We start from the raw sequence: 72,089 nt of genomic DNA, 5'->3' as shown, positions 1-72,089 counted from the left end.
TAGGATCAAGTTGTTGTCTAGTATGAAGTCACTTCAGGGTGTCTTTCACACAGTTGGAAATGGAATTCCCCTCTGAGATATTTTCAAAGGTTTTGGTATTTCATATAACTCTTATTTAAATATTTGATGTTAGTAAATGTGTGTCTTTTAAGTATCCTTTCAAATATTTAGGTAAATTAGGAAAGTCATTTAGTATGCAACAACTGAAACCTTAAATGTTATTCTTTGAAAATATAAAAACAAATTCTTCTATAACAAAAGAAATTTCTTTCCAAGGCTAATACCTTGCCAACTGTTTCACATCTTATTTTAGCTTTTTTGATATTACTGAATGGGAAGCGGAAAATAATATTTATTGAGTTCTTGCAATGGGCCAGCTAGTTTATTAGCTGTTTGTAATTTGCCAACTCGGTAAATTCTCTGACCAATTTTACGACTAAGTGTTATGGTTATTATTTAAGTTGAAGAAAGATATGAATATATTTTCAAAGGCTAATAATAATTCAAAGATTCAAACTGAGATCTGCTTGACCCCAATACAATTCTATAATACCTTATTATTACCTCTATTTTGTAAGTATGGAAATTGAAACCTATAAACAGCAATTTATTCAAATAAAAATAGGGCATGTGTCTCCATGATTACAAAGTCTATACATCTTACCGCATATCTTGATCTGTGAATACCATAAAAAATAGATACTAACTTAGGTGTCTCAGATTCTTCAAACATCAAGTCTCTGAGCACAAGGTTTTATTTTTAATTATATGTGTAAGGTTTCTGCATTCTTACAAATCATCAAATTATAAAAAGAAATACTTTATTTTTGCTCACAATTTTGAAAGCACCAGATCATGATCAATTCACTGAATTGTTTTAGGGTAAGGCAGTATATAACTATTAGAGTGTTTGGTGAAGTAGAAATGTTTATCTCATCATTAAGAATCAAAGAATATTAAACAGGGATTTGGTGGGGTGGTGTTGGTGGGGACTTGATAAATCCCCCTGATTTATTTCCCTAGTGACTTAAAAACCTCCTATTAGACCCCATCTTTTAGTTCCACCACTTCCTAGTTATGCCATATTGTAAATCAAGCCTTTAACACATAGGCTTTAGGAGAGGCTGAAGATCCAAATGATAGTCACAATCCCTTTAAGTCATGTATTAACACAGATATTGACTCTTTAATTTTATACTACTACTACATCATTGACCTTTGTCCTATCCTCAACATAATCAGAATCACTGGAATATTTTTCTCTGTCACTGAAATTATAAATTTCACCCTCTTTATCATTCCAAGAGTTTTCCTGTATTCCTATATATAATTTTCTAATCCTGAAATTCAAGTTTTTTGTTTTCATCTTTTTGCATAAACTTTGCTTCTTTAAACTATCTCCAATCCACGTGTTGTTGTTTTTCCAACACTTTAAATTGTTCAAAGTATTCTATAAATTTTACACTCAGATATTAAACATTTCCATTTTTTACCTTAAGTTTAAATTTGCTACTTGGTTTTTATTTTAATACTGCTATCTCTAAAGACTTCCTGGAAGAGGCATATTAGATGAATTATCTTACCATTGCTTAATAGTCTGCTTGGCTGTATATTTTTAATTTACTTTGCAGCTATTATTAGTAAATTAACATCAAAAGCCCCCATATTTTAGCTTTCTCCTAAGTAAAATAAAAGTTATTAACAGTATCACTACACCATTATAAAGAACAACTCCCAAATATGAGATATATGTCTGTCTATCTCTGCTCTATGGATTGGATTTTGCTACCCTAAAATTCATGTTGAAGTTCTATCCCCCAATGAGACAGTATTTGGAATCTGGGATTTGGGGACATGATTATGTTTAGATGAGGTTATAAGGGTGTGTCCCTCACAATGAATCTGATTCCCTTGTAAGAGATATTGAATGCTCACTCCCTCCCACCATTTCAGGTAATAGCCAGAGTTAGCTCTCTGCAAGCCAGGAAGAAGGCCCTCACCACCCAACAATTTTCAGAGTCAGATCCTTCAGGTCTTCAGGTCCTCGAGGAAATTGATTTCTGTTATTGAGGCATCCAGTCTACAGTGTGTGTGTGTGTGTGTGTGTGTGTGTGTGTGTGTGTGTGTGTGTTTATGTGTGTGTGTGTGTGTGTGTGTGTGTGTGTGTGTTTATGTGTGTGTGTGTGCATGTGTGTTTGAGCTGACTATACAACACACCCCAAATATGATAGTTTTGAGTTGCAATTTTTGACTTTATGAAATATGAAAGTATCTGTATATAACCATTCTCTTTCTCATTTTCAATAGAGTTTTCAATAAAGTACAAAAGTTATTTTTCACTTTATTATAAAATAGTCTTTGCATTTGATGGTTTTGCCAACTGCGGGTTGATATAAGTTTCCTGAGCCCATGTAATGCAAATCATACTAAGTTATGTAGTTTAGGTGTATTGTATGCATTTTCAACATGATATTTGCTAATTATGATATATTTACTGGGACATAATTCTACTGTAAGTCAAATACATCTATGTCTATGTGTATATTAGTCCTTTCTTATCCTCAGTTTTATTTTCTGATTTTAGTTTCTTGCAGTCAACTGTATATGGAGAATATTAAATGTCAAATGCCAGAAATAAACAGAGATTGAACTCATGTAATATTTATTATAGCATATTATTATGATTTTTATCTTTAATTATTAGTCATTGTTAATCTAATAAGTGCATTATTCACAAATTAGATTTGACTATAGATATGTATGTATGGTGACAATATAGCATGAACAGGTTGAATATTCATTATCTGCAATATTTAGAACCAGAAATGCTGCTAACTTTTTATTTATATTTTTTACATTTCACATATATTTTATGCACATATTCTATTTTTTTATTGGTTGTTCAAAACATTAAAAAGCTATTGACATATCATATTTCATACATTAGATTCAAGTTGGTTATGAACTCCCATTTTTACCCCAAATACAGGTTGCAGAATCACATCTGTTACATATCCACATTTTTACATAATGCCCTATTAGTAACTGTTGTATTCTGCTCCCTTTCCTATCCTCTACTATCCCCCCTCCCCTCCCCTCCCATCTTGTCTCTCTACCCCATCTACTGTATTTCACTTCTCTCCTTGTTTATTTACCCATTCCCCTCGCAACCTCTTATGAGTGCTTTAGTATAACAATGAGCGTCTCCCTCCATTACCATGCAATTTCTCTTTTCTCTCCCTTTCCCTCCCACCTATTGTATCTGTTTAAAGTTGATCTTTCCTTCCTGCTCTTCCTCCCTGTTCTGATCCTGGTTATTCTCATTATATCAAAGAAGACATTTGGTATTTGTTTTTTAGGGATTGGCTAGCTTCACTAAGCATAATCTGCTCTAGTGCCATCCATTTCCCTGCAAAATCCATGATTTTGTCATTTTTTAGTGCTGCGTAATATTCCATGGTGTATAAATGCCACATTTTTTTTATCCATTCATCTATTGAAGGGCATCTAGGTTGGTTCCACAGTCTAGCAATTGTGAATTGTGCCGCTATGAACATCGATGTGGCAGTATCCCTGTAATAAGCTCTTTTAAGGTCTTCAGGGAATAGTCCGAGAAGGGCAATAGCTGGGTCAAATGGTGGTTCCATTCCCAGCTTTCCCAGGAATCTCCATACTGCTTTCCAAATTGGCTGCACTAGTTTGCAGTCCCACCAGCAATGTACAAGAGTACCCTTTTCCCCACATCCTCGCCAGCACTTGTTGTTGTTTGAGTTCATAATGGCTGCCAATCTTACTGGAGTGAGATGGTATCTTAGGGTGGTTTTGATTTGCATCTCTCTGACTGCTAGAGAAGGTGAGCATTTTTTCATATATTTGTTGATTGATTGTATGTCCTCCTCTGAGAAGTGTCTGTTTAGGTCTTTGGCCCATTTGTTGATTGGGTTATTTGTTTTCTTATTGTTTAATTTTTTGAGTTCTTTGTATACTCTGGATATTAGGGCTCTATCTGAAGTGTGAGGAGTAAAAATTTGTTCCCATGATTATGCACATATTCTAAATTTAATTTTATGCAATACTTTTACATTAGACATGTAATTTTTTATCTATGCAATCATTCTAGCAACAAAAAAGTTTGGATTTTGAATTTTGAGATCAGAGATGCTCAACCTACATAGGGTAGATATTAACCAGAGTTTCAGGTATCCACTGGAGTTCTTAAAGTCTCTTGCAGAAGTGGAAACTCTTGTGTATGTATGTCTGTGTGTGTGTGCATGTGTGTGTGTTTGTGTGCATGTGTGTGTGTTTATGTGTGTGCGTAAAAAAAGTTAATAATCTACTGAATTGAAAATAATAATGTAAATTTCTAGGATAGTGTGTGATATGGTATTGTACTTAATACAGTACAGATTCATAAATGATTGTTATAATAAAGGAATACATAATGACATATACATACACATTCAATCAACATTTATAATTGAATTATTATGTCTTACAGGACAAGTTGGGACTAATTTGGCCCAATATACTCATTTTAGTTCAATTTTATAATTTAAATACTCTCTTTGGCAAATTAGAATTTCACTTTTCATCCTCCTTTTTTGTGGCATCAACATTCAACCAGATAAACAAAATTAGAAATCTATTAGAATATAAAGGATAAATAAATAGATAATAAATAGGTATACAGATAGCAAAGTGTCTCTTACTGAGATTGGCTTGCACTTTTGTGGAAACTACTTGAATGATCTCTGAATGGTTGAGTTACTTGGATGTAAGTTTTAGTCTCTACAGGTCAGGTAGTTGTCGGACAGCTAAGACTACAGGTGGACTGGACCCCGCAAGCATGAACTGGAACCCCATGATCTATCTATCTTAGTTTTTAGGATATCTTACTAAGTAAGGACCTTTCATTAGACAGAAAGCTAAGAACCTATCTTTGGTCCAGGAGTCAAAGAAGTAGAAAGATGATCCAGGGGACTATGAGAGCCTAGCTGCCACTTCACAGTAATAAAGTAAATCAGAAGATCAGTAACAACATATGTATATTCCAAAGCTCTGCTGCTTCCCTTCTGCCCTCCTGATATATCAAGTGTCTCCCTTGTGGCTTAAACATATTTCTCATTCCAACCTGAGAATTCTAGCCTTAATGTGTTCTTAAATATTGTCATACAAAGGAAAAAGCATCATATTTCCTATAACCCACTAATCTTTTACTTTACATTTCTTTGTGGATGTATTTTTCTTCACTTCACTCAATGTCAGTATACTAGCTTCTTTAGAGTCATAAAGTCTGGTTGTCATTGTGGCTTAGTGATAGCATGCTTGCCTAGCATGTGTGAGGCACTGGGTTCATGCTTGCCTAGCATGTGTGAGGCACTGAGAACCCCATAAAAATAAAATAAAATAAAGATAGATGATAAAGTTATTTTCTTATTATTGCAGCATCTATCCTTGGAATCAACTCAAATCTTAGTTTAGGTTTTTTGTGGGGTTTTTTTCCTTTTTTTTTTTTTTGCTGAGTCACTATTTCAGTATTCTGTGTGCATACATATGATTCATGGGTCAGCAGAACTTAAGTAAAATTCATGCAAAGAGGTTGAGATTTCTCTTATTTGTTTCTCTCTTTTCAATAATGCCCACTTACTATCCTGCAGCTGTAATTTTGCTCAATATTTTTCCTTTGGTCTGTGAATATGACCTGACTTTCACTAAAGTTTCAAATACTCTGCATAGTGTTACAACTGAATCTTATCTTTAGGGTATAACTGTAAAAAATTTCACCACATGATTATCTCTTCTATCAATTTTCAATTTTTCTTTAAAATATATCTATTGTTACTTCATAGTCTAGGACCTTGTAGGAGTGTTTGGAAGATTTATTTTTACATGCTCAGTACTTGGTACAATATTCATAGTTGCTATGTATAAGATGGCAAGCTTCTACTTCATCCTACCATCTGTACTGCAGAGCACTTCCACTTTTGTCTCTTAGACTTAAAACATAATATACCTCTTAATCAGGTTATTCTTTTTTTCTTATATACCATCTTTCAGTAAAACACATGTAGTATTTTAATTCTTCTATGTCATATCTACCTTGGAAAATGTTAAGTAATCATAATTAGTATTATTTATAGTATGATATGATTGCCATGATATGAATATATAACAATGGTTTCTGTTCTACAAATCTTGAAATGATTTGGAATTAGGTCAGAAATGAAGTTAATTAGCTCCTAAGTGTCAAATTTTTACCCCTTTTACATATATGCAATTATGCATATACAATGTTAATAAGCAGTTTTCTAATTATATAAAGTGTTTTTTGTGGTGTTAGTAATCTTAGAACTTAAAGAGTACAAATACAACAATTTACAAATAGATTATTAAATTCAACAGTCTTAGAATTGAAAAAGGAACATATAAAAGCGGAATTGTAAAATTCAGCCTATCACCTAATTGTAGGCTTCAGGTGGTAAATCTAGAGGCTGAAGAAGAAATTAATATTTATTAGAAGATAATTGGTAGAGTACTGTTAGTTCTGTGAGAAATGTCTCACCTACTTGTGGGGGATCATCCAAAGCCTGGTAAGGAAAGTGATTGAACTGCTTTTAGGAAAGGGTGTATTTTCAAGAAACTGAGCTTGCTGTTACTGCTCAGAGATTGGCAAAACCTCATGTAGATTCCTTTTATGTCTTGAAGGTCAAGCATGGTGTTCCTCTGAAAACTCATACTTCTACATTTTATTTGGATAGCCAGAATAACTTCTATTTATATAAACTTCATTCCTAAGAATTACATAGAGATAAAACATGTTAGAAATATACTTTCTACATAAAATTCCTCTTCTTTTAATATTGGAGAGAAGTCAATATTTCTTTATGGAAAATCATGTTAAATAAATATTCATTTTTTGAAGGATTTCTGTTTAAGTTACTGAAAAAAATATGTTAAAATTTTACATTGTAACTTTGTTTTTCATGTTTCTCATATGCATATTACTTAACAATTATAGGTATTCACAGTATGGTATTAGATGTGAACACAATGAGATTTGTGTATTCTTGGTAGATTTTACCTCTTATAAAAATACAGAGTACAAAATACATTAACACCATTTAACCCCCATTTTCACTTTGTGCTATATTTATTATAAATTGATCAACTCCACAAGATGTTATTTTTGTTTTATACAGTCAACTCTTATTTAGAAGTAATCAACTATCTATTCTTCCCTTCTTATATCTTCATCTTTCCATCTGAGACCTTTTCCTCTTGCCTGAAGAATTACATTAAATGTGAGCTCTTTCTTTTTTTTTTAGTGCCTTTTAGTTATATATAATACTGGGGTTCATTTGATATAATTTTATAATCTTAGAATTGTAATGTTTTTTAAATTTATAGTTTTGAGTGTTTTTTAAATCCGTTTTTGAAAATTATACACTTCTGTCTCCTCCAATATAAAATCTGGCTTCATGTTTTTTTGGGGAATTCAAACTGAAGATAAGTTATATGTGGTTATTAAGTCTTTTCCTGGTTGTATGGTTTGGATGTGAGGTGTCCCCAGAAAACTCACATGTGAGACAATGTAAGAAGATTTGGAGGAGAAATGATTATGTTAGAGTTTCAGCCTAACCAGTGAATTAATCCCTGATGGGAATAACTGAATGGTAACTAGAGGCAGGTGGGGTATAGCTGGAGAAAGTGGTTCATTGAAGGCACAGCTATGGAATATATATTCTTTATCTGGAGAGTGAAGACACTCTCACTCTCTGCTTTCTGATCACCATATGAGCTGCTTCTCTCTACCACATGCTTCTGCCATGTTCTTCTCCCTCACCTTGAGCCTGGAAAAAGGGACCCAGCCTGCTATGAAGTAAGAGATCTGAAACCGTGAGCCCTCACATAAACTTTTTCTCCTTCACGATTGTTCCAGTCAGATCATTCAGTAATAGCAGAGGAAAAGCTGACTAAAACACTGGTAATTTTGAGTTATTTCTTCCTTTCCTTCTCTTTATGTGCCACTCTGAATAATTTTATTCAATTTTTTCAGTAAACTAAAAATTTTAAATATTAACTGTTTTGGATGACATATTGATGACTTATGTTTAGTTATTATTATTTATTTCTATGATTTTCATGGTTTTCTCATACTAAATGAAATTCTCCATATCATTCTTTAATTTCTTGAAGCATGAATCATATTCATATTTATTAACTTCACTGGAACTTCTGTAAATCTATTTTTATTATCTCTATTATCTTTACTATTGGTCATTCTTCTTTTTGAACATCTTGTTTCATATTTGTGTTTTTACAGTCTCCATGAAAATCTGAATAGATGATTTTAGAATCTAAGTAAGTGTTACCTTCCTCCATCAAGTCTTTATCTCTGCTCTATCCAGACAGGTTAGAATAGAAACAGATCAGGTGTTCAGATGGTCTGAAGCTGGGCTATCTTTGAAAAGAGTTGTACAATTTTATTTAATTCTTGCTTATAAAATGAAGCATGTCAGGATTACCTGTGGAATTCTGGACAGTGTCAGTGTTCTTCTTTCACATGAAATCACACATACAAAAGTATGTCTTCTACTCCACTGAGAAGCCAGGAAGTCTACTCTGAGTGATGCTTTTTTTTTTTTTTTTTTTTTTTAGGGGGTTGGGTAACGGGGATTGAACCCAGGGTTATTCAACCCCTGAACCCTTTTTATATTTAGACAAGCGCTCACAAGGTTGCTTATAGCTTTCCTAATTTGCTAAGGATGACTTCAAACCTGTGAACCTCCTTTCTCAGCCTCTCAAATCACTGGGGTTACATGTGTGTACCACTGCACCTGGACTGCTTTGCTTTTGAGCCTCTCATCTAACTGTTTCTTTGGACTCAGTAGGTGTTGAGAAGTATGGCTAAAGGTTTTGGCTCAACTCACAGACCCCCTTTTCTTCTGTCTAAAACAAGAGATCTACAAGTTCATACTCTTTTAGCTCTCTCACATTTTTATGTATGGTGTTTGCTTATTTAAATCTTCTGTTGATTGAGAATATTGCTCTAGAAAAAAACTAGTCTTCCTTTACTAGAAGTACAATTCCTATTTTTCCCTTCTAAGATTTAATTCACAGTAAACTATTCAAATACAAATACTCAAGCACAAAGTAAGACATTTTAATTGTTTCTGAATTATTTTAATTAGCTAACCAATGTCATCTTGTGATTATACATTGAATTATCATTAACTCTTTTGTTAATGAATTTTAGAATCAGGAAAAAATAAATGCTAGATTGAATAACATGAGAATTAGAAGTAGAATCTTTTCTATTTTCTTCCTTAATAGATTTAACATCACTACCTTCTCTTCCACTTAATACATGGTGTTCTGCAAATTACTTTACCTCTCTGAGTTTCAGTTGTCTCAGATAAAAGAAATGAGTTCAACCAGCTGATCTTTAAAAGTCCTTCCATATCTAAAATTCTGTGATTTAATAAGAATAAATTAAACTTGAATCTTTGATAATTAGAGTTTAATTTGAATCTTGAAATCCATGAGATTTTTATAGTTTCTAAATTTAGAATAAAATAATATTCTTCCCCATCTCTAGTGCTGGAAGATGTCCCACATGACCTGAACAAGTTTCAATGCAATAATTACTTTTTAATATGTAATTGCTGTGAAATTTTGAAGAAGGATGGTCATATTAAGGGAGTATTCTTTTATATTTGAATAAATACAATGAAGCCCTAATAATTATAATGTAGGTTATCAATTTAAGAATATATAAATTAATAGGTGAAACAGAATGGAGAACCTACACATTTATGTATTTTTGAAAGAATTAATTAATAAGACCATGAGACTTAGTATTATAAGTCAGTGAGAAATCATGAGCTATTCAAAAAATGATGAAGGTAGTTGATTACTAATATTTTAAAAAAGGGAAATCACAGTTCATAATGTATACAATTAATGCTGAGTAAAGACCATATATAAAATTCATATTTTCATTTCATCATGGAAGTAAATAAATCTTAGTCTTGAAATTTTCAAGCTAAAAAAACTATAAGTGTGAGTTTAGGAGGTAGAAATATTTTAACTTTTAAGATTGAAAACTCTTGTTACTTGACACATGTATGATATTAGATTCATTTTACTATGCCTCAAATTTTTCATATAAACTTAGAATGATTATTTAGTTGTCACTTGTTCTTAAGTGAGAAATGTTAATAATACTACCCATTTTATGAGAAATTCTGTGAGAATTAAATGGAATAATAACAAAATACTTAGGATACAGAAATAAAACAGTAATTTTTAATTATTGTTAGAAGTGATTTTTTTCATTGATGGTGTTTGGAAAGGAAATGAAAGTTTGATGAGAGACATTAAGTTTGGAAGACTTATGATTCCATCTATCTTAGGGTAGGACATGTCTATACCAGAGTTACAGAAAAGAGGATGCATGGTCAATCTCCTTCAACTACTCCAATTTAGTGACTTTTTTACAGAATGAGAGACATTTCAAAGGATGGACACATAGTGCAGAAAACTCACTTCTATAAGTCTAGAGATCATGAAATATGTAATGGCAACAGTCTACAGTTAGATGATTTTCACAGCTCAGTATCCTAAATGTTTGAATGGGGAAAGTAGTTTTTAACACACTGAATTTGAAGTACAATAGAAATGATGTAGCTAAAAGAGCATGTGTATGTATGTCATTTCTCTCACTCTTTAGATAAAAGGTATATAAGACCTATGTAAAAATAACCAAAAAGTATAATATAATAGAAAAGACGATTGGAGAAAGTAGTTATTCAATGATTCCCAATAGTTCAGTAAGATGGCAAAGAGAAGATGCTGCTGAAGTAGAGAATAAAGCACTAGAATATTAGTTTTCAGAATGATGTACAGGCAAATCTAAGAACTATATGTGAGAATGATTTACTGTAGAGGAGTGAATGTTACTGTTCAAGCTGAATTTCCTGAAAATCTCTGAAGCCCAGCTAACAAGAAAAGTGGTTTTGTTAAATGTTCTTTGTGGGCATGTAGGAATCATTGATGATAACATTATTTAAGCTTTCTTCTATCAACAATATATAGAAGTTTCTACTGCATACATAATTTAAATAATTGCATATAAACTGTGAGGATAATGACATAACAAGAAAGGATAAGTAGAAATACTGTGAGCTCCACAGAGCAAGTTTTCTTTTGGAAACAATAGTTTCCATTGCAAGGTTAAAAATGTCAGCAAGCATCCAAGTACTGGGATCCAAACTCATACCACAAAGTTCCATTCATCCTATTTCTGTAGAAGCATGAAAAGGTCAAATGGTGAGCATTTATATAGCAAAGGGATTTGAAGTATAAGTTACTAAAATACTTGTTAGTTATAAAAACTACTTTAACTTTCCTACATTTTAAAAGGAGCCCTACATTAGCCACAAAGCACAAAAATTTGAATACATTTTAATTTTAATCACTTTTCAGTTAAAATTAAAATATGAAAAGGTAATTTGTTTTTGAACTTGGCTTTTCTAATTAAGGAAACTTTACATGGAAGAATTATTTTTGTTTCTTTTTACGTTTTCTTATGTCTCTCAAAGATGATTCCTAATGAATTGCCAGATGTAGGTTTGAGACTAGAATTTATAGACCACGGTTATGTATTCTAGTCAAATGCCACAGACAACAACAGCAACAAATCAAAGTTAATTTGTAATTGAAACTGACTATTACTAAAAGCAATTTAGCTTTAAAGAACCTTGACATGTTCAAAAGATGAATTACTTGATGCTTTTTGTTATTTCAAATTATGTTTAATCATTTAATAGAAAAGAACTCTAAACTTAGGAAGGCCAGACAGGAATAGAATCTATTTCATGTTCTTTTTAAAACTTGGAGTATAAAATACCTTTTGAAGATGAAATAAAATGTATTTGAGAGAATTATAACAGTTTTGGGAAAAGTTTTAAGGCGATTGGTACATTGAAAGTGCTGATACAATGTAAAATAAACCTTTATAAAATAAAAAATATTAAATTTACATGATAATCTGACACTTTAGATTCCTTCCTCCAAATACCTACCAAAATTTGTTTGTGCCCTGTTTTCATGCATTGGTTCCAGGAGATATATATATCTCAATATCTATGTTCTGGAATGAATATATGTATATATAGATGTATATATATTTGCAATAAGATATGAATAAATTTAGTCCATATTTTGTTAATAACCTGATATTTTGTGATTGATAATCCCACTAATAATTTGATTTATATCCTTTCTATACAAAAGCTGTACTTAATTCAAGATAGGTATATGATTGAGAGAACTTTTCTCTACTAATATTAGGCTAAGCAATAGACTTTTTTTTTGTGTGTGTGTGTGTGTATTTAAAATGCAGTGATTTAGATGAAGAGCTCTAAACCCAAGATTTAGCCACTTTGAAATAATAACTTTGCTTGGCTTGCTTCATTTGTTCATTTATATGAACTTGCATACAAATCATTTTCTCCCTGAAGAGAATATGCCTTAGGAGAAACAACTATGGCACCTGCTTCTTTAACATTGGCCTCCACTGTTTCTCCTGTATCACCACCCTCGCTTATTTATCTAGTAGTAGAGGGAAGCATTGGAAGCAAACATAAAAGTTTAAGATTGAACATCAAAAATGGTGAAGCAAAAAAAATCAGTGGTAATACAAGAATCTGTGATTATTGGAAAGTTTGATAAGTTTTGTTAATATTCTATGTAAGTGCAATGAGTAGGTTCTTACGAAAGTTTGCAATAGTAGTTTTAAAGGTGCATAGGTAGTTTTTAAAATCCTAATGCCCAGACCTCACCCCATATCACTATGATGGGAGCTAAGCACTGTTAATTCCTATGCGTGGCATAGTTTGTGAACTGCTCACGTAGTGTATTTCTAGCAAAGTTATTCAAAGGTTTCTAAGTGTAATGCTCTAATATATGTTTATATTTATGTATCTGTAGGATATTTAAGTGTTACCATAAAATAAGTAATATTTGTTCTTATTATATATTTTCATCTTAGAAAAACAGGTGATTATGTGGTTAGATCTCAAGTTGTTACAGTGTTCCACTTTATGCTTTGAATATAGACCTTTCTGCTCTGCCACTGCAACTTATTTTTAAAATGTACTTGTTTCTTTCTCTCCCTCTTTCCTTGCTCCTCCCTAATCTCTTCCCTCCCTTTTCTCAAGAAGAAGAGGATTACCTTTCTTTCCCCTTTTAGGCAAATTTATCTGTCCTTGAGTACATACTCATCATATGGAACAAAGTAATCCAGACTTTGAAGATGTTACCAGAAGATCTCAGAAATGACTTTCTCCCAAAGTAATAACAAGTGAGTTACAACTCCAAAAGATAAATTTATATGAACTTGTTCATTTATATGAATGTTCAGTTGTGGATGTTTTAGTCCTTCACAGATATCCTGCATGAAAAAGAAGTCTGGGAAGAATTACCATATCAGACAGTTATGCTTGATTCTCTCATTTACATGTTAATACCCAGAATATCCTTCCAGTTTATTCAGGGTGGCTCTTTCATAGCAGAAATCCCATCTGAACTCCAAGAAATAAACTAGAAAGGCTTGAGTGGATCTCTGAGCCCACTGAGTTCATTTATATAACTGTAAGTGATCATAAAATGCTCACTGTCTCCAAGGAAAGACAAAAGAACAGAACCTCTTTAACATGTAAATACAGGACTTCAACAGCAACATTGTGTTAACTCCTAGTCTTTTTTTTTTTAACAAATCTTTAATTTTGTGATCCCATTTCCCTGCCAAATTGTATTAGTTTCATTGTTCATAAATGGCCCTGGATCCCTGAGGCAGAAATCTAGGCAGTCAGCTTAATACAGCTTTATTCTCTATCAGGGAAGTCTGTAGACAGTTTCCATAAGGGGAAAAAAAGAAAAAGGCCAAAAATATAAAGCATGGCTGATTATGTGATTATATAGGAATGATACAAAATATGAGAAATTTTACTCTTTTATTTTCATAGTGTGTTCATGTGACTTTGACACCAGATGTTCAACCATAGAGTATAAATTATGCATTCTGAGAAAACACACAAATGGAAAAGTGCATATTGTATTTGGTAGAACATTTGATGCCTTTAAGGTTCCAGCTTCTTTCAGCCTACCGTCATGTTTTCTATCTAATAATAACCGATCCAAGTTGAATCACCATGGTTGACTGCACCCTTTCACACCTTTGGATTAGGAAAGTGGAACTTAGAAGTATTCGTGAAATATTTCTTGATTATTCACAAGTTAACTCCTGATTGAAATAGGCTGCAGCAAAACATTTAGTTCATTTCAGCATAGAGCAAAAGCAATGAACTATGGCTCAACAAATTGACCTTCAGAGTTTATTATGACCTTCAAAGTGTTGCTAATATCAATGATACATTTTCTCTTTTTTTATATATTTTTAAGGGAATTTTTTCCTAACTATCTATGAGCACTAGAACATTAAATCAATTTATTTTGTAACTTTTCCTGAGGATAGGAACAACATATCTGTATATATTTTAGATAGTCCAAGAAAATACAGAACTTTGTTTTTTCATTTTTTTTATTGATTGTTCCAAACATTACAGAGCTCTTGATAAATCATCTTTCATACATTTGACTCCATTGGGTTTTGAACTCCCATTTCTACCCCAAATACAGATAGCAGAATCACATCTGTTACATACTCACATTTTTACCTAATGGCATATTAGTGACTGTTGTCATCTGCTACCTTTCCTATCCCCTACTATTCCCCCCTCCCCTCCCCTCCCACCTTTCCTCTCTGCCTCCTCTGCTGTTGTTCAATTCTCACCCTTTTATTTCCCCTCCCCCTTGACCATCATAACCTCTTATACTTTTGTGTATCATTGAAGGTCTTCTACCATTTGCATATCCTTTCCCTTCTCTCTCCCTTTCTCTCCCCCCATTTGTCTTTGTTTACTGTTAGTCTTTTCCTCATGCTCTTCCTTCCTGTTCTGTTCTTAGTTGCTCTCTTTATATCAAAGAAGACATTTGGCATTTGTTTTTTAGGGCTTGGCTAGCTTCACTTAGCATAATCTTCTCTAATGCCATCCATTTCCCTGCAAATTCTATGATTTTGTCATTTCTTAGTGCTGCCTAATACTCCATTGTGTATAGATGCCACATTTTTTTTATCCATTCATCTATTGAAGGGCATCTAGGTTGGTTACACAGTCTACCTATTGTGAACTGTGCCTCTATAATCATTGATGTGGCCGTATCCCTATAGTGCGCTCTTTTAAGGTCCTCAGGGAATAGTCCAAGAAGGGCAATAGCTGGGTCAAATGGTGGATCCATTCCCAGCTTTCCCAGGAATCTCCATACTGCTTTCCAAATTGGCTTCACCATTTTGCAGTCCCACCAGCAGTGTACAAGTGTACCCTTTTCCCCACATCCTCGCCAACACTTATTGTTGTTTGACTTCATAATGGCTGCCAATGTTACTGGAGTGAGATGGTATCTTAGGGTGGTTTTGATTTGAATTTCTCTGATTGCTAATGATCGTGAGCATTTTTTCATGTACTTGTTTGTGGTGAGCCGTTTCTGTGGACCATAGCCACCATTACAATATGGCGCTGGCTACCACTGTGGTCAGTGATAAACTCCTTATTAGGGAGAGTTGGCGCGTTTTGAGATAACACCCTATGAGAAAGATCCACGTGGCAGCTTTGCATTGGGGCTTAGGATGCTTTATTAAGGCTAGGAGGCACGGGTGAAGGAAGAGAAGCTTGAAGATACATTTAGAATAAATGCCTGAATAAACTGCTGAAAGAAGAATCCTGTGTTGCGTCTCCTTTGCCGGCCGGGGGTCGCAGCACTTGTTGATTGGATCGTATGTCCTCCTCTGAGGAATGTTTGTTCAGGTCCTTGGCCCATTTGTTGATTGGATTATTTGTTATCTTATTGTTTAATTTTTTGAGTTCTTTATACATTCTGGATATTAGAGCTCTATCTGATATGTGGGAATAAAAATTTGTTCCCAGAATGTAGGCTCTCTATTTACCTCTTTTATTGTTTCTCTTGCTGAGAAAAAACTTTTTAGTTTAATTAAGTCCATTTGTTTATTCTTGTTGTTAACTCTTGGTATATGGGAGTCCTATTAAGGAATTTGGACCCCGACCCCACAATATGTAGATCGTAGCCAACTTTTTATTCTATCAGACGCAGTGTCTCTGGTTTGATATCTAGCTCCTTGATCCATTTTGAGTTAACTTTTGTGGCTGGCGAGAGAAAGGAATTCAATTTCATTTTGTTGCATATGGATTTCCAATTTTCCCAGCACCATTTGTTGAAGATGCTATCCTTCTTCCATTGCATGTTTTTAGCCCCTTTATCAAATATAAGATAGTTGTAACTTTGTGGATTAGTCTCTGTGTCCTCTATTCTGTACCATTGGTCCACCTGCCTGTTTTGGTACCAGTACCATGCTGTTTTTGTTACTATTGCTTTGTAGTACAGTTTGAGCTCTGGTATCGCTATACCTCCAGATTCACACTTCCTGCTTAGAATTGCTTTTGCTATTCTGGGTCTTTTGTTTTTCCATATGAATTTCATGATTGCTTTATCTATTTCTACAAGAAATGCCGATGGGATTTTGATTGGCTTCGCATTAAACCTGTAGAGAACTTTGGGTAATATCGCCATTTTGATGATGTTAGTTCTGCCTATCCATGAAAAGGGTACATTTTTCCATCTTCTAAGATCTTCTTCTATCTCTTTCTTTAGGGTTCTGTAGTTTTCATTGTATAAATCTTTCACCTCTTTTGTTAGGTTGATTCCCAAGTATCTTATTTTTTTTGAGGATATTGTGAATGGAGTGGTTTTTTTTTATTTCCATTTCAGAGGTTTTGTTGCTGATATACAAGAATGCCTTTGATTTATGCATGTTGATTTTATTACCTGCAACTTTTCTGAATTCATTTATTAACTCTAGCAGCTTCTTTGTAGACACTTTTGGGTCTGTTAAGTATATTATCATGTCATCCGCAAATAGCGATCATTTAAATTCTTCTTTTTCAATTTTTATGCCTTTAATTTCTTTTGTCTGTCTAATTGCTCTGGCTAGTAATTTGAGAACTTAATTGAATAGAAGTGGTGATAGAGGGCACCTCTGTCTTGTTCCAGATTTTAGAGGGAATGCCTTCAGTTTTTGTCCATTTAGGATGATGCTAGCCTGAGGTTTAGCATATATAGCTTTTACAATGTTGAGGAAAGTTCCTGTTATCCCTAATTTTTCTAGTGTTTTGAACATAAAGGGATGCTGTACTTTGTCAAATGCTCTTTCTGCATCTATCGAGATGATCATATGGTTCTTGTCTTTAAGTCTATTGATGTGGTGAATAGCATTTATTGATTTTCGTATATTGAACCAGCCTTGCATCCCAGGGATGAATCCTACTTGGTCATGGTGCACAAGTTTTCTGATATGTTTTTGTATTCGATTCGCCAGAATTTTATTGAGAATTTTTGCATCCAAATTCATTAGAGATATTGGTCTGTAGTTTTCTTTCTTTGAAGTATCTTTGTCTGGTTTTGGGATCAGAGTGATGTTGGCCTCATAGAATGAATTTGGAAGAGCTCCTTCTTTTTCTATTTCTTGAAATAGCTTGAAAAGTATTGGTATTAATTCTTCTTTGAAAGTTTTGTAGAACTCCCCTGTATACCCATCCGGTCCAGGGCTTTTCTTGGTTGGTAGTCTTTTGATGGCTTCTTCAATTTCTTTCTTTGTTATTGGTCTGTTTAAATTGTGTGTGTCTTCCTGTCTCAATCTGGGCAAATCATATGCCTTAAGAAATTTGTCGATATCTCCACTATCTTCTGTTTTATTGGAATATAGGGTTTCAAAATACTTTCTAATTATCTTCTGTATTTCTGTAGTGTCTGTTGTGATATTGCCTTTTTCATCCTGTATGTTAGTTATTTGAGTTCTCTCTCTTCTTCTTTTCTTTAGTATGGCTAAGGGCTTGTCTATTTTATTTATTTCTTCAAAGAACCAACTTATAGTTATTTCTATTGTTTCAATTGTTGTTTTTGTTTCAATTTCATTGATTTCTGCTCTAATTTTAATTATTTCTTGTCTTCTACTACATTTGCTGTTGTTTTGCTCTTCCTTTTCTAGATTTTTGAGGTGTAGCGTGAGTTCATTTATTTGTTGTTTTTTTTTTTTTTTTTTGAGGAAAGAACTCCAAGAAATGAATTTCCCTCTTAAAACTGCTTTCATTGTGTCCCATAGATTCCAGTATGTTGTGTCTGTATTATCATTTGACTCTAAGAATTTTTTTCATCTCCTCCTTTATGTCTTCTGTAACCCATTGATCATTCAATAACATATTGTTCATTTTCCATGTGGTGCAGGGTTTTTCCTTCTTTCTTCTATCATTGTTTTCCAATTTCATTCCATTATGGTCAGATATAGTGCATGGTATTATCTCCACACCTTTATATTTACTAAGAGTTGCCTTATGGCATAATATATGTTCTATCTTTGAGTAAGATTCATGTGCTGCTGAGAAAAAAGTGTATCCACTTGATGATGGTTGATATATTCTATCTATGTCGGTTAAGTCTAGGTTGTTGATTGTGCTGTTGAGTTCTATAGTTTCTTTATTCAGTTTTTGTCTAGAGGATCTGTCTTATGGCGAGAGCGGTGTGTTGAAGTCACCCATAATTATTGTGTTGTGGTCTATTTGACTCTTGAACTTGAGGAGGGTTTGTTTTATGAACGTTGCAGCTCCATTGTTTGGAGCATACACATTGATAATTGTTATGTCTTGTTGGTGGATGGTTCTTTTTAACAGTATATAGTGCCCTACTTTATCCTTCTTGATTAACTTAGGTTTGAAGTTGATTTTATTTGATATGAGTATGGCCACTCCTGCTTGCTTCCGAGGGCCATGTGAGTGGTATGATTTTTCCCAACCTTTTACCTTCAGCCTGTGTATGTCTTTTCCTATCATATGAGTCTCCTGAAGGCAGCATATTGTTGGATTTGTTTTTTTGATCCAGGTTACTAGCCTATGTCTCTTGATTGGTGAGTTTAGGCCATTAACATTTAAGGTTACAATTGAGATATGATTTGTACTTCCAGTCATGCTTCTTTATTTATTTATTTTAGTTTGGCTAATTTTAATTTTTGGTTATTTTCCTTCCCCTTTACTGAGATACTTCCTGCTATTTGTTTTGGGCACTATTTTTCAATTCGTCTTCTTGTAGTATTTTGCTCAACACACTTTGCAGTGCTGGTTTTCTTGCTGCGAATTCTTTTAGCTTTTGTTTATCATAAAAGATTTTAATTTCGTTGTCAAATCTGAAGCTCAATTTTGCTGGATACAGTATTCTTGGTTGGAATCCATTATTTTTCAGTGTTTGAAATGCATTGTTCCAGGATCTTCTCGCTTTCAAAGTCTGTGATGAGAAATCAGTCATTGATCTAATTGGTTTACCCCTGAATGTAATCTGCCTCTTTTCTCTCGTAGCTTTTAATATTCTCTCCTTGTTCTGTATTTTGGCCATCTTTATTATTGTGTGTCTTGGAGTTGGTCTATTATGGTTTTGAATGTTTGGGGTCCTGTAGGCTTCCTGGATTTGGCAATCCATTCGATCTTTCATCTCTGGGAAGTTTTCTACAATTATTTCATTTAATATGCTTTCCATTCCTTTGGTTTGAACTTCTGTCCCTTCTTCTATCCCAATGACTCTCAAATTTGGTTTTTTTATGATGTCCCATATCTCTTGAGTAAATTGCTTGTGGGTTTTAAGCATCTTTTCTGTGTTGACTATACTCTTTTCAAGTTGATGAACCTTGTCTTCATTATCTGATGTTCTGACTTCTACTTGATCAAGTCTATTTGTAATATTCTCATTTGAATTTTTAATTTGGTTTATAGTTTCCTGCAATTCTAGGATTATTGTTTGATTATTTTTAAGATCTCTATCTCCTGGTAGAGCTCGTTCTTTGCCATTTGAATTTGTTTGTTTAATTCATTTTCAAAATATACTTTCATTTCTTGGACTTGCTGGCTCACGTCTTCTCTAATATTCCTTTTCATTTGAGTTAGTTATGCCTTGAGTTCTTTCCCTATCCCTGCTTCTGATGTTTCTATGTCCTCCTGTAGAATTAAGTTGTCTTGCATTGTTTGTACTCCTTTATTCCCTTGTTTTCTCATGTTGTCCCCGTTGCTTTCCAGCTCTTTTTGATTGTTGTGTTTCTGCTCTCATCTATAGCTTTGTTTTGGTTCTGTATTACTCTGATGTCTTTCCTTTGTGTTGTTAAACTATTCCTGCTAACTTGGATTCCGCTGGGAAGGAATTCTGACCTCCGAGCTCAGTGAGGACACTACTCTGCTGTGGCGGGCCCCAGGCTTTTTGCTGGGGTGTCTTAATGGGGGGTGTGACTGGACTAACTCTGTTTGGTTTCAGTTCCCTGTCGCGGTAGGCAGGGAGTCTTCAGCCGCCCAGTATCACAGGTCGCTGGCGGGTGATCGGTCGCCTGCGGGCGGCGTTCTCCTACTGCCCAGTTACGCAGGCAGTGTGTTAACTGTCGCCAGTGGGCCTGCGGTTTCCAGCCGCCCACTCGCCAGGATCTTGCCTCTAGTCTCCTGGTTTCTCCTGCTAGTCTTGGTTTCTCCTGTTTTGTTGTTGCAATCTGTCGGAGAGTGGTGGTGGATACTTAAGATTTCCAAGATGGTGGCCGATGATTGCCTCGGTGGAGTGTCAGCTGTTTTGATGTTGTAATCTGTTTTGATGTTGCAATCTGTCGGAGATTGGCGGTGTATACTTCAGCTTTTCCAGATTGTGGCCGCTGACTGCCTTGGTGTAGTGTCCGCTGTGGGGGATGGGACTGTACCGCTTCCTTCCCCTTCTGAAATCCGGAACTCAGCCAAAGGGTCAGTGTGGGCTTGGCTGGCGGGATTCCACCTAATGGCAGTCACTAATCTCCCTGCTTGCTAATTGATCTCTTTTCTGTGGCGCCATGCCTTCTGTAGCCTCAGGGCAGGCCTCGCGAATCAGTCAGCCTGGATCTCTAGGGTCCTGCTGTTGGCTGTTGGGATCCCTGGCACTCTATCTTTTTTATTTTTTCTGCTTGCCCCTCCCCCAGAGCTGGCTAGCCAGGTTTCCTTTTGGCTGCTGCTGGGAGGAGGGGTTGGAGGTCAGGTGTCTCTAGTTTCCCCCTAGCCTTTATGCAGTCTCACTCTGATACTCCCTCCCCCAGAAAGCCTAGGAGAGATTTTATGCGAATTCCCCAATGTCTGGGGGGTGAGCTGAGTGACACACACCTGTTTTGATGTTGCAATCTGTCAGAGAGTGGCGGTGTATACTTCAACTTTCCCGGAAGGTGGCTGCTGACTGCCTTGGTGTAGTGTCCGCTGTGGGGGATGGGACTGTACCACTTCCTTCCCCTTCTGAAATCCCGTACTCAGCCCAAGGGTCAGTGTGGGCTTGGCTGGTGGGATTCCACCTAATGGCCTGTTTTTTCAGTTTTAATTCCTACTTATTTAAGACAGCATTGTTAGAATATGAAAATTCTATTACAAGTAACAATGTCTGCTGCTGTGCATATGTAAAGGTTTAATACTTTTTTGGCCTTTGTTTTGTAAACATTCTACTGTATTTATTTGTGGAGCATTTTATAATAGCTAAGCATTTTGATAATTTTAAGTTTTGTATTTCACACTGAGGTCATGTTGATATTAAAACACTAAAATGATTTACAATCCAGAGCCGTAGGAAGTTTACTCATTGACACTGAGGACAAACTCACATTCTTCTTTAAAATTAATTTTTAAGTTGACAGATTATATTGTGTATGCTTTAAGTGTATATTATGATGTTTTGAAATATTTATACATTGCAGAATGAGTAAGTCTTGCTACTTAATATAAGAATTATCTCACATATTTATTTTTGTTGTTGAAAATGCTATAGATCCACTCTCAGCATTTTTCAAGGATATAATTATATATTATTAACTATAGTCACTATTGGGTATAATTAATTTTTTAAAATTGTTCCTTCAAAATTGCTGAAATTTTGTATCCTTTCACTAACACCTTATTATCCTTATTGATCCAGTTACACCAGCCCCTGGTATGTGCTACTCTACTCTCTACTTCTTTTTTCTAGATTTTTAGACATTACATATGAATGTGATCATGTCATACTTGTCTTTCTGCTCACTTTTTTATGGCTTGAAGGTGAGGTTTGATTATAAATCATAATATTTATGGCCATTATCACATTTTTATTTTTTATTTTTTGTCTGAAAAGTAAAGAAGACAGTTTTGCTACTTTAAGAAATTTGATAGCACAAAAATCATGTGTTTGAAATGTTTGCTACTGTGCATGTAGCTATACAGAGAATCCAATTTTGTCCTGTTGTAGAATATTTAGCTATGAATAAGTGCTTCAAAAACCTCCTTTATGTGATTTTGGAAAATGAGAAGTTGAATTTCTGTGCATTTTAATACCAATGTCATTTAACATTTTCAAGCAGATATACACATATCTTTTTTTCAAAAAGTTGATCCATAATTTGAACACAGAATAAAATACCTTAAAAAAGACTTTAGAGGAGTCAAGGGTTCACATTTCAAGTAAAGTTTGTCTGGGAGTGTGGGTAAGCATGTTGAAGATTTTGTCTTGCCCTATCTGTATTGATTGAAAATTTTCCATGAAGAGGAGTTTCTGGTACATTTTTAAGCAGTTCTATTGACTCATAATATATCTTAATTTACATTTATTTGTCCACTTAAAAAATTGTAACAGTTCAGAAGAAATAGAATCTTCAAGTATTTCAAGATACTTACCATATTCCAATATTATTAGCATTGTTGGTTCAAAATACCTGTTCTATTTAACAATAATGAAAAAATAACATGAATGACCAGAACTTTTAGCAAATTCTATATATTTAACTCTTAGCAAACAGTTATATATATGTAAATATATATGTAAGAGTGTGCTATGTATTATGTAAAATGTAAACTATATAAACATAAATATATATAATATTCATGAATGGAGATAATTTAGGTGGGGTACTATTTCCTCTCTTTCTGACTAGACTCTAAAAGGACATACTTTCATGAGTTATCCTATAACATCTTGGTATTTTGTTGACTTTTGCTATGGACATTAGTTTTGTTCAAGACATCCTTGTTAATTATAATCTTCATAATTGATAAATCATGTAAAAATAAAATCTTCCAGATCTAACTGAAAGTTGTATCCATTAAAGTTGTATCCAATAAATTGGTGACCAAACACAAAGTCAATAAGTAATGTGATAAAAAATTTTAAGTGGTTCTTAGTATAAGCTTGAAGAATGTGAGAGATATTTTCTCTTAATGACTAGCTAAGGAGACTTGAAGCCTATTTTATAGGATGAGGTGAGTATGATATCATAGTATGTTCAGAATTAGAAAAAAAATTCTTCTTTCTCTCTAATCATATATTTATTCAATGTGTAATACTGGAGAGACTGTAGATTCTTAAATGCAGGGCTAAATACATGTATTACATAAGTATTAGGACCATATTTTCTTTTTTTAAAGATCTACTAGTAATAGTGAGGGATAGAAATATAACTGACAGTCAGAATTGAATGGTTTAAAGCAATATATCCCAAAAATAATCAAACTAATCATTTTTAGTAATAGAGAATTTGAAAGAAAAAAGATTGATATATCATACAAAAGATAATCATAAAAAAGTCAATGATGAATGCATTCATATAAAAGAAAGTATTTATTAAGATAAAGAGTATTATCAGAGATAAGTAGCACAGTTTTTAATAACAAAATAGACTATTGTTTGAGAAGAAATCCTGTGTCTATTTATCAATAATGGAACTTTAAAATTCATTAGAAAAAAACAGCAGGTATAAGTAGAAGAATGAAAACTCACAATACAACTAGAAAACTTGTATATCTTCCCCAATGAATAGAATAAGTAGAAGAGCCTTATTAGTCAAATTAATCTGATATTTGTATTTACAGCCAAAAAACATATAACACATTATTTTTAATTAGAAGTGATAAATTTACCAGAATGGGCCAAAAAAATGATCTCAACAATTCAAATGACTGAAATAATATAAAGCATATTTTTTGACTAAAAGTTATTCAATTAGAAATAAATAACCAAAACATATAGGTGATATCCATTCTGTGGAATTGAATTAGCATTAGCGTAACTCCACATAATGTACTTATTAAATAAGAATGTCAAGAAAAGTTAAAAATATTTAACTAAATAAAACAGATATATATAAAATTTAATGGGATGCAAGAAAATACATTTAACTTAGAGAAAATCTTAAACATTTACATGTCTCTATCAAAAAAGAAAAAGACTTAATTTATTCATTTAATCATGCAAGTAAAAATATTAAAAATATGTAGTAATTTGTGTCCCTCTGTAGAAAATATGATTGTGTAAACAAAATTCAATAGCATCTAGGGTGCAAACACATATTAAAACTAAAACTTAAATCCAGTAAGTTTACAAGATAAAAATCTAATAACAAAAAGAAACAAACAATTTTTATGCTATCAAGGAAGTTTGAAAAATAAAATTTAAAAAATTAAATAACCTGAGAAATGAAGTTTTTAGGGAAGCAATAAATGAAAAGTGAGCAAGACCTGGAAAATGTAATCTACAAATCATCACTGACAGGATTAAAGAGAGTCTAAATAGAGGAAGATCTGCGATATGATACTGGTTTAAAAATCTCAGTTAAGAGTCAGTGATCTTCAGGTTGACTAGAGGCTCACTACAGTTCTAATCAATGTACTCATTTATGTTGTTCCCATAAGATAAAGTTACTTTAAACTGTTTATGATGGAATATGCTTGTCATTGGAAAGCCTCAGGAGGCTCAGGCAGGAAGATTGCAAGTTCAAGGTCAGTCTTAGCAACTTAGTGAGGCCCTAATTTTATTAATGAGAACCTGACTCAAAAATAAAAAAATAAATTAAAATAAAAGAACTGAGAATATGGCTGGGTTGTGGCTCAGTGCTGTAGTGCTCACCTAGTATGTGTGAAGCCCTGGGTTTAATCCTCAGCACCACATATAAATAAGTAAAATAAAGGTATTGTGTCCACTTACAACTAAAATAAATAAATAATAATAATAATAATAATAATAATAAAGGACTGAGTATGTGGCTCAGTGGTTAATTGCTTCTGAGTTCAATAACCAATACCAAATAAATACATAAATAATAATAAATAAATAAAAATTAATTTAATACTATTATGATATTAAAAACCAAGACTAGATAAAATAATCGATAAAATAATCTTAAAATAAAAAGGTGAATGACTTATGCAGATTTCTTATAGATTTGTTGTAGAATATTATAGAAATTTTTTGTACAGAAAATTATGTAATTCTTTTTGTCAATGGGAGGATAAAAAATCAATTAATAAAACATAACAGAAAAATTAGAAAGAGATTTTTGATTGATTTTGTATAAACACGGCCAGTCTGTTTACTAGGGAATAATACTCTCAAGAAATGCTGCTAAATCATGTATATAGGTATATAGAAGATAAACTGATCATCAATATTTAGCTACATTAAACATAAATACGTATTCAAGTTAGACCATAAACCTGAAAATAGTAGTCAATATATGCAGTTTCTCATGAGGCTATTTTCATGGTAAAGTTTTCTACAGAAAACAATAATTATATAAAATGATTTATATCTGCTCAAAAAACCAGCATTCTGACATTAAGTTGAATTAAGTATTTATCAATAATATGTATACCTCACTAATAAATTATACGAATATATAAGAAATTTACATAACAAAATATTATAAACGAACAAAATATATACCCAAATGTGAAAAAAAATGGATAAGACTTGTGCAAATACATTACAAAAGAAGATAGACTGATCAATAAATTCATAAAACGTGTCAGTATTAATAGTATTGATAAAATGCAAATTCAAACCAAAATTGATACCACTTCTCTCACTGTCCTTGAAGGGCTAATGTTATAAAACTTAAGACAAGGCTAGGGTTGTGGCTTAGTGGTGGAATGCTTGACTAGTATTTGTGAGGCATTGGGTTTGATTCTATCATCACATATAAATAAATAAAATAAAGGTTCATTGACAACCAAAAAATTTTAAAAAAAACCTTAAGACAATGACAAAAACAGGTTGTCAAAAATGGGAAGCAACTGGAAATCTAATATATACAAAGTGAAAATGTAAAATCACATAATCACCAAAATCTATTAATAAAGTTTTTTTGCAGTTCAATTAAAAATGCAACATCTATTAAACCAAGAACATTCCTAATAGTTTTTCCAAATTAAAATTTTTGTATACAAATGACCTACACAGTGTTTTCATAACAACTTTGTAATAGACATGCAATTGGAAACAATCTAAATGTCCAATTGTAGCAGACTAAATATATAAACAGGTGTGTATATTCATAGAATGTAATAGTCGCCATCAAATAAGAAGAAACTAATTGCTTATTTTTTCAACAAAATCAGTGAATCTCAAAAGTTTGAGTTAAAGAAGTTGGACAACAAACATGCACATTCAGTATGATTAAATTCATGAAATTTAAGATTAAGCAAAACTTATCATGGGAGAAATGCAGACAGTTATTATGTTTGGTGTTCAAGTGGGAATCAATTACAAACATTATCCAAGGAATTTTTTGAGATGTTAGAAATATTTGATTCCTTGATTATTCTTTGGGTTGGTAAGGAATACATTTTTCAAAATGTATCAAACACTACACTTCTCTGTCCATTTTACTGTATCAAAACATTATCTAATAAATAAGAAATAGTGAAACTATAATTCTATATAGAAATAAAGTGGAATAGTGAAGGAAATTTTGAAATGTGATGATTGCTGAAATATTTTTTACTTGCTAAGAAATTCGAAGTAATGTGTAAGTTGGGCACTGTTTAAAATACCGAAAGAAATATGTATGTTAAAACTTTTGATATGAAACCAATTTCCATGTATGTATGAGTTTGTTAGGAGGAACCAACTACTATGTAGAACCATAAAGCCACAATAAAAAATTTAACCAAAACTTTTGAGAATAGCTGTAGAAATTGAAAACATTGGTAAATGGTTGTTTTTTTTTATTTTCCCTTTGTAATATGGATTCAACTAAATGATAAATACATATATCCAGGAAGCAAATCTATATTTTGTTACTTATGAAGCTAAACTATCTAAAGAATGTAAACTAGTTTTGTGACAATAGGATTTTAAATATTTCACCCTAAATTAAATGTGCATACTAATTTAGTCACTTTCCTGCTACTAAGCACATGTCCTAATCCTGGATGTCCACCTGAAATGACTTCACGGGTAACTGCAAGAGGAACATGCAGGATGTATGCAGGAAATAGGAATTTTGAGAGAAAAGATGGAAGTAAGGAAGGAAAGAAGGATGAAAGGAAAGGAAGAAAAGGTGGGAGGGAGAGAGAGAGAAAGATGAAAAAAGAGTAGAAGAGAAAGAAATTTCAATATGAAATTTAGTGCGTGGAAAGAGCATTGCTACGTAGATATAATTTGATGTGCTAGTAGTGACTCTTGTTACTTGAGAATTATAGTAAATTTGAAATTTATCTTTTAACTCTTTCAACCTCTTTTGTTCAACTCTTTTTTTCCCCACATCTTTTGAAAGATCATATTTCTCATACCCACTAATTCAAGCAATATAACTTAATATCACTTCTGTTCAAAAAACAAATTTAGATTACCTTAGGTACTTGTTTTATTGCTATGATTAATCTCTATTTATGCTGACAAGTAGTTTAACAAAGGATCTATATATTCTTTATTCTTTTTATTTTGTTTTAGTGCTGCAAAAGTTATTGCCACAAAGAAATTTTTTTCTCTGACCTAGACAAAATTAGAGGTGGTGAGTTATGAAGAGGAAGTACTTATACTTTTAGTGCTTTCTCAACTACTCTCTGACCAGAACTCCACAAGAAGTTACTTCTCATTCTACATGCACCCTTTGTATTCTGTACTGTGGACATATGCACATGTAAAGTAATACAACAAAGCTTACATTAAACATTCTTTTAAACTGTAACAATTCAGACATAGAGCTCTCCTAGCAATGGCACTTTCACCAATGAGCTGATGCCAATTTCTGCCTCATGTTTCCAAGAGCAGAAAACTCTACATCCAAGTATCTAATGTGGATTTCTACTTTTTTCTAAGAAAAATTTCCTTTACACTGTGCTCTTTGGACATACTTGTGGCTTTCCGTAGCATGCATCTCAGATAATAAGTCCTTCAGGCTTATTTGTGAGTACATTCTTCATATTCACAGATAATGTTCACTATTGTGTCTTACAGAATTAACAGTGAAAATTAGCCAATTCTTCAGGTATGAGTGTTAGCTAATAGTTAGGACATCTGCTTAACAAGTGTTTGGAACTATGCTTCATTCATTTTTTTCTATGTATCTTTTCATTTGAAGATATGCTATATTCAAAAACTTGATAAAATACCATTTAAAATTGAAACCATGCATGTTCTCTAATTTGTACTTTGAATTTTTAATAATGTATCAAATATCTCTTCCTGTTTAAAATGTTAGTCTATTTATTCATTTAATATTTAAGTACCTAACATGAGAACTGTTCCTTTTTTTTTTTTTGAACAGAGAAGAAGCAAAATAAAATCCTTATGCTCACAAAGTTTATGTTTTAATGGAAAGACTATTCATGAGGAAAAAAAACACAAATATTCTGTATTGTCACCTACTAAGTGATATGATGAAAAGTAAACTGGTGTAAGAGGTTTCATAATAAGGTTATACTCTTTTGGAAAAATTGGTTAGACATTGAACAACCATCAAAAAGGGGAGAGGAGATGAGAAAAAAAAGGCCCAGCATACATTTAGCCACACAATTTACCAGACCTATCAAAACTGATAGCTCAAAATCTTGACTCTAAATGTGCTTCATTTACCCACTAACTGATCAAAATAAGTTGAATCTGAAGGATTGAGGCTACATATACACTCTCAGTTCCTATAGGTACCATAACCTCCTGTTTTCTGATGCTTCATTGATACATACATTACAGGTTGGGTTCTCAAAGGCACTGATTTCATTACCTTGAAACATTAGACAAATAACTACTATGTGAATACATGAACTTAGACTTGTTCTTATTGAATGGAACATAATAATAAAGAAGGTATTTAAAAAGTTCCAATTTAAAAGAAAATAATTTTGAATATTTTCTGCCTTCTTAATTAAGAAAAGTTATCTCTCTTTTTCATGTCCTCTACTATCTGCTGAATGATCTGTCATTCATTTCTCTATACCTACTTTGATTGGCCCCAAGTAATAGAAAACTATTTCCACTGTGGAAGATGGCCTTGCCCCATATCTAAATAATAGGTGTCACTCAGACAACTGAGACAGATTTTAACACTGGCAATCTGAAAGCTTCATCAAGGTCCTGGATTGATAGTGGCTGGTAAATGAGGTTTGCATATCCACCTTGAAAAAGAGTATTAAAGGTGAAACTTCTTATCAGAAAGTCTGAGGATTTTATGGTTTTATATTGTGGTCCTGGGACTTTTGTCCTCCATAGTATCATTCTCTCCTCTCTGTGTTCTGGTACTGAGGTATACTATTTAAAGTTTAAAAGAATAGCTATTTAATTGATTTCTATTATCACTTCTGCTGTAACCATATTTTATGTAAACAGTGGACCTGAACATGTGCTGATTTCTTTTAAAGCTGGAGGAAAGAGTTTGGTTTAAAATAACCTAATGAATCAATGCCTATTCAAATCATTTATGCTCCAGAAATTTAATCTTATCTTTCATTTCTATGACCATTTTTATGTACTCCTTCACGTTTTTTAACTTTCTTTTCATTTAAATATAAAAAAGAATGTTCATAATTACTTACCATAGCAACCACTGTAGACGTACATTCAAATGCCAAGACTGGCACAGAGTTCACTGTTGATCTAATCATGATGAAAAGTGTGCAACATGACCCTGTGCAGTTATTTTGAAGCTTTTGTATTTTGATGAGTACAGTAAATGTACTAGGAGTAGAATTGTTTTTAATCAGCACAAGTGAATAATATCATCATCATCATCTTCTTCCTACTCCTTCTCAACTGAAACAAAAGCTATCCTGAGTTATTTATATAAGACCCAATGCTATTGTGGAACATTTGATTACATATTAAATGTTGAATATTAATTGTATAATTATGTGAAAAAAATGCTTGTGCCTATGTTACCTAGATACACATATGAACAATTAGATGTATGTACACAAAGGAGAAAAATTTTAACCTACATTTTATATGCCTATCCTTCAAATCAGTTATAGATAATTTGAGAATATGTATGATTATAATATTATCAATTAGATGAATAAATGACAATATATTTTATAGTATTGCAACACATAAATGTAAATACTTTCAATATATTTAGTCTTCAACTCATTTTATCTGGTTTACAAAATCTCTCATCTTCATTTGAATTACTTTTGTAGTCATGTAGTTTTTCATAAACCCTATAAATAACTAATGGTAAAAAGCCCAAGTATATCTCCTGGTTGCATGAAATGATCTTTCCTTCTCCCTTTGTCCATTCATTCACTGAAATGTTACACACACACACACACACACACACACAAACACACACACACACACACACACACACAGAGAGAGAGAGAGAGAGAGAGAGAGAGAGAGAGAGAGAGAGAGAGAAGATACTGCCCCAAGACATGAAAAAACAAATTCTGAGGGCATTTAAAAATATTCTAGGGAAGATAAACATTAGACTTATTATATAATCAATAGATTACAAAAATGTTAGTTATTTTTCTCATTATAACCCAACAATCTATATATTAATTTGCTTTGGGATAAATTAAATATTTAAATAATTTACTTGTGGCTGAACACTGTGGTGCACACCTGTAATTCCAGCAGTGTGGGAGGTCAAGGGAGGAGGATCTTGAGTTCAAAGCCAGCCTCAGCAAAAGTGAGGCACTAAGCAAATCAGTGAAACTCTGTCTGTAAATAAAATACAAATTAGGGCTGGGGATGTGTCTCAGTGGTTTAGTGCTCCTGAGTTTCATCCCTGGTGTCCAATAAATAAGTAAATAAATAATTTGATTTTACTCTAAACTTTAAAATGTTATTTTATTAATATGAAATTTTTAAGTTGAATAAAAAACATAATACCATCCAATTAAAAAACTTCATAATCTGCTGAACTCTGTATAGAGCTTTTCTGCATAATTGTTTGATACCATACAGTTAAATTAATAATAAAATCCAAAAAAGAATATTAGTGATAATTTTTGCTGAAATATTATTGATTCTGAAAAATTGTAGGAACCATGAGGTAGTGTCCACACTAATGGTGTGGATGTGTGCATGAGAAAGCCACTGGTGGCAGTGAACTGCAGGGATATTTTAAAATCTAAAGTGATGCTACAGAAGTAATTGTCATGATTAAAAAAACTCTATTGCATGCACTTTAAAAAATCAGTTCATTAGACAAAAGCAGAGATCCTAAATTTTTGAATAATGTTTCATATTGTGATCTTAATTTTTTTGATTTTTGAAAGGCAAAATCCAAATGAATAGAGGACATGAAATAAGTAAATCTGTGAGAAAAAAAAATGTAATCTACAAAAATATCTTGGTAATGAAAGAAAAAAAAGATTCATATACAAAATTCTTAAAGGTTAGCTGGGAAGGAATAAAATAGAGTGAGAGGAAATAAATGAAAAATAAAGAGATGGAGTGTTTACATTTATAACTTTTTATTTAATAAGAAGATAACAGTATCTCTGAGGTACACTGCCTTCTTTTTAAGTAAAAAAAAAAAAAAGAAGTACGACAAAACCCTAAACACAAAGTAGCAGCTAGACACTGGCATAAGCAGGATAGGTGTGAATGTATTTAGATAGGCTTTCAAATATAATTTCTTGTTATGGTTGAATACCTGCTATTTCCCTATTCTGATGAGAAAGGATCTTAAAACAGATACAGTCTCCAGTGAAAGAATGAAATTGTGCTTTACAACATCCATAAATATAAGGCAGGAGATGCACAGGTATACTGGCCATATTTCCCCATTACTTTACCTGTTTCAAGTGAAGGCTCTGCATATAGAATAAATAAACAGAAATGGAAAAATACAGTGTTATTCTTCAAGCTTAATATTTCCACTCTAGTCAGTGTACAACCAGAGGAAGTTTTTGGTTTTTATATATCTATTCTAGGTAATTGAAGGGTTCAAGCATTTTCTTTCTTTCTTTCTTTTCTTTTTTTTTCTTTTTTCTTTCTTTTTTTGAGAGAGAGAGAGAGAGAGAGAGAGAGAGAGAGAGAGAGAGAGAATTTTTTAATATTTGTTTTTTAGTTTTTGGTTGACACAACATCTTTCTTTATGTGGTGCTGAGGATTGAACCCAGCGTCCTGTGCATGCCATGCGAGTGCGCTACCGCTTGAGCCACATCCCCAGCCCTTAAGCATTTTCTTTTATCTCAGTTACTTACTTTTGCTAGCACTACTTTAACTTAGATTTTCTAAAAAAGTTATAACTTAATTTGACTAGTATATGGTATCCTTATTTATAACATTATTAAGTGTACTAAGTAGAGGGCAAATGACAAGAATCACTAGCTATAAGAAAGCAAATTTTATCTATCCCCTTACTTTGGAAACACACATACTCAACCACATACACACATAAATAATGTATCACCTTTCCCTATTCTTGATCCTAATGATTTACGGCTTTCTATAATATTCCAATTCTTAAATGTGATCTTTTTGGGGGACGGAGATACCAGGAATTGAACTCAAGGACACTTTACCACTGAGCTACATCCTCAGCCGTATTTTGTATCTTATTGAGAGACAGGGTCTCACTAAGTTGCTTAGTGCCTCACTTTTACTGAGGCTGACTTGGAATTTGGGATTCTTCTACCTTAGGCTCTTGAGCTGCTGAGATTACGGGCATTTGCCCCTGCATCCACTCCAATTCTTAAATATGTTGTTCACTTCTTATATCATTGCATATTAGATAATAGAACTCAAATTAGAATTTAGACTTCACCAAAAAAAGAAGCATCTGCATTTTACATAATCTTTTCATTTTATGATTCATTAAATTGCTTGAGATATTTTCTTCATTCATGGGTATATGCTAGTAGATAGGTAATGAACAATAGTAGAAAAAGACATGGGGGTCCAGGCTACCTGCTTATGCAAGTTGTTTGTACTTTCTGGTCCTTCCTGTGCTTTATTTCTATTATAATTTTCAATTGATTGCCCTTCAACCTGCCCAAAACATCATGTCTCTGATGATATAAGTCTAATAGAAACAGCCAATCATGGGCCAATTCAGAAATACAGAGTCACTTGGTGTACTCGAGTAAGTAATTGTATCTCTTGTCAGAGTTTTATAGCATGACAAAGGATACTTCTTTTCAAATGGATAAAATTATTTAGTATTGTTGACTTGCATTTATTTTAGGACTTGAGGGTGTATAGTGTGATTGTCTCACTGGGTCTTGCTATAAATATTATTGATGCTTGTTTCAGTTGGCTTTTGTATCACTATGACTAGAATGAATACTTGACAAGAACAACCTACAAGAGAGAAAGTTTCTTTTCTGAGGTTTACTCATGCTATTGCTCTGGGACAAAGGTGAGGCAGCACATCATGGGAGAAGTGTGTGGTGGAGGCAAGATGCCAGCTCATGGTAGGCTCAGGAAACAGAATTGTTCGCAGGGCGGACCCAAGGGAAGAACAACATTTTCATGGTATAGTTCTAGTGACCTACCTTTTTAATCATACCCCACCTGCCCACATTTACCAGAACATTCAAGAACATTCAAAATAAAATGGACTGATTAGTTTATAGCTCTCACAGTCCAACCATTTCACCTGTGAACGATCCTACATTAACACAGTGGCTTTGGGGGAACACCTTATATTTAAACCATAATCTTCTGCCCCTGGCCCTCAAAAACTCATGTCTATCTCAGAATGCAAACTGCATTTAGTTAATGTCTAAGAATATCATAGTCTTAAAAGTTCCAGGATTTCCCCCAAGTCCAAGTCCAAATTTTCCTCTGAGACTCAAGGCAAATTCTGAGCTGTAAGCTCTTGGAAAGATCAAAAACAGGTATCCAAATCAAAAGAAAGTTACACATGTCCAATATGCAGTGGCACAGAGTAAATATTAACATCCCAAAAGGGAGGAACTTGGACAGGGAAAGAAGGCATGAAGCAAAAGCCAGACTTAAACTCAGGCAAACAGAACCCTAGCTATGCCCATGACTCTATGTAGAACATCAGGACGCATGACTGCAAGATGTTGTTTCCAAAGGCTTTGGGAAGTTCTGCCCTTCTTTCCTTCCCAATTCCTGTACCCAAAGAGTCTCTTTAAGCCTGGTTATCTTAGCAGATGTCAGCTCTTCTCAACAAACAGTCCACAATACTGACATCTTTTAATTTCTGTGATCTCCATCTCTTATTTAGCTTCATATTCCAGATTTATGCATTATTCTCTCAGGGGCTGCCTACGAAGACTCCAGCCCTGCTACAATTTATATAGTTCCCCAAGCCTTTGTTTGAAACTCATTGGAAGCCTTCATGACCCCTTAAATCCAGTATTCTGCATTCCTAAAGAATGAGCACCACAGGGATGATCCAAGGTCTTCTCCCAAGATTTGCAATATCTAAAATTTCTGAGACCATGACTTCAGTGGCCTCTGAGTGCCTGGGTAGCTGATTACAGTGAAACAATTATCTGGGATCTCCTGTAGAAGCAGAGTACCCTCGTAATCACTTCCCACAGTAATTTTCTACATCCTTGGACCTGCAGTGGGTGTGATCTTGCAAATTCCTGAGATACCCTCAAACCTTCCTTTTTATGGTCTCTGTGTGAAGCTCTTAGCATAATTTTAGCAGTTGTCATCTCTTCAAGCAAAATTTTCTTGGATCAGGTTTTATATGAGCTTTTCTGGTTAAACTGATAGTTTTAAAAAATATATAATTATTTTCTGCTACAAGTTCCCACAGTAAACCTGGCTCAATGCTGCCAGAAATATCCATACCACTGACTAAATGCTATTCTACCTTGAAATGTCCTCCCCCAGATTAGTCAGTCCATCACTTTTGAATTCAGCCTCACACAAAGACTCAGGACATGGGCAAAATATGGACAAGTTCTTTATATAACCTAAGTGTTCGCTAGTTCAATTTCCAATAGAGTCCTCATTTACCTATGAAACCTCATGAACACAGTCTGCATTTCCTATTAGCATTCTGGTGTTCTGAGTTAATACTAGAATTTCCAAAAATGTTACTTGCAATATTTTAAGACTTTTTCAGCCTTCATTTCTAAGCTTTTCCAAAGGCTTCTGAACCACATCATCAGGTTTGTCATAAAAATGACCCAACTTCTTGGCACCAATTAGTTTTACTGAGGTATTATATTGCTGTGACAAAAATATCCAACAAATAAAACTTAGAGGAAAAAAATTTATTTATTCTCATGGTTTCAGTGGTTCAGTCCATAGATGACTGATACCATTGCTCTGGGACAAAGTGAGGCAGCACACATGGGGTAAGGGCCCAGTGGAGAAAAGCTGTTAAGTTCATGGTAGAGTCAGGAAGCAAGACAGGATGCAGAAAGGGGCTGCAGAGAAAAACAACCCTTCCACGGAATACCCTATTGACCCATCTCCTGTACTTATGTCTCACCTGTCCTCATTCATCATTTATTCCATTCTAGGAATGGACTGATTAGATCATGTGTCTTACAGTCTAGCTTTTTCACCTCTGAATATTCTTGCATTGAGAGAGGAGATCTGGAGGAACCTAATATCCAAACCATAACAATAACTTTTCCTAACTCTAAAATCTCTGAAAGCATAGGATATATTGAGTAATATTGCCCAAGCATGATCCCTTTCACTGCAGTTTAAGTGTTTTGAATTTATCTCTAAGATTCCAAAGTGAAAGTCTCCTGTGCTTTGGCTTTATGGGTTAGAACAGGATTATCAGGAAGAAGTCAAAAACTTCTACCAGGTATTATGTCATCATTTGTGGTGGGCAAGTCAAAATGCAAAATATATTTTTTAATTTGAAAGGATGATGAAGCATTCCTAATCTTTTGGACCCCTACACAATCAACCAGTGGAAAATATATCTTGAACCTAATTTCCTGGAGTTTATGAGTTTGTATCTATATTTTATTTCTATAATCATGAATATTGATTCAGTGTGATATTCTGCAACATGCCAAACTGACCTAAATCTTTTAGGAATAAACATTACAAAGGTTAGGAAAGTTTAGTACACTTTTGTAAATATGTAATGAATTATTTCCCAACTAAATGTGAAATATTTTAGATTATGCTCCCTGATAAAGGTGGAAAAACAATGCATTTTCCTGATCAGTAGCTATGTACCAAGTATCTGAGGCCATGCCAATTCTCTCTATTAAAGATACCATAAGGGTATATCAGCTGCAATTTTGCCTATGAATTTTTTGATTTTTGTCATAGTTCATTTTCCACATCTATTTATTTATTTTGAGAAAAAAATAAAGATACATAAAATGATAAGGACTCTTGTGTTTTCTCTTGTTACTGTGGACAACAGGATTTTTCAGAGCCTTCCAATTTGCCTTTTTTGTATAATGAAAATTCTTAATCTCAGTCCTTCACTCTTCCACTATATATAAACATATACACAAACATATGTATGAATTGCACATACACATATGTATGAATAAATGTTTAAGCTATTACCAAGTATGTACATATGCATGGTCCAATTACACATTGTTGGACTAGGAAAATTTCCACTATATATGTACCTAAACCTAATGTAAATCAAAACCAAGCCAGGACTACATTATTTACATTTTTCCTCATAAAATTCCTCTTCAGTAGGGGTGCTGTAGTGTTACAGGAACGCTTCAGGTATTGCCATCAACTAGGAATGAATATTAAAAAGTCCTGAAAATCTGTGGTTTCCTTTTTACCAAGTGTAATATTATTTGAATAGTTATAGTTGCCTGTGGGGTAAACTAGAAGATCGTTAGTGTATGCACTTGTCATTGTGTTTTAGAATTCTTCAGTTAATGATTTCCAGGTTTGAAAATTTTTCTACATTCAGAATCTCAGCAAGAGCTTATGGTCAGACTTAAAGGAAATAGTGAAAGTAAAATAGAGAGGACTTATGTACATTTCTCTCAGTTTTTTTGATGACTGCATACTACAAAATTATAGTACAATATCTTTTTTTAATCACAAAATTTAGAACAACCTTATCTTTATGTGCAAGTTTCTCTATATAAGTTGAATTAAACTCCTATATCCATTTGGGGAGAACTGACATCTTTACTAGGTAGTACTCATGCTGTTACATCCATCAGTATTCCATTCTTTATTATCTCTAAATAATATTCTATAATATGAATATTTTAATTATATATTTAGTAGTTGGTGTATATTGGGTTTTAACATCTCTTGTTTGATGTTACTAACATTTATATGAGTTTTTGTGTAGACCTACATTTTTATATATCTTAGGCTTACTTTTTTTTTATGGTGCAGAATATTGAACTTAGGCCCTATGAACCTGATGCAAGCATGCTACCAACTGAGCTATATCCCCAACACTTAGGTATACTTTTTGAAGTGAAATTTTTGGTCATATGATAATTTTATGTCTATTCATTTGACAAAATGTCATCTTATTCCTAGGGGGCTGTACCATTTGCCACCATTTTACAACAGCAACATATTATTGTTCTGATTTGTCTATATCCTCATCAACTTTTGCTATTAACTAACTTTTTGATTCACATCAGTTAGCAGATGTGAATTGATATTCAAATTGGTTTTAATTTGCATACCTTTGATGAATAATAAGTGAGTATATTTTCATATGCTAATTATATCAATCATTATCATGTCTATCTTTGAGAGAGATCTATTCAAAATCCTTGTCCATTTTTTAATTGTGTTATCTTAATTATTATTAGTTGTCAAGAATTTCTTACAGGGGCTTGGGTTGTGGCTCAGTGGTAGAGAACTTCTCTAGTATCTTTGATGCACTAAGTTTGATTCTCAGCATCACATATAAATAACAAATAAAACAAATGTCCATCAATAACTAAAAAATGTCTCTTACATATTCTAGGTGCAAGTTTCTTGACAGATATATGATTTGCATATTTTCCCATTTTATGTATGATCTTGTAAGATTCTTAGTTGTGTTCTTTGAGTTTTTCAAATTGTGATGTTCAACTTATTTATTTTTTCTCTTGTTATTGTGTTTTTGATAACATAGTTGGGAATCCTTTGTAAGTTCAGTGATATAAATATTTGACTCTATTCCATTTTTTTTCCTTCAAGAGTTTCATAGGTTTAGCTCTTTTACTACCCTTCTTGAGTTTCTTTTTTGCATATGGTATTAAATAAAGGTTTTTTTTTTTTGTGTGTGTGTGTGTGTCTATATAGTTACCAAAACACTCTTTATTTATTTTTGAATGTTTATAGGTGGTATTTAATTTTTAAATTTTCAACCTGTTGATTAATGGTGTAGAGAAATGCAGTTAAATTTTACATGTTTCTCTTAGACCTTGTAACTTTTCTTGATTCACTTTCAAATATAGAACATTATTTTTGTAGAGGTATGTTCAGATTTTCTATATAGAAATTTGTTATCTGAAAATAGAAACTCCAGTGAGTACCTTTCCTGTTGAAATTTTTTGGTTTATTTTCTTGCATATTTCCCTGAATAAAAGTTATAGTTTTATATTTAATGGGAATGATGAAAGTGTACATTCTGATATGGCTTCCAGAAATAGAGGAAAATAATTCATTTTGTCATGCATATAATGTTAGTTTTGTTTCAACTTTACTAAAGATATTTTTAGTTTTCTAAGAATTTTCATCCTAAAAATATGTTTACTGTTTCTGGATAAATTAATATACTATTTACTATTAAATAGTTTTCATTATTAAGTAGGTTTATATGACAGATTATGTTGATTCATTTTCAAAGGTTGAACAGGACTGAATCCCTAAAATAAATGCTAATTTGTTCTGCTGTTTAAATAAATTTATACATTATTTAATTGTATTTGTTAATATATTTTTAAGGTTTTTGCATCTATATTATGAGAGATATTGATTTATAGTTTTTTGTTATATGTGTTAGTTAAAATATTATTATATTTCTCTAATTCTGAAATAGAAATAACAATAGATTTATAGAATGATTGGGATGGGTTCCCTCATCTTCAATCTTCTGGGAATATTATGCATAATTAGTATTAGTTCTTCAAAGTTTAAATATTTAGCAATAATCCCCAGTAAAACAATTATATCATTAAGACTTCATTTTTGTGAGGTTTTAATATTTTTCTTAATTGGCCTAGCAGCATTAAAATCATCTATATTACAATAAATTGTAATGACTTATACTTTTCCAAATATTTTCATATTTATTTAAATCCCCAAATTCACTTGTGAAAATCATTCCACAATATTCTTTTCTTATAGTTTAGAGTATCAATAAAGATATACTCTATTTCATTTCTGATATTAGTAATTTGTGTCCTGCTCTTTCTCTTTTGTCTTATAGAGTTTTCTCAGTTTTATTAATGTTTTACAAGAGCCAGCCTTTTTAGTATAATTGCTTTCATCCATTGCTTTTCTTTATTTGAGAAAAACTGAACAAACACATTAAAATACATTAATGAGATACAATGTAAAGTTTGATACATGTATACATTGCATAATGTTTATATCATATTAAATTTATAACTTTGTTATGGTAAAAACTTTCAAAATCCTTTCTTCTTGCTTTTCAAAATATACATTATTGTTATATCTAGTCAGCATATTGTGCAGTAGTACCCTGCAGCTTCTCATTCTTAACTGTAACTTTGTACCTTACTGATCAACCATATCCCATTTCTCTATCCTTACTTTCCCTAGCCTATGATAGTCATCATTCTATTCTCAACTTTTATGAGATCAACTGTTTTCAAATTATACATAAGTAAGGTCATGGGATACTACACATGCCTGGTATATTTGATATAACATAATTATTTCTAGTTTTATTCATATTTTCCCTAATAACAGTATTTTATTATTTTTATGACTGAATAGTATTCTATAGGGTTTATGTACTACATTTTCTTTGTCCATCAATCTGTTGATGGGCAGTTCAGTTCTTTCCATCTCTTGACCAGTATAAATAATTCTGCCATAAACATGGGAGTTCAGAGATCATATAAACATACTGATATAATTTCCTTTGGTTATATACATAGTAGTGGTATTAAAGTATTAAATGGTAGTTGTATTTCAAATTTTTTTTTAGAAAATTTCATACTGTTTTCTATATAATGCTTGTACTAATTTGCATTACTACCAATAGTGGGAATACCATAATTGGCATTTGTTCTCTTTAGTCTTATTTTCTTCTCTTTAGTCTTTTTAGTGATAACCATTCTTACTGGAATGAGATAACATCTTACTGTGGTTTTAATTTTTATTTCCCTGATTATTAGTTATGTTGAGTATTTTCATATGCCTATTGGACATTTGTATGAGAAGTGTCCATTTAAGTCTTTTGCCTACTTATTTATTTATTCTATTTAGTTCTTGCTACTCTGTACTCCCTAGAGTTGAAGGATTGGTGATAAAGGTAAATCTTTCCTCACTGTTTTCTTCAATGTATCTTTTCTTATTATTATTACTTAAACTAGCAATGTGTTCTCTCATTTGGCTTCCACTATTTCTTGTGAAAATAGTCTCATGTGTGAGTTACTGTTGGTATGTCTCTTGAAATGATATTGAAAGTTCAGATCTTTTTTGAACCTTGTATTTTGTCAGTTTTTTTCTGACTCTGTTTCAGTTGGAAAAACAAATGTTACCTTGTTATTGTTAGGTGGGTATAAAAGTTCAGGTTTTTAGTTAGCCTCCACTCCTACCTAGGAGGTTCAGAATATTTATTACTTCTGGGGAATGTGGAGAACAGAATCCTGATGAGGCCTTCATTGACACTCTCTTCATGGTAATAAAGAGCTGCTTTGCTTTTAGTCCCTCACCTGGCCTTAACTTTCACCAGGTGGGTGACCTCATTACCAATGAATATTAGAAAATTTATTCCATTAGGTAGCAATTGGGTCCATTACATATCCACTGACAATGCTCTAGGGGTGAGTAAAGGACCATGATACCTTAGGACATTAGTGATATCAGTGGTAGAGTAGGACTGGAAAAAGAGAATATGTATGATGAAGTCCTGTCTTCAATTACATGTTTGTAGGGAAGTTCTTATTATAATAAATCAGTGATAAAAGTTCTGGCTTTCTTCTTAGCCATTTTGGGTACCACTTCAATACTGGGGATGCTGTGTCTGGTTATAGCCTGGCATAAAGAATGTCTAGGTATTCCATTCAGAATTTCTACCAGAGATGGGTATGAAGCCAGTGTTTTGCATGTATGTACATGTGTGTGCACATGTGCGCACAGTGTGTTTTGTTAGCTGAGAATGGCTATTATCTAAGAATATTCTGTCTTGGTAAGTTGCTTCTTGCTTTGGCCTTTGGCTAAAAAGATTAATTAATCAGTTTGTTCTTCCCCCCACCCCCCACCCCCATTTTGGTGCCTCCTTTTTCTTTTTTTCTTTTTTGTTCCTTTTTTTAAATTATTTTTTCTCTTTGGTTATACATGCATTTGACATATTATACATATATGGAGTATAACTTCCCATTTTTGTGGTTATACATGATGTATAGTTATACCTGTCATATATTCATACATGAAGATAGAAAAGTTTTGTGCCATTCATTCTACTGTCTTTTCCATTACCATTCTTTCTTCCTTCCCTTCATTTCCCTTTGTCTAATCCAGTTAACTTCTGTTATTCCCTTCCACCCCCTGCTTATTGTGAATCAGCATATGTATATCAGGGAGAAACATTCGGCCTTTCATTTTTTTTGGAATTGTCTTATTTCACTTACCATTATAGTACCCAGTTCCATTCATTTACCAGCAAATTGTATCATTTTATTCTTCTTTAAGGGGGAGTAATATTTAATTGTGTATATATTTTACATTTTCTTTATCCAATTATCTATTGAAGGACACCTAAGTTTATTCCATAGGTTGGCTATTAAGAATTGAGTTTCTATAAACATTGATGTGGCCTTGTCACTATGGTATGCTGATTTTAAATTGTTTGGGTATATGCCTAGGAGTGGGATAACAAGGTCAAATGGTGATTCCATTCCAAGTTTTCTGAGCTTTCCAGAGTGATTGCACCAATTTGCAATCCCTCCAGCAATGTATGAGTGAACCTTTTCCCCACAACCTTACCAACATTTATTATTACTTGTATTCTTGATAATTGCCATTCTGACTGAACTGAGATGAAATTTTAGTGTAGTTTTAATTTGCATTTCTGTAATTGCTAATCATGTTAAATATTTTCTTTCATATATTTGTTGACCAGTAGTATTTACTTTTCTGTGAAGTATCTGTTCAGTTCCTTTTCTCATTTATTGATTGAGTTATTTGTTTTGATGCTGTTCAGTTTTTTGAGTTATTTATAGCATTAACCCTTTATAGCATTAATCTGGAGAATAATGCCCTGAGGTGCAAGTGGCAAAGATTTTTCTCCCATTCTGTAAGCTTTCTCTTAAGGTTCTTGATTGTTTCCTTTGCTGTGAAAAGCTTTTTAGTTTGAATATTCATCCCATTTATTGATTCTTGATTTTCCTTCTTGCTCTTTAGGGGTCTTGTTGAGAAATGCAGTTTCTAAACTGACATGATGGATATTTGGGCCTATTTTTTCTTCTACTAGGTGCAGGGTCTCTGGTCTAGTGCCAAGGACCTATCCATCTGTTCTTGGACTTACTTTCTTTGTACTCGATCTACACCTGTTTTTCTTTCCAATTTGCCAACTTCTCTTGCCTGACATTTACATGGAAGAAATGGGGTCAGAGTCTTTATCATTTTTCCATTCCTCATCAGTCTTTTTCTAACTTCAACTTTTAGAGTTTTATTGTGCTCTTTTTATGTGCATTGTTTACCATTATGTTATATACTTATTGTAAGGAACAAGGAAAATTAAATATTCCTAGATGCAGAAGTCCTGTTACAGAATTGGAATATTAATGGTGATCTCTTTACTGAAGGAACTGTCCTCTATTTACCAATCATCCATTATTGGTTTCTTCTGATTGCACAGAATGGTTAAAGCCCTAGTTGACGTTCAGATATTCTGTGTTCCTTTTATTTCCTTATCTCAGTAAGTGCCATTTTAATTTTTTCACTGATTATTACATTATACTTGAGTCTGATGATTGAGACCTTCTAAATGTTCTCTTATTTTTCATGGTCCTGTTCTATCTATCGATATTATTAATCCTTGTTCACTAATGACTTGTGCTACCATTATTCTGACTAATTGAGGTTAGTTACAACTACAATTTAGTAATTTTGTTATTAGTAAGAATTTTGTAATTGCTATTGTCTCTCCCATCAAGTCATTTTAAATTACTTTTCAAAAGAGGTATCCTATGAGACATTCACATAATCAAATCATTTAACAGGAGTATTGATGTGATATAATATATTAATGACTTTTGATTCTGCCACAGAAATCTTGTTATTTATCAGACTTAGTTTGGGGCACCACTTTTTAATTCCCATAGATATAATCCTAACATCACATCCATAATCACTTCTTTCCAGGATCTTAAATTTCATATCTTTCACAGAATGCTAGAATTTTACTGAATTCTATTATTTATGTTTTCTTTTCCCCTTGATCCACCATTTCCATAATTCTGTATATATCCCTAGCTCTTGCCTTTACTCTTATTCCTGGCATTGTTATTCCTTTGGGAGGATGGATAGTTAATTATAGTAGATATATGACAGAAAGAAGTCTTTCTAAAAGTGATAAGTATCATGAACCATACCAAGACAAGTACTCAAAGATATAATCACATTTTAATATAGTAATTGATATATAATTATAATACTTATTTCAAATTTGAACAACTTAGTTTTTTTCTGTATATCATGGAAAAATACTAGAGAAACAATACCAAGCTCATTGAGTTTTATGAGATCTAGTATTTGCTTTAAATTTACTTTATTTTGAATAGAATAAAAGAAATCACTTTCACAGTGCCATAAACCAAACAAAATATTACAATTCTTAAAATAAGATAAGCATTTATTCTATGTATTTGGAATATGTCAGTTAATGTGGGACAGGTTTTATATGAGAAAAAAGGACTTTAATTTTTTCCAATATGTTTTAATCCTTCAATTACAAAACTTACAGTTAGTTTTCCCATTCATCTTCTATGATAAAAGATATTTTTTCAATACATATTTCTCACTTTTCCTTAATTATTTTTTAAATTAAAAAAGTATATCTTTAAGCACTTTTATTGAAATAAATGTGTGATTCATAAAGCTCCTGTGAAGTGGTTAGTGTAAGTTTAGAAGGAATGGCCTATCATTAACTCTTGAGTATTCCACTGAAAAAATATGCTCTTAGAATGTAACAGAAAATTTAAAAATTGTTTTTTATAAATGTAAATTTCCATTAAAATGTATCTAAAAATATGTCAGTTATCATTTCATTTATGGATTTCCATAACATTTATAGTATAACTTCCAGAATTAAGTCACTATTTTAAAAAGTCATCAACAAATATATCAATTTTCGTTCTGATGTACTATGTTAAAAAAAGTCACAATTCCTTTGATTTTAAGGAATTCATATCTGGTAAAGAAAATATGCAAAAATAAGTAATTTTATCTCAATTAGCATAATTCAAGTGGTAAACTAACATAAGAGTAAAAGTAAGATATGAAGAAATAGAGAAAGAGATGGAGCAAGATGTTAAAATACATCTGAGAAAGGAAGTAAATAGAGAATTGAAATAGAGGATACGTTTCCTGGTCAAATCATAGTAACTGTGGAATTTTGCTGAACTAAGAGTATAGAGATATTATGATGCCATGTTTTGGTGTGCCGAAAATATGTGTAATTAGTGTGAATTAGGCATGTCTCCACTCTACATACTGAGAGAAGAAGAGAAAAAAAAGACCTTGTAGATAAGTCTAAGGAATTTGGATTTATTTTTGAATATTAGTGGTTACCATAATTATGTGATGAAATAGACTGGTGAATTTTGAAAAGTACGAATTTCAAACATTCCCCAAATTATCTGAATCAGAGCTCTTTTGGAATATTGATGAATTTTCGAGAAACCAATTATTGGATTACAGGAACACCATAATTTATTGGAATCATTAGTGAATTCTGGTATCAAGGGTAATTGAAAGAAAAATATCCTCTGATATGTATTTTGTAAAATATATAATATTTTGAAGTGATTGGGAAGAATCTTGTTAGTAGAACTTTAGAGTGGATACGAGCACTGTTGTAGGTAAAGCAGTTGTCCTGCAGTGATATTCGATTCTAAACCTCAGGACCTATAAATATATTACTTAACATGACAAAAGGGACTTTGAAGATATATTTTTAGGAGCTTCTTCATATTGGGAAGGTTTTTCTGGATTAAGCAAGTGCATCCAATGTCCTTATAAAGAGCTTAAAAGTGGCAGAGGTAGGGCTGATGTAATAGCAGAGTAGATCAGAATGATGCAATAATAATAGAACTTAATTCATCTATTCAAACTTTGATGATGTAAGAAAAAAATCATGAGCTAAACATGTGAGAGGTATCTAGAATCTGGTAAAGTGAAAGGAACAAATTCTCCACTTACGCCTCTAGAAGGGAAGACAGACATATCAACCCCTTAATTGCAACCCTATGGGGCTCCTTTCAAATTTTTTACCTCGTCAAAAAAAAGGTAATATGCCTTTTTGTTGTTTTAAGTCACTGCATTTTGCGGTAATTTGTTAAAGAAATAATAGTAAACTAGTATAAGCATAGACTTATCTATGAGATTATTCTGATTTGAATCATTGTTTAACTATTAGTCAATTGTGTGACTTGTTGACCCTGGGACCTACATTTAGAACCTCCCTGTTTTGTCCAGTTTTTTTTTTTTTGCCATTGTGATGAAAAGGCCTGAGAAGAAAAATTGTAGAGCAGTAAAACTTTATTTGTTGCTCATGTTTTCAGAGGTCTCATTCCACAGACAACCCACTCCATTGCTCAGAACAGAAGATGAGGAAGTACATCATGTAAAAGAGGGAAGAAGCTCAGGATATGAGGAAGCAGAGCAATCTCTGACTCACCAGGAACAAAAATATACCCAAAGATATGCCTCCAGGTACCCACCTCCTCTAGTCACACCCTATCTGCTCACAGTTACCACCCAGTTAATTCATTCAAGTGTCTCAATGCTCTGATTAGGTTAAGGCTTTCATAACCCAATTATTTCATCTCTAGATTTTTACATTATCTCACACATGGGCTTTTGGGGGTATCACATACCTAAATACAAAACAAAAACAAATGCAAAAGACTACCTCATTATTTTTTAATAAAAATACTGACAAAATTTGGAGAATAGTACATATTTTTAAAAATAATCAGTTTTATTTTTTATTATTCGCACAAAAATACTACTAGCAATACTTAAGCATGTGCTACTAGTTAGGTTCTTGCAATATGTGATGTAATCCTATCATAGTGTAAGAGTTAAAAAAGGAGGATTGCATGTACTTATAAATCATTCATTCAAAAACTGTGGTACACAGCAGTTAAGGGAAGATAATGCATCATGGCAAAAATATTTATATATCTCCATTTTCCAATACTGGGCAATATTAACTGAAGAAGTGTTTCATTCATTCACTAGATATTAATGAGCACTTGCTGTGTGAATGTGTAGGCATTTTTAAGTGCCAATGAATTAAAGAGACAAATTACTGCTCTCCCGGAGATCATATTTGGGGACTAAGATACAAAAACCAATTAATGAATATAACATGAAGCAATAATAAGTACTACAAAAGAAAATATAGCAGAGAAAGAAATAAGAGATGATATGGGTGAAATTTTAGAAATAAAGGTAAGAAAATGTTTCTCTGAGATGATCTCCTGATGATAATTGAAATTGGCCCTGGAAAGATAATTTCCTATAGGTCTAAGTTAGGTTAGATGAAATTTTTGTGCTGCCTAATCATTATAATAAAATGCCAGATCTTTGAACCTTGCAATTTGACCATTGTGCTTCCCAGCAAATCTGGTATTTAAGTAAAGACTGAGGTGCTTGAGGCAGAAATTCTTATGAGTACACAAACTGCATTGAAAATTATAAAGTTGGTCATTCATGTAAAAATATTTACTTGGGGAACAGACATGGAGATATAATGTCTGCCCCTTCCAGCAAACTTCTGTAGCTCTCTCATACACACACACCCATGGTTAAAACACATCACCCCTTACTGAAGCCTGAATTGCTGGGTCAGATGTGCATGCATACTGAAGAAAACTTTCAACTCTAGCATTCATTGACCCCTCATATGCATTTTAATTTTTAGGTTCACAAACTATTATTAAAATCTCTTGCTCTCTGGCGCTGCGGTTGCAGTTTTTGAGCGCTGCGTCCCGCGTTTTGCTATTAGAGACGGGCCTGAGAGACTTCTTTCCACAGCGGAGGGCTCTGAGAATTAGAAAACCAAAAGGCTTTGAAGTTTTGTGTGATGCCACCTGAATTGGAAACCAAGATGAACATAACTGAAGGAGGTCTGTTGCTATTTTCAGCAAATTCTAATTCATCATGTATGGAGCTTTCAAAGAAAATTGCCGAGAGGAGATGACTATTCATGACATTTTGTGGACTTATTGAATTAAAGGATTTTCTTTCTATACCAGAAGCAGTGAGAAAAACATCAGGAAACAGAGGAATATTCATGAGATGCTGATGTTGAGTAAGGAGCACATCAAGTAACAGATTCCTTGCCCCTTTGCCTGTGGGCACAGGCAGACCCACCTCAGCAGATGCACAGGTTTCTCTGCAGCAGATTTCTCCACCAAAGACCTCCACATGGGTGATAGTGGGGGCTTCAGTTCCTTGCTGTTCCAACATCTTCTGTGAAGGAGTCTTCCAAAGAAATCTTGAAAAATGGTGCCAAGTCCATAGGTGGAATTAATCCCCAGCATTAGCCATGCTAGGTAAAGGTATACTCTTGTAGAAATTTGTTGGTTGTTGACAAAGAGTTCTGTGTCCATGGCCCCATCTCCCAGGGGATGCCTCCCACATGTTCACCAGTGCTGGCCATGAACCAGTCAGTGTGAAGGAGGCAAATGCTACCTCAGTATCGTGTGTTTTGTATGGGTTCACTGGGAGGTTGAATGTGTCTGACATTCTCTGCCCAATGGGGTGATTTCATTTTAAATTCTAGGAGTTTGTCTTTTGTCCTAGAAGGAAAGTTGACTCAGGAGGTTTGGGTATCCCAAGGAGCAGTAGTCATTTCCTTTGTGGCACCTGACACTTATGTCACAGAAAAAGATGTTCCCAGCCCAATGTTATAAAAATATTTACTGTGGGGTTTTACTTTTTACATATAACTTTGACATATCTGGTTTTTCGACTTCTAACCAAACAAAAATGTAATCAATACCTTCAATATTATTTGGCCAATAGAAATCTTAGTGCACTGATGTGAAACAAACAATCAAAAAATCCGGGATAAGAATCTCACAGAAAGATGACCAGAGGAAGGGAGAGGGACTTCCTATGGGTAGAGGATGAGGAAATGTCTCTGGATCTAGACGGGTGATGGCTGCATGACATGAAGATGTACTTCACTGCACTGAACTAAGCATTTCAAAATGAGTAAAATGTTAAATTTTGATTAAAATTAAAACAAACTACTAAAATAAAAAGGAAAACAAATAAAATGGTAAGAGAGCGGAAGGGTCACTCTGAGAGAATGTTCAAGTAGCTCAGAAACTGGCACTAGCTGTGGATCCACTTGGAGCTCCAGTCCTGGTGCTGCTCCAGAAGTTTCTGCCCTGACTCTCTCTCTGATGGTCAATGTGGTAATGGGACTGGAGCTTAAGCTTAAGGGGCTTTACCTAAGGTTTTCTCTAATAATTCCAATATTATGATCTTGAGTTATCCATCCAGGATGTAACCATACCAGCATTTCCATACCCACTCTGCCTATTTGTTTCTCTGTAGTAGATAATGAGACCTATAATCCAGGCAGTCCCTTCTGTTTTGCTCTTGCTAATAAAACTATTGTAGATAACTCTAAGAAGTCATATGTTGGGCTATCTCACAGACCTTAGAGTGATAGTTAATGCCACCTATAGCCACAGACTCCCCCATGGCAAATGCAAGAAACCCTTGCTGCCAACATACCCAATAACACTTTTTGGAAAGCCCCCCCTCAGGTAATGATGTCATCCCATAGAATCATTGTGTCACTGCCGTACCTTGTCTCCTTGATAAGAGGAATTTCTCTGGGGAAGAACAACATCTATGGGTCCTGGTAACCACCATCGTTGCTACAGCGACTGTGCTGCTCCACAGTATCCAGACTGCTCAGACTCAAACAATTTGTCTACTGCCATGGCAGAAGCCTTTGCCATTTAAAATGACTTAAATAAACTGTCCTGAGCCGCTATTGTAGTCATTTAGCAAGAACTAGGCCTCCACCAGGAACAACTAGATTTTCTGTTTATGTTGCAAAGGCTCATTTGTGACCTTGAATTCCATAGTATTTGTGTCACCAATATGCTGTGTCTAAAAATGTAACCTTACACTTCTCCAAATTTTCTCAGTATATTAAGAGTTCTTTGGAGGCAAACTATATTATGACTATGCATAACCTTACTAAGGCAATTGCCAAAATCAATGAGACTAAGGTGTCTATCTTGACAACCTCTTCATTCTTCCAGGGATTGACTGAACATTGGAAAAATGTTAATATTAATCTGATAGCCAAATTAACTAATCCTCATAATGCTATTACCCTGGTATTACTGTTTATAATGGTGATAATATTTTCTTGTGTTGTGAGATGCTTATGTACCCATGTAAAGGCCACTGAACAACAAAAACAAAATAAAAAACAGCAATGCTGGGCTGAAAAAAAAATCTCTTATGTGCCATGATTCCTAAGAGAATAATAATAAAAAAGTCTAAAAAAACGTCTACCAGGAAAATTTAAAAATACTTTCAGAAAAATAAAAGTGAAAACACTAGTTATGAACACTATGGGATATAGAAAAAAAATTAAGAATGGAATTTATAGCTAAATCATATATATATATTCAAAAGACAAAACCAGAGATCCACCCACACCCGCCTGCATGGGACGAAGGCTCACATTAGAACTGGGTTGACCTTCCACCAGCAGATATGTACCAGAGCCAGCTTCCAGCAGCACAGGACCACCCCTCCTGACCAACAGACTACTGCTGGAGGTCAGGCCAGACCTAGATCAGCCTACACCTGCTCAGGACCCAGGTTCAGGGTAGGTTTGAGTTCACCCACTCCTCCAAATGGGAGCCTAAGCCTAACCCACTTCCCTATTAGGACACTAAAATTATCGCCATTGGCTTCCCCACACAGTATTCTCTATCATTTTGACAAAATAAAGAGTTTAGAAGTAGTTGCAACTCAGAGCAGACATCCCAAAGAGTGTGAGGTCCACCCCTTCAGCCCCATCTCTATAAGACATTGTTACTTTTTGGGGCACCTCAACTATTATCTTGAGTTACCTCAACTATTGCCACCACCTTTAGTTACAATAGCATACATTGAGGGACACCACAAGATGGAAGCCCAACAACAAGATGAAGTACAGACAATCTGCATGGGTACTACAAGAATGTAGGGTAGAAACTGAAGTATCTCAGATCCACACCACGAAAGAAAGATACATACACAACAAGAAAAAACAAGGGAGTAAAGTGCCCCAAACAAAATAATAGAAATCATGACAGTAAAGTTGATGAAATTTCAGAGAAGGAGTTCAGAAGGTTCATTATTAAAATTATCTGTGAATTAAAGAATTACCTAAATGAGCAAATACCGGCAAAAATTGATCACTCCAACAAAGATATAAGAGAGCAAATACAGGTAGCAAAAGACTACTTCAAGATAGAGATAGAGACTGAAAAATAACCAGTCAGGACTCCTTGAAATGAGAGAAACAATAAACCACCACCACCACCACCACCACCACCACCAACAACAACAACAACAACAACAAAAAAAACTCAATAGAAAACTCAATAGAAACCAACAGACTAGATCACTTGGAAGAAAGAATAACAGATAATGAAGACAAAGTATACAATCTGGAAAATAAAGTTGATCACACAGTGATGATAGTATACAGAACATCCAAGAATTATGGGACAACATCAAAAAAAACAATCCTAAGAATTATTGGGATAGAGGAAGGCACAGAGTTTCAAACCAAAGAAATGCACAATCTTTTCAATGAGATAATATCAGAAAATTTCCCAAGCATGAAGAATGAATTGGAAAACTAAATACAAGAGGCTTACAGGACACCAAATGTAAAAAATTAAAACAGACCTACACCAAGGCACATTATAATGAAAATGCATAGCATACAGAATAAGAATAGTATCTTAAAAGCAAAAGAAAGAGGAATCATATCACATATAGGGGGAGAAAAATTTGTCTTTCAGAAGATTTTTCAATCCAGACCCTCAAAGCCAGAAGATCATGGAACAACATATACCAAGCTCTTAAAGAAAATGGATGCCAACCAAGAATCTTATATCCAACAAAATTAGGTGTTAGATTTGATTAATAAAAACCTTTTATGATAAACAAAAGTCATAAGAATTTACAACTAGAAAGCCTACACTACAGAACATACACAGCAAAATATTCCACAAAGAGGAAATAAAAAACAATGATGAAAATCAGCAGAGGAAGGTATTAAATTAAAGGAAAATATAATCAGAGGAGAAACCAAGTCATGGTAAATACCAAAAATAAAAAAAAATGGCTGGGTATACAAATCATGTCTTAATAATAACCCCTGAATTGTTAATGGCCTAAACTCACCAATCAAAAGACGTAGACTAGAATATTGGATCAAAAAAATAAAAGACACAACAATATGCTGCCTCCAAGAGACTCATAGAAAAAGAAATCCAAAGACTAAAGGTGAAGGGTAGGGAAAAATCATACCACTGACATAGACTATGGAAGCAGGCAGGATTTTCATCCTCATATCAAACAAAGTAGACTTCAAGCTAAGGTCAATCAAAAGGAATAAAGAATGGCACAACATAATGCTCAAGGGAACCATACACCCACAAGACTTAACAATTGTAAATATATTTGCCCCAAACAATGGAGTGTCTATGTTTATCAAAAAAAAAAAACTCTTCTCAAGCTCAAGAGTCAAATAAACCACAATAAAATACTTCTGGGTGACTTTAACATACCATTTTTATCACTAGATAGATATTCCAAACAAAAGCTAAACAAATAAATCATAGAACTCAATCGACAACTTAGACTTAACACACATATATGAAATATTTCATCCTTCAATGTGAGAATACACTTTCTTCTCAGTAGCACATGGATCCTTCTCTAAAATAGACCTTGTTTCATGCCACAAAGTAACTCTTAGCAAGTATAAAAAATAGAGATACTGCATTTTATCAGATCATAATGAAATGAAATTAGAAATCAATGATAAAATAAGAAATGTGAGCTACTCCAACAATTAGAGACTAAATAATATGCTACTGAATGAACAATGGGTTGCAGAACTCATCGAGAAGGAGATTAAAAGATTTTTACAGGTTAATGAGAACACAGATATGACATATTGAAATCTCCGGGAAACTAAGAAAGCAGTTCTAAGAGGGAAGTTAAGTGCATAGAGTTCATTCTTTTAAGATAAAAAAATGCCAACAAATAAATGACTTAACATTACATCTCAAAGGTCTAGAAAAAAAGTACAAATCAAAACCAAAACAACAGTAGAAGAAGGAAATAATAATTAAAATCAGAGCTGAAATTAATGAAATTGAAACAAAAGAAACAATTTTTAAAAATTGACAAAACAAAAAGTTGGTTCTTTGAAAAAATAAATAAAATTGAAAGGCCCTTAGCCATGCTAACACAGAGAAGGAGAGAGAAAACTCAAATTACTAACATAAGTGAAGAAAAAGGAAATGCAGAATATAATTAGAAATTATTTTGAAAACTTGTAGTCCAATAAAATACAAAATATTGAAGGCACTGACAAATTTCTAGAGTCACATAATTTGCCCAAATTGAATCAGGATGATATACATAATTTAAACAGTTCAATTTCAAGCGACAAAATAGAAGATGCCATCAGAAGTATTTCAACGAAGAAAAGCCCAGGACCAGATGGATACACAGATGAGTTCTATTATACCTTTAAAGAAGAACTAACACCAATACTCTTCAATTTATTTCAGGAAATATAAAAAGAGGCAGCATTTCCAAACTCATTCTATGAGGCCAATATCACCCTGATTTCAAAAACCAGGAAAAGACATTAAAAAATTTTTTTCAGTTCAATATCTCTAATGAACATAGATGCAAAAATTCTTAATAAAACTCTGACAAATTGAATACAAAAACATATCAAAAGGATTCTGTACCACAATCAAGTGGAATTCAGAGATGAAAGATTGGTTTAACATATGGAAATCCATACATATAATTCATCACAACAATAGACATAAATATAATAATCATATGATCCTCTCAATAGATGCAGAAAAAGCATTTGACAAAATACAGCACCCCTTTATGTTCAAAACAGTAGAAAAATAAGGAAAAATAGGAACATATCTTAACATCATAAAGGATATTTATCCTAAGTCTGAGGCTAACATCATTCTAAATAAAGAAAAATTTAAAGCATTCCCTCTAAAAACTGAAACAAGAAAGGGATGCCCTCTTTCACAACTTCTATTTAACATTGTCCTTCAAACACTGACCAGAGCAATTAAACAGATGAAAAAAGTTAAAAGGAAACACATAGGAAAAGAAGAACTTAAATTGGCACTATTTGCTGATGATATGATTCTATACCTAGAAGACCCAAAAATTTCCACGAGAAAACTTCGAGAACTAGTAAATGAATTCAGCAATGAAACACGATATAAAATCAACACCTGTAAATTAAAGGCATTTCTGTATATCAGTGACAAATCTTCAGAAAGAGAAACAATAAAAACTACCCCATTTATAATAGCCTCAAAAAGAAACAAACAAACAAACAAACAACAACAACAACAAAAAAAAAAAACCTTGGGAATCAAGTTAATGAAAGAGGTGAGAAATGTATATAATAAAAATTACAGAACACTAACAAAAAAAATCAAAGAAGACCTTAGAGATGGAAAGATCTATCTTGGGAGGTTAGAAATGATGGTGGAATGTGATGGACATTAATATCCAAAGTATATGTATGAGGACACAAATTGGTGTGAATATACTTTGTATACAACAGAGACATGAAAAATTTTGCTCTACATGTGTGATATAAACTGTAATGAATTCCACTGTCATATATAAGTAAAAGAAAATTAATAAAAAAGATAAAAGCCAGTAATTAACACTAAACTAACACCCACCCTAAAACATTAGAAAAATTAGACTAAATTATACCAAAGTTAGCCAAAGGAAGCAAGTAATGACAAAAAGAATTTGGCAAAGGAAGGAATAAGAAAATTATAAAGGAAATCAGCAATATTGAAAGTTCTTTACAAAACTGACATATTTCAAAACTTTACCTATATTCACAAGAACAAAGAATAGAACAGTCAAAATTTCTAACATTGGAAATAAAGAGAAGGCATCATTTCCAAAGTTTTCTTAATGATAATGTGCATGATTAGTGTGAGGAATAAATTTGATAAATAAAATGGATACATTTCTTTTTTGTTAGTTATTTTTAGCTTTACTTGAAAGTAGAATACATTTTTATATAATTGTACAACCATGGAATATATCTGATTCTAATTAGGAGAAATGGGTACATTTCTAAGAAAAACATTGAACTATAGAAACTGAATCCAGAAAAAAATGGAAAATATGGACAGATGCAGAAATGTTAGATATTGAATTAGTATTAAAAACTTCGTAAAAAAATAATCCAAGCTAATAGTAACAAAAATGGCATGGTATTGGCACCCAAATGGACATGTAAACCAATGGTACAGAATAGAAGACACAGAGGCAAACCCACATAAATACAGTTATTCATAATAGACAAAGGCACCAAAAACATACATTGGAAAAAAGATAGCCTCTTCAACAAATGCTGCTGGGAGAACTGGAAATCCATATGTAGCAAAAATAAAAATAAACTCCTATCTCTCATCATGAACAAAAATCAACTCAAATTGGATCAAAGATTTAGGAATTAGACCAGAGACCCTGTGCCTAATAAAGTAAAAAGTAGGTCCAAATCTTCATTATGTTGAATTAGGCTCTGACTTCCATAACAATACTCTTAAAAGTGCCAGAAATAAAATCAAGAATTAATAAATGGGATGAATTCAAACTAAAAAGCTTCTTCTCAGAAAAAGAAATAATCAGTGAGGTGAATAGAGAGCCTACATTTTGGGAGCAAATTTTTGTAACATGCAGGTCAGATACAGAATTAATCTCTAGGATATATAAAGAACTCAAAAATCTTAACACCAAAAAAATCCTCAACAACCCAGTCAAGAAATGGGCTAAGAAGCTGAACAGAAACTTCTCAGAAAAAGATTTATATTCGATCAACAAATATAAAAAAAATGTTCAACATCTCTAGTAATTAAAAAAATGCAAAGAAACTACTGTAAGATTTCATCTTATGCCAGTCAGAATTGCAGTTATCAAAAATACAAACAACAATAAACGTTGGTGAGTATGTGGGGGAAAAGGCACACTCATTCATTCATGGTGGGACTACAAATTGGTGCAACCACTCTGGAAAGCAGTATAAAGATTCCTTAGAAAACTTGGAATGGAACCACCATTTGACCCAGCTATCCCACTCCTTGGTCTATACGCAAAGGCATTAAAATCATCATACTATAATAACACAGCCACAGCAATGTTTATAGCAGCTCAATTCACAATGGCTAAACTGTGGAAGCAACCTAGAAGCCCTTCAATAGACGAATGGAAAAATAAACTGTGGTATATATACACAATGGAATATTACTCAGCATTTAAAGAGAATAAAATTATTGCATTTGCAGGTAAAAGGATGGAGCTGGAGAATATCATCCTCAGTGAAGGAAGCCAATCCCAAAAAATCAAGGGCCTAATATTTTCTCTGATAAGTGAATGCTGATCTATAATGGAGGGATGCATGGAAAAAATGGAGGAACTTTGATGGGGCAAAGGGGAGGAAAAGAGTTGGGTATGAGGGCAGGAAATATGGTGGAATGAGATGGACATCATTACCCTAGGTACATGTATGACTGCACATATGGTGTGATGTTACATCATGTATAACCATGGAAATGAAAAGTTGTTCTGCAATTGTGTACAATGAATCAAAATGCATTCTGCTGTCATATATAACTAATTAAAATTTTTTAAAAAAACAAGCTAAAGTGATCATACTGTTGCATCTTATCCTACATACTCAATATTTTTAGCTACATACTCAATATTTTTAGAATAATTACTATCAATTAATTTCCAAAAACTGGAACATGAGGAAATATTCCTAATTTATTCTTTGAGGCAATTATTACTCTGATACTAAAAACAAATAAAGATACTATAAGAAAATTATAAATCAACTTAAGAATGTAGATGTAAATATTAATAGCAAACCAAAGCTAGCAACATGAACAAAAATACACACCATGAGCAAGAAGAATTTAACCTAGCAATGCAAACTTGGTCTAGCATCTATAAATCAATCAATATAAACATCACTTAAAAGTAAAGAACAAAAATCACATAATGATGTCTGTATATGCATAAAAACTATTTGGAAGATACCACCGTCCATTCATGACAAAATTAATCAACATTTGTGGAATATAAAATAATGAAAAACACCAAATATGGAAAACTTACAGTAAACATCACATCTAATTGGAATCATATGAAAATATTCTCTAAATCCATTTGAAGACAAGGATATCTACTCTTGCTATGTCTATTTAACATCACTGCAGGTTCCAGTCAATTTACTTAAGAGAAATAACATAAAATCAATCTCACATAGAGAAGATATCAATTTATTACCATTTGTAAAAGATATAATAATGTATATAAAAATTCCTAAGAAGTATACTAAAATCTATTTGACCTTATATATGAGTTCACCAAGACTATAAGATAGTAATTGATATTTAAAATTATATTGAATTTCTGCATTCTATCAATGAGAAATTCAAAAACTAAATGAGGAACCAATCCTCGTTACAATAACATCAACAGGAATAAAGTATTCAGGAAGATTTTTAAGAAAATCAGTGTAAAGTACAGTGGTCACAACAAAACACTGTTAAAAGAAATTGAACAGAATACAAGTAAATATACAGATATCCTATATTTCTGGATCAGATTTAATATTGATAAAATAGAAATAGTCTCATCTAAAGATTTTTTTTTCATCTAAAGATTTAATACAATCCCTATACAAATTTGTGCTTCTTTTGGCTTGGTAGCAATTGACAAGCTGATTCCAAAATTTCTATGCAATGTAAAAGTCCCAGTAGAGTTAAAACAATCTACTGATTAAAATATCCCAATTTCAAAACATAAGTCATAGAAAAAGTAGTCAAGAATATGTGGCATTTGGGTGAGGACAGACATATAGATTAATCAGATATAATTAAGAGTTCACATATAAATCCTCACATTTGTGGCAAATGATTTTGACAAGGCTTGAAGAAAATTCAATAGGGGCAAAGTAAACTTTGCAACAAATTGTGCTTGTAAAATTGAATATTCACAAGCAGGAATAAATGGAGTTGAATTTCATCCACACACCATACACAATGACTCAGAATAGATTATAGGATTTAATGAAAAAGTCGAGTATTTAAAATTCTTAGAAGGAAATAATGAGTAACTTTGTTACCTAGCACCAAGCCACACTTTCTTAGATATAACACCAAAAGTACAAGTGATAAAAGAAAGAAAATATCAATTAGATGTCATCAAACAAAAAATTTCTGTAATGTTAATTATAAGATCTAAAAAGTGAAAAGTCAGTTCACAAAATGGGATAAAATATTTGAAGACTTTTTATCAAATAAGTCACTTGCATCCAGGGTATATAAAGAACTTTTACAACTTAATAGTAAAAAGATAAATTATCAGTTACAAAAAGGCAATACATTTGAATAGACATTTATTGAAAGTAGATATTCAAATTACTTATAAGCCCGTGAAAAGATGCTAAATCCTATTAGGTAAATGCAAAACAAAACCATCACATACTGATTCATACCCACTAAGGAGGGCTATGATAATAATATTTAAAAAAAATCATATTGAAGGTGAGAATGTAAAATTTTTCAGCTTCTATGAAAAGCAGTTTTTTAAAAAAATATTTTCTAGTTGTCAATGGACCTTTTCTTTTCTTTATTTATTTATTTATTTATATGTGATGCTGAGAATCGAAACCAGTGCCTCACACATACTAGGCAAGAGCTCTACTACTGAACCATAATCTCAGCCCCTGGAAAGAAGTTTTGATGTTTTTCTATAGAACAACTTTATGATACAGACTGTCTTTCTTTCTGGAAATAGACTGCATTCTCCCTTGAAAGTGAATCCCTTGCCTTACTCCAAAGCATCTCTCACTTGAGATAACCTCCATTTTCCTTCCCAAATAAAGCATATAGACAGAGGTCTATATGCTTCCACTCCAAGAACTACTTTATAGTGTAGTAATTTTGCTTCAGACATATACCCAAAAGAATTGAAAACAGGTATTTTAACAAAAGTTTGTTCACAAATGTTCATAGCAGCATGATTCTCAATAGCTAAATAGTGGAAACAGCAGTTTCCATTAACTGATTAATAAATTAAAAACCTTGATATGTGTACACAATAGAATAGTATTTAGTTGTAAAAAGTGAGGTACTAATACATGGTTTAGCATGAATGAGCCTCAAGAATATTATGGAAAGTGAAAGATAAGTCACAAAATACGATTTATTTATTTTTATTGACATGACATGGCTGAAAGCAAATCTACAGAGGCAGAAAGCAGGTTTTGGTTTTCTTAGGGTGTAGAAATGGGGCAGGTTGTGACAAGTGACTCCTAATAAACATGTGGTTTCTTTCTGGAGTGATGAAACTTTTTAAAAATAAGTTTCATTACAGTTACATACCTGTGAATACACAACCACTACTGATTTATGTATCCTAAATGCATTTATTTGTGATGCATTACTAATAAATTAATAAAGCAGTTTAAATAAGAAAAATATAGTGAATATAGCTTTCCTTATGAAAAAATTTTAGGTCATCAGTTAGCTGGCCACTCTGTTATAAGTGCATCGTGTCTATATTACTCTTCTAGCAATTTTATTCAGAATGTAAATTATTTATTTCCATAACTGCCTCTTTCTTTAGACTGTGAGATACTCATAAATTATGACTTTTTATGTTTTCCTTCTTTTATTTCAAGCTCTCTCCTGGAACATACAAAAATAAAGCATTAGCTTCCTAAATATTTTATGAAAACAAATGTTTTATCTTGCACCTTGCTCCATGAATTTCTATTCTGAAACATTATCTGTGGGGCCAAAATGCTCAGGCAGCCTTAGTGAGCCAGTCACAAAGTCATGTGGAGCTCATTTTTCTAGAAAATGGAATCTGATCTTCCTATGTGTATAAGAACTATCTTACTAAATTGTTTTCAGAAAGATGATATGCATTATTATTGAAATTTAAAAAAATGTTGAAGAAATTTAAAAATAAGCATCTGAAGCAAATTTTTTACATGATAAAAAGCTAAAGAGATAGAGCTAGGTAACATCTGTAATCTGACAATAGAAAACTAACAACAAAAAAGAAAAAAAGAAAGAAAATTATATATCACAGGTTTTCAATGAAAATTTTGTTTTCACTAGTGAATATCATATACTCCAAAGAACAGGATTTTATGAATAAGACTTGATATATTTATATAATTTTTCTCCAAGAAATATAATGATGTCCCTAGAATAAATAAAGTATAATTTGACTGGTTACTGTGTTTCCTACTTAGAAGTGTTAATGACCTAAATTTGTGCTGGTGTGAAGCTATTTCTTTTTTCTTAAATGTCAGAGAATCTCAATATTCTTTTTTGGGCCTGAATAATAATCTGCCTTCATTTTCTCTTTGCCTACATTTACAGACATTTATATAGCATCAAACCAGATTAGGATAAGTGAGTAATCACCAGAAGGTATCACAATGAAATAATTGTATCAGTTATGATGAACTAAATAGAGATAGATGTATTTCCTTAAATAATTTTCTTCATAGTCAAATTTTTAATCATCAGAAAAAAATTGGATGGTAACTTTTATTCTTGTAATTTATACACTTCTTATTCCTTGGACATTTTCTTCTTGTTTAGTGATTTTGGACTTAGTTTTCAAATTTTATATAGAAATATCAAAATAAATTTACTCTTATTTCCCTTTAAATAGTTCTCTTATTTGTGCCAGTCTCCTGCCACAGTCATTAATTGTGACCAAAAATTTCAACTGTTTTTTTCTTACCCTTATCAGCCCTTCCCATGCATATTTCTCTACTACCTCTGGAATATTGAGTTGTTCTATTTTCATCCTGCAGTGTTTTCTATTTTTTTCTTTATGTTTGCTTTTTGTCACTTTGTTATTTTACTTCCCTATTTCTGATGTTTCTCAGTCTATTCCTCTATGTCAGATCCTACAGCATCTCTGTGCTCTCTATTACCTTATATATATGAGAAACATAGTAGTGTCTTTTGAAAAGTTTCAATAAGCACAGAGATATGTTGTTGAATCCATTTCAAACTCAGAACATTAGTATAAGAACTAAAAGCAATAAGAAGACATAATATAAGAAAAACATGGAAAAGAAGGTGAAAAAATTTGATGAGAATAGGATATGTGAATACTGGGAGGAGGGGGGATGTACAGTGCAGTGCATAAGAGAGAAAGTTAAAAAGTGAAAAAGCAAGGAAGACACAAATAATTACTCCAAGTGTGGAAGATTTGCCCATAACAACAAGAACAGGAAGTGAATAAATACGTGGGAAAGCTTGAAAACTGAGACTGCTTCTAAAACTTTTAGTGAAGGCTGATTGTTCACTCTGTGAGCTTATCAAGAATTGTCCCAAAAACTTTTGGTGTTGAAAGGCCCTCAGTAGCTGGAGTGGAACCGGCCGCTTAATGGCTGCAGAGCAGCTGCCTGCACTCTGTGCTTTGGCCCTGCGGCCCCCACACAGACACCATTCATAAGTGGCCTCAGTATTTCCTTCCTCTGAGAAATTCAATGTGGAAGCCTTAGTTAAGAATAAAAAGCCATTATAAATTTTTTCTCCATGAATATGGATAAGCTTCAACAATACTATGTTTTTAAAACACACACACACAAACACACACACACACACACACTCACTACATAGTGGAAACTAATAAAGACTTTCACATGGAATTGTAGCCACCATGCATAATTCATACAGAAGAAATTAGAAGAAAGCAGGCAGACATTGACTTCCTTTAGTTTTTGTTTAATTTTTTTCTGACTTTTAATTTATTCCTGTAGGGGAAAATGCTTCTCTTGTGTTCTATTGATATTATTTTGTAGTAAGTTTTAAGTATCATCCAGGTTTCCTTATTCAATCTAAAATCATACTTTATGTTAATTTTACTCTTTATTGTTTGTAGTATAATTTGTTTTTAATCATCATCTTTTAGAGAATTTCATTTAGGACTCAAGAACCATTATCCTTCAGTGATTCTACAGTATAATGAAGTATATTTGCAACACAATATTTTTCTTAAATCTGTGGATATAATCGTCATATGTATTTTCAAAGACTGCTAGAATGTCTTCATGTAACTGAATTAAATATAGTTTAATTAAATTAAGAAAATTAAATTACTCATTACTAGTAATAAATTTAAGCTTTAGAATGCTTTTGAATTGGAAAAGAATTTGAATATCTGGCATAACAGCTTCATTGTGTTATGAAATTAATTTGCATTATACATATCTCACTTCTTTTCAATAAATGCATAGATGGAAGACAGAGTGAGAAAGATAAGAAGCTCTGAAAAACCACTTTTAAAGTTTATTAATTAAAAAGAATATTTTCCATGGTGAACAATTGAACTAAAACATGATTTACTTATTGAAGAAAAATGTTTGATTATATAATACCATTGAATAACAAATCATGAAATATCTGAAAAACATTATTTTCTACAGGTCATATAGTTTCATTATATTCCAATATTAATGCTAGAACTATTGTTTCTAATGCTAATAAATTCATTTTTAGGGGACTACATAGTTAAAGGAAAGGATAATGACAGGTAAAAACCAGAAGTATAACCTTATATTTTTTCCATTACACCTGTTAATTTTGCTATTCTGAATTTGAAATACCAGGATGATTTTACATCTCATTTCCTGCCAAGTAAATTTTCACAGCAGATATGATCCACCATCTATTTTTTTAGAAATTGTTACATTTTCCTAAAATATATTTTTGAATATATATAATTTTGTAGTATTGGATAACACATCCAAAATTTCTCCCTACTTGACACCAGTTGCATTCAATTTTATAGTAAGGCATTTGTACCTAATTGCCTTGGTGTGTTATTTTGTATCTTAATTGATCATTGAGTCCACAATATCCAGTAGATGGTAACTATCAGCTCTGAAATAACATTATTAAAAAGTATACTAAAATTGGGTCCTCCAGGAAGCCTCATATATTTCCTCTCAGGAAAAAATTAATTTCTTAATAGAATTTTTTCCATGGAAAGGGCTCAACAATGAGGTTTAGAAAGAAAAAGAAAATTCAAAATTTTAATTAAGAAAGATAAAGAAACTAAGGTATAAGGATGTATATGCACATAAAAGCACACAAACTGAAACTGTAAAAGTATGTGGAACACAACAGAGAGATATGTCACAGAATCAGAAAATGTGGAAGTATTTGATGTAGTCATTTATTTCTTAAGAATCATTTATTTAAAACGGTCCTTTTCAAGTTTGCCCTTTATAGGTATTAATATCATACTTATCACATCAGTTAAGCATGTTACTCTAAAATGAGAGAAATTTATCTCTGATAAATTATCTATACATTTCTAATTATAATAGAAAGTGTTCTTAGCTTCAACATACATACCAATTAGGTTTCCATTTTGCAATACATTGGAGGAGAAAGAATGGAACACTCTTATTTGTTTAGTTCTTAAGGACTTTAAATATTTGAATATTGTTTACAATTATGTTTGATTCAAAGCTGTGGATATTACAACCATTCTAGAACTTGAGGAGAATCACTATATTAATAGTTAAATGTTAATGTAGACATACTTTATATTATCTTGGATAATTTGACTATATAAATATAAGCAATTTAAATTCATTTTGTGTATGCATAATTAGTCTTAAAACTATAAATTGCAAATAATAGCTATTTTAATAGCATTGCATAGCATTTGTTTTAATTCTATTGCCTTACACATTACCAAATTGAAGTCTCATTTTAATATTGTAAGTGGTGAAAATGTACAAATTTCTGAAATTAAAACTACTTTTAAGGAGTGTAACTAGCTTATATTCACATGTTAATTATAAAGATTATATAGTCAAGTAACTATAAAAACATAGTAAAGCAAAAGCAAAAACAAAAAGGCACCAATAAGTTTAGTCATTGAACAATGATTTAAACACCTAGTTTTAATTTTTAATACAATTCTAAGTGTATAGTAACAATGAACACCAAATTTAATTAGGGGTAAACTTACTTTAGTCTTTAAGAATCTTTTCTTTGAGGTATAATTACTTAATTTGAATCATGACTTACACTAAACATCTCACACCTTGGTGTGTATGTGAAAGCTCTTCATTCTGTCAGAAGATAGAATGTGTAATAAAAGGAACATAATTTGCACATGATTTATAAAAAGATAGTGATCAAATGAAACCAAATTTGGCAGCATAGGTTCATCACTTTCCAAGAAAAAAAAAGTGACAGAACTCATAAAAATAAGTTTCTAAGCTATGTAGCAAATCTATCAAAATAAAATAGATAGATGCAGCCAATTACCCATGGCTAGAAGGAATTAATCATGAAGACTACAGAACTTACCCCTTGTCAGGATTACTAAATATGAAGCAATATTCTGATTTTAATTTAAATTTATATATGACTTTGCTTACAGAAAGTGACTGTGATTGTAAATATTGTGCTATATATTTTATTTTAAATTAGTTCATTGATGTTCTGATTTTAAAATATGAACCCCTGAGGGCTGGTTTCATGTAACTTTTCCACAAGTTGTCAATCCATTAGACAGATGAGATTTCTAGATACAAAATCTAAGGTCTAAGCCCTTGTTTGAGAAGGCAATGCTACACTAAAGGACCCTTAGAAATACCTGTGTGAATTCTGAACTCAATGAAAACATCCTTTTCATCTGTAAAAATGTTAACCTTTATTTTAATCAAAAACAGGAAAATTTAGAATCAGGAGAATAATAGAGAATACCCAGCTTACTCAGTATTTTTATAAAGAAAGTAGTTCAAATTTAAGAATGACCTTGTATAGGGCATCAGTAATAAATATACTAAAGATGCAGGAATTTGGCTTCTGACTCATTTGTACATTTCAATTCTTGCTTACATGCATGTAACTGGCAACATTTACTGAATATCTAAAAGTCCAGCTTCATGGACTGGGGAACAGTCTACAGCTTCTAAGCTGTACTGGAGAAAACATGATAAAAGGAGAATGGAGTGGTGTTTGCTATGCTTTGTAGTCCAGTAAATGTCCCACTTAATTTTTATAAATATCTAAAGAAATTTTCTTACATTTTTATCCAGGTAACATGTATGAGGATATTATTATGGAATTGTGTGCAATAGCAGTGTGTTGGGATACATCTAAGTCTTACGAATAGAGGAAACGGAAAGTAATACATGATAAATACATATGATAGACCACTAAGCAGAAATGAGTGACAACAACTGTATATATAAAGTATATACAGTCCTAAAAGAATAGACCAAAATATGGGATAAAATCAATGACTACATGAGATACTTAGAATAGCATTTTATGCAAATATAAACCATGACCAATTAGACAGCTTGTATTTTATGATATGCATGTGGTACTGAGGTTCTTGTACATTGAAGTACCAAATCTATTAGCATGGGCACTGATGGGAGTGCCTTCTCCTTACAATTTCAACTGGAAACCACAACAAAAGGTGTTCCAGGCTCCTGTCCTCCCTTCTGTGATGGATCATACTTAAACCACCACAATTGTGTGGAAGCCAGCACAATCCTCCCATTGTCAATTTGGCATCAATATACATCTCCAATTAATCAGATTTTATATTTTAAGAAAACAAAGCATCATTCTGATGATGATATAACTTTTCAATATAAGGACAGTTCTTTTGCACCAAACACATCTCTAAGCACTAAGCCATTTATTTTCTTTTTAAATCACAGTCCTCATACATATTTTAACATATACTGATACTAATAACCTATCATTTATTATTATATAGGAAGACAGTGGGGAAGGAAAAATTAATTGATGACAAATACATGCATGACAAGTAAGCATGAAAATGTCCACAGTTATACCATATCAGCTGTTGTAATACATGCTCATGCTCATATTTAAATTTTTCTTTTATTTTTATTTTTTTTTGCCACAAATTCCATCACTCTATTGGTCTAATCCTTTGAATTATTATTACTCTTTTTCCAGTGGGGAACCCAGGAGGGCCTAAATCAATATTTCCTACTTAAAATGGTTCCTGAAGTGTCCATAAAAATATTGGTCTTGCCTTTAAGCAGCAGGTCATTCTTTGGAACACTTTTTAATTCTTTCTTATCAAATTATAATTCTCAGAAAATTGTAGAACTGATTTTTAGCCATGCTATCATTAGCTGAATTTTTTTATATGGCTCTATTCTCTTATGGAATCAGCTAGCTACTCTACCTTTCACGATTTGGGAACATAAATGTTAATCTCTAATATTGGCAGATGTGTGTGTGTGTGTGTGTGTGTGTGTGTGTGTGTGTGCGTTTTGCTTTTAACTCAGTAATAATTAACACCAGAATATCCTTAGTGACATGTTGGGTTTGTGGCTCAGTGGTACAGCACTTTCCTAGAATATGTGAGGCCTTGGGTTCAATCCTCAGCACCACATAAAAAGATAAATAAATAAAAGGTATTGTAGCCATCTGCAATTTTTTTAAAAAAGAATATCCTTGGTGAAAATAAGGGCAAACTGGTATGATCATGTGTAATGTTCACCTTTGCTATAGTGAGAATTTTATCCTTAAGCCCATTCATCAAAAACTGAATTATATAGAAAGAGAATGATTAATCTTCAAAATAATGTTAATTTTGTTTCTGTGATTATGGAGAGCTTCTTCTGTGGTGGATTTCTTCTGGTGAGCGTTCACATTGGACATGGAAATTTTTTTACTCTACATCTTTCAAAAGGCCATGCAGATATATTTAACTCAGAATTTAATGTTCAAATAATAGTGCTTAAAATACCCGACTAACAACCATTTTCAGATGCTCATGAGTCAGTGTACATCCATATATCTGATCATTTCTTTTTCCAAACAGAGTTAATAATCATAAGAACTTATTTAAGTCTTTTCACTAAGGATAAATCCATCCTGTGCTAAAAATATACTGCTTCAAACATCAACTCTAAAATGGTACCAAACTACCAAATGGAGCCACCTGAAAACAACTCCATTAATTTGTTTCCAAATCTATTAGACATACATAACTGTCCATCTACACTAAAAGCTGCAATTGAAAGAAGTTTGTGAAAATGTATTTTATTTCTTTCAACATTTCTTCTACACAAGCTAAATGGGAATTTGAAAAATGTGAATATTCTTGCTATCCTTGTGTCTCTTAGGTTTGTGACTATGATTCTAATCTTCTCAGATCTTCTGGAATGTGCTTTTGCTTTTGGTTTACTCTTTTCATAGGGACATGGAGTTCCAGGGACTTGTACTTGGCCTTTTCTATCCCATGGTCCTCACTTCATTTATCATAAACTAATGTTAGGATTCTGACCATTGTAAAATTTAGCTCTTCATGTTGTGTACCTAAGAACTAAAGATAAACCCCAGAATAAGTGATGAGATCTATTATGTGCACTTTGAGATGGACCAGAACAAAATATCCATTTATCATCTAACTACTAATAGCCCCTTTCTCTTATGGGTGCAACAGGGTAGAGTTCCTGGTCTCAGGAATAATGTCAGCTGAGAGGGAGTGCTAAAAAGTCCCTGAAAAGTTTTTGATTTTTTCCTTCCCCAAAGCAATTTTACACTGGGAAATGATTTCAGGTTCCCCTGAGGAACTCTGAGAGGAATGTTATACTTTGTAATTGTGGCAATATTTTAAGGTCTTGCTGACATGGTCTTTGCCTCCCTTTCAAGGAGATCAGGGTGTAGAATTGGCTCAAGTCTGAGAATTGAAGTAAGGATCCATAACTCTTTCATTCCGATGTCAAAGAGACCATTACTGACTTCACATATAATCAGAAAAGAAAGATGATTTCAGGTTTTCATTTTTGAGATTCTTCTTCCAGAAATCATTTCTGGTAATTACAAATGTGTCAGGAAATGTTCATTCAGGGAAAGGAAATACTTTCTATTAATTAGAAATGATAAATATTTTAATACAGAAGAATAGACATTTATACTATCATTTAAAAGACTGAGTGAATGAAGGTCAGAGAAACTATCTCTAAAAACCTTAGCTTGTCATTAAAATTTTGACAAACAATAATACTTATAGCAGCCAAACAGGTGACTCATAAAGCCTCAGCATGAAAAAGAAAATATCTTGAGTCTCCCTAGTTCATCTGCCACTTTTTCTGGAGAATAATGGCTCCTTGTTGGATGATTTTAATCTGCAATATGAATGAAAGGAAGTTATGGAAAACTGAGTTCCCAACACTTTTGCAATGAAAAAAAGGCTTGAAAGTTGGCAGTGGTAATGCTGCATTAATCACAAACCACTCAACATAAATAGAAAATATTATTTATAGGAGTTCCTGGTCTGTTAGATTATATGAAGTTATGAAATTCCATTTTTGCATACATTTGCTTTTCATAGAACTGATCAGTGCATACTCTTACTTTAGCATCTGGGATAGTGCCTGCTATTTGGCAGATAACAAGTGTGTATAATCAATTATATGAAATTATATCTAAGTAAAATTTTGACAGAAAATATATCATATATGAAAATTCAAATTATCTTTGTAACTCTTCTGCTCTTTCATTTCTAGATTTAGACAATATACAAAATAGTTTTGACAATATATGAAATTGACTTTCAAATATTTAAAAAACATTTTCTTTTTATTTTTTTAATTGGTACCAAGCATTGGCACTTAACTACAGAGCCATATCCACAGCTATTTTTTATATTTTATTTAGAGACGGGGTCTCACTGAGTTGTTGTGGTCTGCACTAAGTTGTTAAGGCTGTCTTTGAGCTCTCTATTCTTCTCCTTCAGCTTCCTGAGTTGCTGAGATTACAGGTATGTGACACCATGCCAGGCCCCTATTTTTGGGGGGTCTATTTTTCTGTAAGCTGGATTTTCTATGCATTAGAATCATCTCATAAAATCTGATTTCAAATAACCATACTGTTCATTTTTTTAAATTTATTTCAATTAGTTACACATGACAGTACAATGCATTTTGACACATCATACCTAAATGGAGCATAACTTCTCATTCTTCTGTTCGCATATTATATAGAATCACACTTATGTAATCATATATGTATATAGATTAATACTGTCCAATTAATTGTATTATCCTTCCTACCTCCATACCCCCTCTACTCCATTTATTCCCCTCTAATTCAAAGTGTCTCTATGTTTCCCTAGACCCCTGATGATTGTGAATTAGCATCTGAATATCAGATAAAAAATTCAGCCTTTGATTTTGGGGGACTGACTAATTTCACTTAGCATGATATTCTTCAGCTCCATCCATTTACCAGAAAATGCCAAATTTTAAATATTCTTTAAGGCTAAATAATATTTTGTGTATAGCACCTCATTTTCTTTATCCATTCATTGGTTGAAGGACATCTAAGGTTCGTTGAGTAATTTGGCTATTGTGAATTGAGCTGGTATAAACATTGATGTGGCTATGTCACTATAGTATGCTAATTTTAATACCTTTTGGTATAAACTGAGAAGTGGGATAGCTGAGTCAAATAATGGCTTCATCCCAATTTTTCTGAGGAATCTCCAACTGCTTCCCATAATGGTTGCACCAATTTGCAGTCTCACCAGATATTTATAAGTGTACCTTTTCCCCCACATCCTTGACAACATTTATTTTTACTTGTCTTCTTCATATTGCCATTTTGATGGAAAATATGAAATCTCAGGGTTTTTTTGTTTGTTTGTTTGTTTGTTTGTGTTTTGTTAGCCGGCATGGTGAATATTTGGGCCTACTATTTAAGTTTTTATTTTATTTTTTATTAGGCTCAGGGTCTCTGTCTAGTGTGTAAGTCTTTGATCCACTTTGTTGTTGTTTGTACCAGGGATTGAACCCAGGGGCACTTAAACACTGAACCACATCTCTAACCCATTTTTGGTATTTTATTTGGAGACAGGGTCTCACTGAGTTTCCTAGGACCTCACTAAGTTGGTGAGGCTGGCTTTGAACTCAAAATCCTCTTGCCTCAGTCTCCTGAGCTTCTGGGATTACAGGCATGTGTCACTGTGTCCAGCCTTTAGAGCTGTTTTGATTTGTGTTTCTCTAATTGCTAGAGATATCAAATGGATTGTTCTCAAGTATTTTTTTATTGATTGTATTTCTTCTTCAGTGAAGTGTTGGTTCAATTCCTTAACTAAATTATTGACTGTATTATCATTATCATTGTTATTATTATTATTATTTTGGTGTTGAGTTTTTTGAGTTCTTTATATATCCTGGAGATGAATGATCTGAGTTGCCCATGAGAAAGATTTTCTTTCATTCTATGGGCTCTTTCTTCACATTATTAATTATTTCCTTTGCTGTGAAGAAGTGTTTTAGTTTAAATCCTTTCCATTTATTTATTCTTTATTTTACTTCTTTGGTTTTAGGAGTCTTATTAAGGAAGTGGGTTCCTTAGCTGACATGGAGAAGATTTGGGCCTACTATTTTTTTTTTTTTTAAGGCTCAGGGTCTCTGTCTAGGGCCTAAGTCTTTGTTCCACTGTGAGCTGAGTTTTGTGCATGGTGAGAGATTGGGGTTTAATTTCATTTTGTAACATATGGGTTTCCAATATTCCTCAGCACTTTTTGTTTAAGAGGATATTTTCCTCCAATGAATACTTTTGGCACCTTTGTCTAGTATGAGTAATTGTATTTATGTGGGTTTTATCTGTGTCACCATTGTTCTACATGTCTGTTTTGATGCCAAAACTATGACATTTTTGTTACAATGGCTCTGTAGTATAGTTTAAGGTCTGCTATTGTCATACCTCCTACTTTACTTTTTTTTTTTTTTTTTTTTTTTGCTAAGGATTGGTTTGGCTTTTCTGGGCCTCTTATTTTTTCCAAATAAATTTCGTGATTGCTTTTTCAATCTCTATTTTTTTCTTTTTCTTTTTTTTGGTAACAGGGATTGAAGTTAGGGACACTCGGACACTGAGCCACATCCCCAGATTATTCTGTATGTTATTTAAAGACAGGATCTCCCTGAGTTGCTTAGGGCCTGCTTTTTCTTGAGGCTGGCTTTGAACTCATGATCGTTCTGCCTCAGTCTCCCTAGGAGCTGGTATTAAAGCGCACCACGGTGCCTGGCCTGCTTTTTCAATTTCTATTAAGAGTGTCATTGTGATTTCAATAGGAATTGCATTAAATGTGTGTGAAACTTTTGGTAGTGGCCATTAATTTTGACTATCCAAGAGCATGCGAGATCTTTCCATCTTCTAAAGTTTTCTTCAGATTCTTTTTTAGTGTTCTGTAGTTTTCATTATAATGGTTTTTAGCCTCTTTTTAATGATTAATTCCCAAGTATTTTATTTTTCCTCCCTCCTTCTCTCCCTCCTTCCCTCCCTCTCTCTTTCTCTCTCTCTCTCTCTCTCTCTCTCTCTCTCTCTCTCTGTCTCTTTCTTTCTTTCATTATTTCTTTTTTGATACTATTATAAATGGATTAGTTCTCCTTATTTCTTCTTCAGTGAATTCATAACTGATGTATAGGAAGGCATTTGATTTATGGGTGTTTATTTTATAACCTGCTATATTGTTGAAATCATTTATGAGTTTAGAAGTTTTCTGGTGAAAATTTTTTGTTCTTCTAAATATAGAATCATGTCATTGACAAATAGTTATAGTTTGAGTTCTTCTTTCCCTATTTGTATCCCTTTAATTTCTTTTATCTAATTGCTCTGGCTAGAGTTTCCAGGACTATGTTGAATGAAAATGGTAATAGAGGGAATCCTTGTTTTGTTCCAATTTTTAGAAGGTATGCTTTCATTTTTTGTCATTCAGAATGATGCTGGCTTTGGCTTAGCATAGATAGCTTTTATAATGTTGAGGTATATTCCTACTATCCCTAATTTTTCTAGTGGTTTGAACATAAAGGGGTGCTGAATTTTGTCAAATGCTTTCTCTGCATCTATTGAGTTGATGATATTATTCTTATCTTTAAGTCTATTGATGTGATGTTGAATCAGCCTTTCATCCTTGGAAAGAACCCTCCTTGA

This window comes from Ictidomys tridecemlineatus, chromosome 6, assembly GCF_052094955.1.
Source record: "Ictidomys tridecemlineatus isolate mIctTri1 chromosome 6, mIctTri1.hap1, whole genome shotgun sequence".
NCBI classification, from domain to species: domain Eukaryota; kingdom Metazoa; phylum Chordata; class Mammalia; order Rodentia; family Sciuridae; genus Ictidomys; species Ictidomys tridecemlineatus.
The sequence above is the reverse complement of the archived record's forward strand: the minus strand, read 5'-3'. Positions refer to the sequence as shown.